Below are 70,896 nucleotides of genomic sequence, written 5' to 3' on the forward strand. Positions count from 1 at the left end.
GGCAAATTGTCCCCCCACCTCAGTATATCCAGCTGCCCACTGGTCTCAATGACCTCCCAGCCCTGACAGTCAGCCACGGCTGACTTTTATGTGGATGCTGGGTCAGGAGGACAAGGCCAGGGCCCCCACCTGGGGCGGAGGTGAGGGTGTTGGGAAGTCCTGCTGGGCGCCCTGGCCTAAGGTGCTACATATAAATAGCAGCTGGTTCCACTATTATCCTCCCTTAATCCACAGTTTCCTAATCCCAGGCAGGTGTGTGTGTGTGTGTGTGTGTGTGTGTGTGTGTGTGTGTGTGTGTGTGTGTGTGTGCGCGCGCGCGTGCACGTGTACAGTGAACAGCAGAGCCTTCTGGAAGCCCAGGCCTGAGGCTGCCTCATCTCTGACCTTCAGTAGCGGCCCCGGCCCCCACTTCCACCCAGATGGATTCGGGGGATGGGTTTTCCCAGAAGCCCCACTGGTCACCTTCGTGGTCTCAGTCACATGTGGCCTTGAACAGTTAGAGACTCCCTACCCTCACCTCAGATACTAGGAGGATCCCAGAAAAACTCCTCACTGGTGTCCTGATTCCACACTCCCTGCGCTCCAGCCCACTCTCCACTTATAGCCAGAGTGGCCTTTTAAACACATAAGTCAGACCATGCTTAACACCCACCAACGATTTCTTTCCTGCAGAATAAATGCAGGCGCTTTACCAAGGCCTGCAAGGCCACCCAGCTGGACCACTCTCCCCCATCCTTCACTCGTTCCCGTCCAGCCAAGCTGGTCCCTGGGCCTTTGTATGTGCTGGTCCCTCTTCCTGGAACAAATCCCCAAATCCTCACCTTGCTGCCCCTCTTTGTGATTCAGCTCCCAGCTTCTCCGGAGGCCTTACCCTTATCTAAATGAGTGCACCCTTCTCACTGTGTAAGCTCGACCTTCTGTTGTTCATTAATTATTTCTGCTTGTCTACCTATCTGTCTCCCCACTAGAATGTAAATTCCTTGTGGACAGGGACATGGCGTGGGTCACTGCTGTACTCCCCCACCCAAAGAAAAGAAAATCCCCTTGCACTTCAAATACTGCCCAGATCCCTGTGGGTTCCCAAGGACTGCTGTCAAATGCTTGACTTATTTATCAAATGCTATGTGGCACTGGGTACATGCCAGGCACTTTTTAAAGTGTTGTATAAATATTAATACATCTAAACCTCACACCAGTCTTTTTAGGTTGATACTCCTGTTGGCCTCATTTCAGATGAGGAAACTGAGCCACAAAAATGACAAGGTATTTTCTCAAGTCTACACAGCTCACAAGAGGTGGCTGGCAGGATTTGAACCTAGGCAGCACCCTGCCTGCCTCCTTGTCTTAGCATCATACCAGGACTAGGCACTCGACAGGGAGGCTCGGGTAGGGTCCGGGGAGGTGGGGGAGAAGTGGGGGCTGTCACTGTACAAAGATCTTTAGCCTGGGAATCAGAAATTCAAAGCTGGTTTCTACCCAGGCCTTGCTGTGTGGCCTTGGGCAAGTCCCTTCCCTCTCTGAGCTTCAACCCCCACTCAGTTTATAGAACTGGCCCTTCTCCCACCTTGCTTCATATCGTCCTAATGGCTTTTTGAAGCCAAATGGCTATTGTTATTTACAATTAGCAGAGGGTCTTGGTCTCCCTTCCCTCCCACAGTCTGGAGCCTTCTTTGGCCGGGTGACCAGAGGATTCCCACCTGCTATCTCTGGCCTGGCTGCTATTGGGTACACAGTTTTCCATCAAAGAAGGGGAGAAACAGAGAGAGAGATTGAGAAAGGGAGAATGGTTGCTTTTTTTTCTCACCAGCAGACTCTGTCCTGCCTCCAGACCTCTGGCCCCTGCTCTCCTCCCATCCCCTCATCTTCCTCACCACCGGCCATCTTCCTGAAGCCCAGGCCTTCAAGTTCCCCCGGCCCCGCACCCCTGCCTGGGCCTTCCGCACCCCTGAATCAGCCGTCCTTGACAGAGAGGAACCTCGCTAAAAGAGCCCACCTGCCCAGGGAGGCCCGGACCCTTCCCTTCGGGTTTCCTGGCCACAGCCCCTCTTCTACTCCCTCTCCTCCCCGCGAGCTTTTCCAGGCGGTACTGAAGTCCTTCCTACACACACGCTATTTTTGTACCATCACTCTCTCCTTCCTCCCCCCCTTCCCCCTACCTTCACTTACTTCCTGCTTTTCCTTCACCTCGGCCCAGCTCTGAAAGAATCGGGGCCCCTCTGGCCCTCACCCACCCCGAGAGGGGCCTTCGGCTTTGGGGCACGGGAGCAGGGCCACTGGGGAGGGGCGAAAGGCAGGCTCCCCCTTCCTTCACTCCCCCGCTCCTTCGCCGCCTCCAGCCTCCCGCGGCCGGAGTCCGGAGGCGAGGGGAGGCCGGCCGCAACTTCCCCAGTCCACCTTAAGAGGACGATGTAACCGGCTCGCGGCGCTGACCTTAGAAAAACAAGTTTGCGCAAAGTGGAGCGAGGGGCCCGGGCTCTGGGCAGCCCCGGCGGCTCTTCCACCGTCTCGCAGCCCTCGCCGGCCCGGCGGCGCAGGTCCGAGCCCGGCTGGCCGAGGGAGGGGGAGCGGGGGAGGCGGTTCGGGGCCCGGGGCCGCCGCGCGGGCTTCTGAACTGGCTTATTGTCGGAGCCCGGGCTCGTCCAGTCCCGAGCCGAGCGGGGCGCCCCCGGCGGGGGCCGCAGCCTGGGCCCGGGCCGGGGTGCGGGGGTGCCAGGGCCGCGCGCGCCGCCCTCCCTCCCGGGGCGCGCAGCCGGGGGCGTTCGGCTGAGGTGCCGGCCGGGCTGGAGCCCCGCAGCTTCCCGCGCGGCCGGCGGGAGGAGGGGGAGGGGAAGGAGGGCGGGGGCCGTGGCCGGGACTGTGGGCCAGGGGAGGCGAGCCACGGCGCCGCGAAGAGCCCGGGCGGGGCAGGTGGGCAGCGGCGGGGGCGGCCGGGCCCGCTGCCCCTCGCCCTGCCCTCGCGTCGGTCCTCCCTCTCCCGCGCTGTCTCGATCTGCGCGCCGCCTTGCTCACTCCGAGCTCGCTCGCTCGCTCTCCCTCTCCCCCTCTCCCCCTCTCTCGCCTCTCTGTGTCTCTGGCTCTCTGCCTGGCTCCCTTGGGTCTGTTTCCCTCTCCTGCCGCTTCTTTCGGGCCGTCCCTGGCTTCGTTTCTCGCGTGCTTGGGGTCTCTCCCCCTCTCCGTCTCTCGATCTCTCTGGGGGGCGGGGGGTTCTCCGAAAATCGCGGCGCTGACGGCGGCTCCTAAGCCGCTCCAGGCGCCCGTACCGGGGAGGTGGCGGGTGGCGGGCGGGGGGTGGGGGGAGCCCGGCCGCGAGGAGAGGAGAGAGGAGAGGGGGGAGCCTTAGTCATTTCCCCGCTCCAGTCCGCGCCCGCCCGAGCGCGCACTCACGGCCGCTCTCCCTCCTCGCTCCGCAGCCGCGGCCCATGGAGCCCGCCCGCCCGGCCCCCGGCCGCCTCAGGCCGCTGCTCTGCCTGCTGCTCGCTGCGTCCAGCGCCTGGTCAGGTAAGCACCCCCACCCCCCACCGCTGCCGTCCCCAGATTGCGGGTTCAGGCCTCTCAGACCGCCACTCGGCTAATGTCGAGCAGTAATGGGGGAGAGGTGCCCGTAACCAGGGTTACAGATGCGGAAACTGAGGCCCAGAGAGGGACAACGACTTGCCCAAGGTCACACAACCAAGGATGGAACACAGTCTCTCTCGACTCTGACTGTGCGGCACTGTGCTGGGCACCAGGACAGACCCAGATGAGTTGGTTCACCAGCCCCTGCCCAATCTGATGGCGGAGGCAGGCTGTCAGAGGCTTTGAGAGCAAGGCGCCCCTGGCTTCCCTAGAAGCTCTTATGTTTTCCACATGTTTGACTTCAGGGTCTAAGAGAAGGGGCAGAGGTCCTTCCAGTACTGACGGGATGGAACAGAATCAGGCTGTTGCAATTAGGGAAGAGTGAGCTATCCCTCTTGTGCGCAGAGTAAAACAGTGTTAGTATGGGGGAGAGAGAGGAAAGGAGGCCAGGGTAACCCTGGGGTGAGCTGCTGCAATCCACAGATCCTGATGTGGAAACACGGCGGATTGTCCCCGTGGTTGCCAAAGCCTCTCGCTGGATGGTCGTGCTCCCTGCTGCTCTCCGGCCCCTCCTCCTTCCTCCTCCCTTCCCCAGGCTTCCAGGCAACTCCCTGCAGCTCAGGTGCTCTGTGGGGCTGTTACCTGTGGCTCTGAGCATGTCTTTTCGTTGGCCTACATCAAACACCTGGCTGTATCCAGCAGGCGGGCTCAGAAGTCTACCGTGTGTTCGCCAAGGGGTGAGGTCACCATTCAGGAGCCCTGCTTCTTAAAGGGGTTTTGCAGCGCCCTGAGTATCCTGGGAGGGGGGTGGGGGGTGGAGAAACTGCGTTAAAGGAGTTGTTGGAGGGAGAATGGGGATCTTGTTTTTGGCTCCTTGAAGCTGTGTTGTCAGCACAGGGGTCTCTGCACCTCCCCTCCCCTGAGGAAGGAGGTAAAGATGAGCTCAGTATGCACCTCCCCCCTCCTGCATTTGCCTAGAGACTGGTAACCATCTGATAGCAGTGAGAAACAGAGAACTAGCAAACAGTGGGTGGAGGGAGTAGTGGGGGTGGACAGCAGCTTCTCTCTGCCCCACAGTTTACCCTGAGCCCCCGAACCCACGCAGGCATCCCCCCACCTCCCCTCCCCCAGTCTTTCAATTACAGCTGGGTCCTCGCTGGACAAGAGGAAGCCCTGATAGATTTCATGGCTCTCTGGTGAGCCGGTGGCATCTCCGATCTACTCCTTCCTGCCTGAGCAGGCCATTTACACCCAGCAAAAGTCCGAGGCCCTGCCCTGCCGTCCTTCCTGGCCTGGAAGTGCACGAGGGTCTCTCTCAAGTGCTTAATTTTCCTGAAGCAGGGAACTGGGCCCAAGTTGATTTCTAAATGTCTATTCCAGACCCTTCTCTAACCAGGACCCCGTGGTTCCATCCCTGGCAAATGAGGGGTGACGCTGACTAATGAGTGGGCAGCTGCCTTTCCCAGGGCTACCTGGGAACGCCAACGCCCTTCTCGGGAGGAAATTCTCCCCCTTTTGCCTATAAAAACAAACTATAAAACGGTAAAGGTTAGGCCATAAAACTTCTGTTCCAATCCATTCAGCATCAATAGCCTGAAAAAGTGGGAGCAGCAGAGGGGCAAAGATTAACTTTGAAATAAGTAAATCTTAGGAGGTAAGAATAAACTTCTTGGTTGAGGGTGGTGGGGAAGGGGTGTCACCGCCAGAGCTCAAGCATCCCAGCATCCTTCACTCGGTTCTACGGGGTCCTGGTCACCCTCGCCCGTGGCATGGAATTCACCTGGTTTGGCTGAAGGATGGGTCTTCAGACCCTTCTCTCAGGGCTCCAGGCATGGACTTTATGACAAAGCAGGACAGAAGGGCAGGAAGGTAGAAGGAGGCAGTTGTCCAATTTTCTAAGAAAATGGGTTTGTTTGAGAAACTCAAATGTCAGGCTTAGGAAGGCAGCTTTGGATTGAATGACTACTAGTGTCTCTGGCAGAACTGTCAGCCTGGGAAGTGTCACATGATTGCTATGGCTTCACATGATCACTGTTTGGAAGGGGCTGGTCATGTGAATTATCTTGGTTGGGGGAGGCAGGGAAAGAAGTTTCTAAAGATTGCTTTCAGCACAAATGTTGCCAAAGGGAAATTCTGAAAAGAGGCTGGTGAAGTCACCAACCTGTGTTCTTGGAGCCAACGTGAGGCCTGTTTCCTCAAACAGCTTCACCGAGGGAGATTGTGAGGCTGGCAGAAGGGCAAGGGGCCGGGGTGGGGACAGCCGGGCAGCCGGATTCTGCAGCACAGCAGCGGTGCCTGACGCTGAGCCTGCAGACTCCTCACTTGGCCCCACGTAGGTCTGGGGACCTCTGGGACCCCTGCTGAACAGACTTCAGATAAACTCCCATTCACTCCTCGCTCTGACTTGGAGAAGGCCAGGCCAAAATGGGGGTCAGGCTTTGGGGGACAGCTGGCCCTCTGCTGAACCTCTCACCTGTCGGAAAAGGGTAGCAAGCTGGTGACTCCTCTGTACTTTCCTAAGTGGTGAAGTTCATCTCACTTCCTCTTTCACGAGGAGAGAAAGGGGGGCGAGTACTTCGGCCCCAAAGAGCTCAGTCTGTGGAAGGTCCTTTAAGGCCTTGGTGTTCTCTGGGTACTTTCTTGCCATTAATTATTCCTTTACCAACCCCGTGGAGACTCGTGGTGTGATTCATTCCTTTACTTGTCATCCAGCACGTATGAAGTCCTGATGGGAACCGTGTGTTGAGAGAAGGGAGGAGAACCAATGTTCCTTGAATGTTACCCGTATTCCAGGCTGTGTGCTGAGCGCCTCGTCTGCGTAATCCCATCAGTCAGCGAAGCAAAGCATGAGTTGGCTGTTACCTCCATTTTGCAGATGAGGAAAATAAAGTCCAGAACTGGGGAAGTAACCTGTCCAAGGAGTAAGTGTTAGGGAGCCTGGATTTTGAATCCTGGCCTCATGGCTAGGCAGCCTTTGAGGGAAGAAATTCAATGACTTAATCAGGGTTACTTAGTCCAAGCTGAAGAGAACCAGAGGAGCCCCCGCCCAGCTCAGACAGAGGTTTGTGGAAGGGTTCCTTCTGGGGCAGAAGTTTTCAACTGAGCCATGGTCATTTCTCTGAAAGTGCCCAGAGGATGCAAGCACTGGCAGCCCCTTGGTCCTCATAAACGACAGCTCTGGGAGCAGTGTGGCTCCCGTCAGAGCCCCTGATCTGGACTGCCGAGCTCTGGAGGCCCCAGAGCTGGAATCTTCCTCCCTGCATCTTCCTGGTGCCCTTTGCGACAGATGGAGAGGGGGTGTGTGAGAGGAAGGCAGTCTAAAACTGTTGTACAGATCCCACACACGCTCGCTTGCTGCTTCCAATGGCTCCGTGCGACAGATTATTTTCTTATTTGTAGTCCTGGACTGATGGAAGGTGCCCCCCGCTCCGCCTCTTTTTAATGTGCTCAGATTTCTGGTCTGTCAACACAATTCTAATCATGTCACTCCCCTGCTCAAAACTGTTGAGTGGGTCCAAGTTTTCTTTTTTTAAAAAAAAAAACCTACAACAAGGCCTGGGCTCCCTCCCTGACAGGCCCTATTTCTCAGCTACATGTTCTCCAAAGAGCTGACCTGTTGAGATGCTGCTAAACGACCAGGCTTCCTCCCTGCAGCCAAAGCTTTCCTGGCAGCTCAAGTGCACTGGCACCTGAGAGACCCCGAGAAGGCCTGCAGTTGTAGAAGGCCCAGCCAGAACCTTGTTTACTCCAGGGTTCCCCAGACATACGAACAAGAAGCATTGGGTTTGTTTAATGCCCATTAACACGCTGCCTAACCCAGTTTGGTAAATGCCTTTGTACAAATCCACACCCTCAGCTGAACTTTCTCATCTCTGTGCCTTCACTTACGCTGTTCCTGCCCCCAGAGATGCCCTTCCCTGTACGTCCCTATCTTCATACGTCCGAATCCTACTCAGCCTTCCATTTGTGCTGCCTCATGTTCCGTGGGATCTCTTCCTCCTCTGAACGTTCACCCCAGGATTTATCTAAGGCTACTTATCACTTTCCCCTTGCTTTATCACATATGAGTGCATGTTTAACTCTGGTTCACATAGTGGTTCTGCATTGTAGCCTCTCCACGTACAGACACAGCGTACCCTACTTGGACAATTTATTGAGCTCTGTGTTTCGGTTTCCTCACCTGTAAAATGGAGAAGACATCAACAACTGTATTTCAGGGACTAAGTCAGCCAACCCATGTATAACGCTTGAAGCCATGCCTGGCATGTAGTAAGCGCTCAGTACCAGTTTATTGCACGTTACGTTCAACCAGTGTTGTAGTCGTCATTGTTTCATTCTGTTGGGTATTCTCATCTATGGGAGTGGGACTGATGTTGGTAAAAGCACCCAGCACAGCTCCTTGCACACAGTAGGTGCTCACAGAACAACAAAAGCTGTTGAGAGTGAACACGAGATTGGCATTTTTCCCCGTGGCTTTTGTGCGGTTGGGGAGGACAAGTTGCGCAGAGACCGACCAGCTGGTGTGATGGAATAGTTACTGGGACTGAGCTCCCGCCATGGGCACAGCCTGCCTCTAGGTGTCTCTGTCCGGATCCACAGGGCTGGAATTGTCGATTCCTAGACCAGAAAAGCAGGAGGGGGCCTGAGAGAGCCATCAGTCAGCACCTCTTTGTGCAGCTGAGAAAACTGCAGCCCTGAGGGAGGAAGGGACGGGCCAGGCTCACACAGCAGATCCCTGGCAAGGCCTTGGGTGGCATGCCAAGCCCCCTGTCATCCAGGCCAAGGCTCTTTCAAACTGAGCTGTGCTGGAAGTTTCCATCGTTAAAGCCAGAAATCTGACAGGATCCCAAATTCCCTGGAAAATACCAAAGTAATAATAATGGGAAACATTGTTTCTGGCCACTTACTGGGCTCAGCACTGGGCATGTATGATCCCAGTGGTACTCACAGTTACCCTGGGTGATGTGCATGGTTGTAATCAAATCCATCTGACCAGTGAGGAAACTAGGCTCAGAGAGAGCAACTTGCTCAAGGCCACACAGTAAGTGGCAGAGTCAGGATGGCCATAGCACCCGTGATGTACACCCACTAGGCGTCACTTCGCCCTGACAGGTAGAAACACTGAGGCCCTGGGGTACTGGCGTCCTGCCCTCTTGGCGCTCCTCGCATATTTCTGTCAATCAGTGTATCCTTCTGGGAGGCAGAGGCGGCGGGTGTTCCCAAGATGTGTTTCTGTCCCATACTGAAGAAGGAATCATCTGTTTTCACAACTGAAACTGCTTTTCTGTTAACTTGGGCGTTCCTGGGGCAGATCTTTTGATGGAGCCCTCCACAAGGTGGATTCTCCCTGCCAGGTGTCCTGCCAGGCCCTCAGTCCAGAGAGATGCAAAACAGCTGAGATGGAAGCTGGCCATTATACAGAATTGGTTCTTTGTGTCTGTAAGATTTCCTGGCACGTCCGACTGGGGACGCAGAGTGTGAGATGGCTGCAGAGTAAGCCAGGAGCTGAGGGAGATCAGGTGCCCAGATCAGGGGGAGATTGGAAGCCAGGAGTGAGGGATGAGCCTGCAGGCTAGGGGCCCGGAGCCGGAGCCCCGCGTTGGTGGGTGACGATGCCACGGTGGGCTCTAGTGCCCTCATTCTTCAGAGCCCGCATTGTCCTCCAGAAGGGGCGGCCCCTGCTGGAAGAAAGTAGTGCACAGTGTACTAGGGACTAGCTGAGGTATGAATCCGTGCTGCCTCTTCCTTCTCTTTTTATTTTGGAAAATTTCAAATATTTGCGAGATGAGGAATGGTGTGAGGAACCCCAGCTTCAACACTCTTCTGCCATTCATGTTTCACCTGCCCCTCATTTTTCTGGGGGTGGGGGGAGGAGGGAGGATTGTAAAGCAAATGGTAGACATCAGGCATCATTTCATCCATCAGTGCTTAGATGTGTGCCATCGTCTAATCCTTACAATGAGCCAAAAAACATAGAATCCTTCATCCCCATTTTATGGATAAGGAAACTGAGATTCCCCAAAGCTGAGTTGGGCTCCTCCCAAGGCCACATAACTAGTGAGAGTTAAATAAAGCTGGATCCAAGGCTTGGTTTACTCAACCACTTTTCTGTCCTTATTATGGTCATTTTAATTACAAATATTCATTCAACAAATATTTTTGAGCATCTATGTGCCAGGGGTGGCTCTAGGTGCTAGGGATACAACTGCAAACAGACAAAAATACCTGCTCTTATGGCACTGACACTCTAGTGAGGAAGGAAAAACAGACCCAAGTAAACATTATGTCAGGTGGAGACAAGTGCCGTGAAGAGAACTAAAGCAGGTCGAGGGAATAGAAGGTTGAGTGGGGAGAGAGGGAGGGCCTCTCTGAGGAGCAGAGGCCTGCATAAAACTGAGGGAGCAACCATGAGACTATCAGGGGAAGAGCAGGCCACACAGAAGGAGAAGCAGGTGCAAAGGCCCTGAGGCTGGGATGGGTTAGCTGTGTTCCAGGAATAGCCAGTGAGTCTGGACTTAAGGGAGATAGGCAGTAGGGGAGTTAGGAGAGGTCAGGGCCAGACCAAGTAGGATCTGGTTCACTGAGCACTTGACATTGAACATGTGAGGTCATGTGATATGATCATTACTCTGTACATCATCTCATTGAATTCTCACCACACAGTTCTGTAAGATGGGAACTATTATTATACCTATTGGACAGATGAAGAAAGAGAGATTCAGAGAGGTGAAGTGACTTGCCTAAGGTCACACAGCTTATATGTGCAGAGGTAGGATTTGCGCTCAGACCCCTAAACGCTGTAGCATCCTCATCACTGCTTTCCTGTTTTCACTCTTACCCCCTCCAGTCTCTTTACCCAGAGCAGCTGGAGTGAATCAAATCCTCTTTGTCCTTCTCCAAACTTTTCAGTGGTTCCCACTGCCCTTAGAATAATATCAAACTCCTTACAATGATCCATGAGACGTGGCATTTTCTGTACCACATCCATCTCTCCAGCCCCAGCTAGTATCACACTTGCCTTCCTCCATGGGCTTCAGCCACAGCAGTCTTCTTTCTGGCCTTCATATGCACCAGCTGCTTTCCTACCCCAGGGCTTTTGCACTTGCTGTTCTGGCCTATTGGAGCACCTTCCTTGGTCTTTGCTTTCTTCAGGTTTCAGCTGCAGTCTCACCTCCTCGGAGATGCCTTTTACAACTGCCCCATTCTAAAAGTGGTTCTGCTTGTTATTCTCTGTCGTGGCACCAGATTCGTTTGCACTCCTAGCCATTTCTATATTTGTTTCATTATTTCAGCCCTGTCTCTCCCACTAGAATATAAGCTACATGAGAGTAGGAACTATGTCTGTCTTATTCACTGCTGGGCCTCCTGGGACCTTACACAGGGCCTGGTAACAGTAGGCAGATTAATACATATTGGTTGAATGAAGAAAGACGCTCATTTTAAAAAGGGAGCTCAGAGCCGTGAGGTCACACAGGCAGTAACCCTGGTTGGAAAGCAAACCTGTGCTCTAACCACTGCACAGTCCTACCTCTGTAATGGGGGCCATGACCACACTGCAAATCCCTGCCTATCGTGCTGAAATAGGGATCCCTAAAATATCAGGAAGCACAAAATATCAGTGCCAGCTGGGATGGAGGTAGGGGCCCAGAAACCCTGGAATTGGTACTTAAATTCTGGCTATACAGAACAGCTTGCCCCAGTGTAGACATGACACAGTTCGTGCTACGCCCTTTAGGCCTTGATTTGGTTTGAAGGGCCTGACTTGGCGCCAGCCTCCCCCAGCGGGTCCTTCATTGCACAAGGCTATGTGGTACAGTGGGTGAAGTTGTGGGTGGAGTCAGACTGCTCCGCAGCCCTGTGACCTTGGCCAAGTGGCTGTACCTCTCTGAGCCTCAGTCTTGCCCTCTGTGAAGTGGGGGTGATGACAGCCTGTGTTGCTGGGTCCCTGTGGAGGCTGGTGAAGCCTGTCATGCTCCTGATAATACCCGTGCTCAATGCTCATTAACCATCATTACTATTACTGTTATCTTTGTGTGATCAGCATTTTATGGTTGGAGCCGTACAGAGCAGGTGGAGGTCCTGCTCCATCACTTACCAGCCGGGACTAGGAACTCACTACACTGCCCCTCTGGGCCTCAGTTTCCCCTTCTGTGAAGTGGAGGCTCAGCTTGGCTGCTCTCCTGCTGGTCCCTTCCAGCTCAGATGCTCCAGCCAGGATGCCTCTCTCACCCTTCATCTTGATGGTACCCCAGACCCCCTCTCTAGCAGGGGAGGCAGTGGGGAGGTACCCACTTTGGGGCACATTCCTGAGTGAATCCAGCATGTGCCACTTCTTGGCTGTGTGCTCTGGAGCAGGTGTCTTGCCCTGCTCTGAGCCTCAGTTTCCTCATCTGTAAAATGGAAATGCTACCACTCTTTCCTCCCGCACAGGGACTGCTGAGGGTTAAGGGAATTAAGAGCTGTGGAAAGTGCTTTTGTGAACTGCAAAAAGCACTATAAAAGGCATCAGCGGATGGTGTCAGCTTGGGGAAAAATCTTGTCCAGAGACTATCTGCTGTGGGCAGCAGAGTGTGCTGAAACCTTGGCAAATGTCATTTAATAAATGCGTGTTCCTTTTAAGGGGGCCTTTATCTCAGCTGGGAAAATGTGTGTACGTCCTTGGCAGCCTGAGAATCCAGAATCCTGAGCCAGAGGGGACCCAGTCACAGGGGGAAGAGATCGCATGTGACTGACCTCAGTGTTTGAGTCCTGCCTCTGCCCCTCCCCTGCCTCTCAGGGTCTCAGCTTCCTTACCTGTAGGACGGGGCTGGTGACAACAGCACTTGCTTCACTAGGCCGTCATGACAGTTAAATAAATGAGGGCTCCCCGTTATGTGACCTCATCCACACGTTGTACCCATGAGACCGTGGCTGAGAAGCACCAGGGCCTGTCCTAGAGTAACAGCTGGGCCTGGAGGTTGGAAGGACACCACCTGGGTTCTCAGCCTCTCCAAGCCTCACTTCCGGGCCTCAGTTTCTCCCTCTGCAAAATGGGGAGGTGGGAAGGAGGTCCTTAGGTTGTCAAGGAAGTGGATGGTGGGTGTTAGTGCCCCTGCATGCTCTCCCAGCCTCACCTGGTCCCCACCAGGCCTGGCGAATAGGAAGGGTGCTTACAGCACACACGTATCCATAGTTCTTTCCCTGCTGCTTTGCAAACAGGGCTGCGCTGCGAGCATTTCTTCATTGCCTCCAGATCCAGTCTAGACCTAGCAAATGCTCACCAGGGCTCTGACCCTCCCTGCCCCCCCGGCCTCCCGCCAACAGTGCATACAGCCTGCCCACAGGTCCAGCTCCATGTGGTCTTGTGCAGGAATTGGGGCAGAGCTAGTTCTGCCTCAGACAGAATCCTTAGCTTCTCAGGCTTAAGGCTGTGATCCTCCATCATCCTCTTCATCCTTAAATATCCACTGCATGGTAACACTGCCCTGCACCAAGTGCTTCCTCTGTGCCAGGAGCAGCACTGAGCTCTTTACACACATTAGCCTGTTTCATCCTAGAAGAGCCCTAGTGTTATTATTATTATTATCATCATCATCATTCTCATTCTACAGATGAGAAACCAGAAGTCCAAAGGGATTAAGACACTTCCTGGGGTCTCCTGAGTGGCAGAATTAGAATCCAAACCAGAACATGCATTCAACAAATGCCAGGCACTGGTATAAACCTGAAGGAAACTGCAGGGAACAAAACTAAGTCCCTCTCAAAGGGCTTATAAGTAAATCTAGGGTAGGGAGATAGATGCTAATGAAATTGACAAATGCTTGTAATATGTCAGGTGATATGTATTGTAGATACAGGGTGATATGTGTTGTAGAAAAATAAAGCAGAGCAGGGGACATCGAGAGGGGTAGTGTTTTATATACCATGCCAAGGAAGGCCTCTTAGGCCAGAAGAAGGTGAGGCACCCAACATGCAGATATCTAGGGGATGAGAGTGCCGGGCAGAGAGGATGGCAAGTGCAAAGGCCTTGAGGTGAGTAGAGAATCTGGCATGGTTGAGAGCAAGACTGCAGGGCCCTGGGGGCCACCGCAAGGATCCTGGGTCTCACTCTGAGTACAGTGAAGGGTGCAGGAGGGTTTTGCACGAAGGAATGATGTTACCTTAGGTTTTAGAGGCTCCTCTGGCTTCAGGGAGGATACATGTTACACAGAGGTGAGGTGGAGCAGGGAAGCCGGTTTGGAAGCTGAGATAAGGATCTAGGTAAGGGACGGTGGTGCAATAGAGGTGGTAGGGAGAGGTCAGAGTCTGGCCAGATCTTGGAAGGTGAGCCAGCAAGCTCTGCTAATAGCTGGCTGTGGGTCAGGAGAAAGATGGGAGTCGAGGAAACGTACAGATCTCAGGCCAGCTCTTCCAACCACTGAACATTTGGCCTTGGGGAGAGAGACGATGGTACCCCCTTGTTTACAGGTGAGAAAGTGGAGGCTTAAAGAAAAGTGACTCTGCCAAGTCACTCCACTAGGGCTGAGATATACAGGTCTTCTGGCCCCAGAGCCCAAGCTATGGACTGTCCTGGCACCTTAGGAGTTTACCTGCTGCACGGAAGGGGCTACCAGGGTCTGCCCTTTCCCTGCAAGGGTATGGACAGTACCCAGTTCTCTGAGTTGCCTGGAGTGGGGGTGAAGGAGAAAGTACCCTGGGCCCACTGGGCCCTCCCGCACCTTATTCACAAGGCCACGTGTATCCTCATTTGTGCTGGTTCCAAGGCAGGTGCTAGTTTCCACCGCAGAACCTGTGGCATCTCCACCCAATGGGTACCAGTAGACTGCTCCCAGTGATGACCTGCTGTTCAGATGGTAACTGAAGCCATCCTTTCAGGTACTAGGTTAACCCAGTCCCTAGCCCTTTCCCAGCTTGCTCACAGCCATTGAGCATGTCCCAAAGACTCTGCCCTGGTCCCTGAATTGTCCCTTTTCTCTCCTCTGCATCTTTGTGCAGAGGAAGAAAAGTTCCACCTTCTTGAATGCCTTCCCTTCTCCCCAGCCTCTGTCAGCTTTCAAGATGCAGCTCAGGGACCACCACCCCCAGGAAGTCTTCTCAGATCTCACCCTTCTTCCAATACCCTATCCCCAAGCCCCTTCTTGCTCACTGATCACCCTGCACATGATCATTGCCTGTGTCCGGGTCTCTGCCCCACAATGGTGGGGATCCATCTTACTTGGCTCTGTGTCCTGTGGCACCTAGGACAGGGCCTAGCAATGGAGTGAGGTTTGAAAGGGCATGAATGAATCATTCTGACCCCAGAGGAAGATCAGTGCCTGCTGCAGATGGTACTCCTGAATCAGAGCCCCAGGCTCCCCAACTGGGAACTGCAGAGTCTACACAGCCATCACCCATGCAGCCCCCTCCTGAATGCATCCTGGGGACCGTCTGCCCCACCCAGGGTCATGAGCTTCAGCAGGGCATTTCCAGGCTGACTTCTTTACCACTGTGCCCTACGGCTAGCACCCAGTCAGTAGGTGCTCAGTAAAGGTTTGAGTCTCTGGTCTAGGGCAGGACCCTGTGCCAGGGGCCATGCAGCACTTTGCCCACCAGGAGCCAGATTTGAGGGAAGCATCTCCCCTGCCCTCCTTTCTCTCTCACCACCCTGTATGTGCCAGGCATGTTCACCACTGGGTACACTCACACACTCGGGTGCGTGGACACACAGTGTACACAGGCTGGGCCCCTGCTCCCCAGCACTTAAAGCACACACACCCTCACATTCACACTCATGTATACACCATCTCCATCACACACGTGCCCTCCCTGCACGCGCGCACACACACACACACACTTGTGCGCACATCCCACTCCTATCCTCCCCTGCCCACACACACATTCTATGCACCCACATGCTCACACCCCTCCCAGATATCTATCTGTTCACACCTCAGGTGCAGACAGACCCTCTCATGCCACCAACAGTTTCACACCCACATTCAGATACTCTCCTGGGCACAGTTCACGCCCCCCCTCCTGCCCCTGGTCCCTGGTCCTCTTCTGACACACTTCTGAGCTGCACCAGAGCACGTTCCTGCACACACGAGCATCTTGTACACATGCCCACCCATGTACATGTGTGTGAACACTTGTCCTTGGTGCACTTGTGCACTTGTGTACCCACTCCTGCATCTGCCCTCTTTCACTCCTGTGTGCATACTCCTATCCACACTCCTGCACTACACACTCTCGTACACAGACATCAAATCATAACCCAGAAGATACCAAAGGCAGCACCTGATGAGGTGCTGCTGTGTTGAGGGGATAAACCAGCAGCCCTCTGAGGATGGCCGAAAACGATCGAGGTCAGGAAAGGGGGATGCTGAGCTGCCCCAGCTGTGGGGGCCGCGGTGGATGCCATCTTGGGATGCTGAGCCCCGGGCATTGCCAGACCTCCGGCCATAGCCTCCCAAGCCCCGGGCTCCTTGAATTTGTGGAAATCTGAGGGGTGATCTCCACCCTGTCCCCAAGACCCCTGCTCTGGTGACCCACTGCGTCCAGGTGCAGGCAGGCTCCCATGCAAGTGGCAGTGAGTGCCCATCAGGGAAAGGCTGGCTCTTGGGAAATGTGCATTTCAGCTTTGCCTCTGCATCCTGATGAAGCAGGAGGAATCACACCCAGAGATCACAGTGGCCCTGTTTCCCTCCCGGCAAGTTTCAGTTCTAAGTTGATTTGTTTTTTCCATTAGGAAAGCATCCATGCTTATTTTTTCACTTCTGATGAAATTGTTTTCATCTTTTCTTAATCTCAAAAACTCCCCATGATTGTTGTAAAAAAAAAAAAAATCACATATTTTTCCAAGTCCAATGGTCAGTTTTCAGTCCCCATCTTATTTCATCTCTCGCACCCTCCTTGGCCTATTCGTGGAGGACAAAGTGGGCGCGGTGGGGGAAGCAGGTCATGGGGAGGGGCAGGAGATGGGGTCAGAGATGCCAGCAGGAGTCCCTTGTCTAAAGGGTTGGGGCTCAGTCCAAATGTAACATTGGAGTTATTTCTTTAAAGTCTATCTTGTCTACTCGTGTGCAAGCCCCATGAGGCCAGGACACAGCCCTTCTGCAGCCCTGAGCTGAGGGCCTGGCTCATAGCAGATTCTGGTATTTCATCACTGTCCACCCATGCTGTGAGCTCCCTGCATCCTGCGGACAGAGTTCCTCTTACAACAAGTACACGGGGCAGTTCCACCCACTGTGCTGACGTCTTCCATTAGATAACTTACTCACGTGTTTTATTTCATTACTTAATATTCTTCCAAAAGCAACAAATGTTCACTACAAAAGAGAGAGAGAGACTTCAATATATTATTTGCTATAAAATAGAAAATATGCCTATCCCCGTGTCCACCCTGGTCCGTGCTGGTCCCATTTCCCAGCCGTAACTTACCTCGGCATCGTGATGTTTATCATTCTAGGCCTTTTCTCTAGACAATGCGATCAGTCAGTCTGCAGATGTTTACTGAGCATCTGTTCTGCGCCAAGCACTGTATTTTCTTATTACAAAATGGGATACTGTAAATATTCTTTAATAGGCATCCAGTTTAGAAAATCTGAAAATACCCAAAATAGAAGGAAAAAAAGGGAAAACCCATTAGATTCATGATCCAAAGAGATTCACGATCCAAAGAGAGTTGTGTTTTATAGCTTTGTATAGTACCTTGCAGCTGTTTATTTGTACGTAGTTTCAGTTTACAACGTCATGATCATACTGAAAGCAGTTTTCCTGCTTTTTTATTGCACAAGTGATACAAACAGAAGACATAAAAGCAAAATCCCTTGGAAGTCTGCTACTCACAGTTAGTTACTACTAATCTTTAATATCAGATATACATGTTTTTCAAAACTAGAAGTTTGCGATCACACTGAAAACATCACTCAGGAACTGACTCTGATCTTGTAATCTATTTCTGTGTCCATAACTGTAATCCTCACATGTAGGCTTGGTTATCATGTGAATTCATCATCAGGGGATCAGCAGCCTCCTTTTCTTGGAAATTAGAATATTTCCAACTTTTAATTTTTATAACAACACCTGAATGAATGAAGCAAAATGTTTTTTTTTTTTTAATTTTTTGCCTTATAACAAATTTAATCAGTTATACATATACATATGTTTCCATATCCCCTCCCTTTGAAGCAAAATGTTTGCACACATCCTTAGTAACCTGAGTATGATTTTACATATTTATTCACTCATATTTTAACAACATCAAAATGTTGATCACGGTTATCTCTGATGGTATTCTATGAGATTATTATTTTCTTTTTATACTTTTTTGTTTTCTCTAAATGCTTTGCAATAAACAGATTTTATTTGCTAACCACAGTATCATTTAAAATTATGCCATGCAAAAATTTCCAGACTGCTACAGATTCACAGTGATGGTTTTTTATGGCTGCCTGTAATTCCATCTAGTGGACACTTAACCATCCCCTGTCATTGGCCACTTGGGTTTTTTCCCAACTTTTTCAAGATCGTTACATGGGAACCCCACTCCATATTCGGGGTCATGTCCTCATGGAACAGCCCAGCAAAGGCTGGAGAACAGGTTTCACACCTGTGGTACCTCCTGCCACACTGCTTTCCCAAACGGATACGCCACTCTCCACTCCCACCAGCATCATGTGACGATGCCCAGCTGCCCTCCTCTCCCAGAGACAGTTCAGGCTGCTAAACCATCGCTTTCTCTGCCAGGAGGGCAGGAGAGAGCGGGAAATGGGTTTGTCAGTGATGCCAGCGTGATGACCCCAGGCCCAGAACCGCGGGAGTGGTTTTTAACAAGGCCGATTCCCAGAACAGAACCTGCCGGGACAAAGAAAAGCAAGCAAGCGAGGGAAAGACTCTGCTGGAAACACACACACACAAGCAGATTAAAATAATATTTGGCACTTCTGTCGCACTTTTAAAATTCTTCAAACGCTTTATAAACACTAGCTAATTAATTAAGCCTCCTAAATCTGGCTGCAGTTGGTAGAGAGAGCTTGAGAGGAGCTAAAAAAGGCGGGGCGGGGGGGCAGCCCCACACAACTCCAGATTTTATTGTGGCCTCCTGGCTGTGACTGCAGGCCTCCGGCTGCAGTACAAGAATAGCCCTGCCCCAGCCGCAGGCCTGGCTCCGCACCTCCTCTTCTGCTCCCGCCTCCCTCGCCAGCTGCTGACTCACAGCCCTGTGCGGTGGTATTGATAAAGATAATAATAACCACCATTGATCGCGTGTCTATGGGCCAGGCACAGTCCCGGGCTCCAGGCTCGCCATCTCCCAGACCTGCCTGTGACAGCCCCTTTAACAGATGAAGAAAGAGCCTCAGGGAGAGGATTTGCCCAGGAGCAAGTGAAATCCCTCCTTCCTTCATTAATGTGTTCATTCAACGTGTGCTTATCAAGGGCCCAGTGTGTGCCAGGCCGTGTTCTAGGTAGGGGGCTGGAAACACTTCCTCATGGATCCTGCATCCTGCTTGGGGGGAACATGACAATCTAGAGAAAATCAAGTATATAATAACGTATCTGTGATAATAATGGGAACAGAAACTAAAGTTTAACCAGTACCTGTGCTGCAGGCACTTAGGTCCAACTGTGTCCTCATGACTATCTTGGGGGGGTGGGTGCCAGTACCCCACTTTGTGGGTGACGGAGTGGAGGCCCAGGGAGGGCAGGTGCTGAACTGGCTGAGGGTGGACCGTGCTCTGCCCCAGCGCCCATGCTTCCTGCCAGTGGCATTTCTAGTGCAGTCTCCAATGTAGAATGCAGACCCTTCGGGAATGGTCCTGGCTGGATGCTCTTGGCGGCTGCTGATGCTGTCTGGGATCTCTCGGGGTCCCTGCCTGCCTCTGTGGGCCTCCTCCGTGTGCCTCTCACACACCTGGTCAACAGTTCTACCCCAAGCCCCTGTCCTCTGCAGACAGTGGTTTCTTCCCTGCACCATGAGGCTCAGGCCGTCCTGAGGCTGCCACTCCGCATTTCCACTCACTGGCCATGAGAAACGGGCACTCCCTGGCATGGGAGTCAGGGCTGGGACCACAGGAAGGGGATGAGAGGCCTGTCCCGAGGCCCTGGGCTTACCTGCAGTGAAGGAGTCTGTGGCTGGGTAAATTCACAAGGTCTCTCTCCAGCTCAGCCAGAGGTGAGGGGCTGCTCGGGGCATCAACTGCAACCCTGTCCAATGTACAAGGCAAGGTGGCCTCGGTCAGGACAGGACAGGGTCACATCAAGGGTCAGTGGAGCAACCAGGCAGAGACCAGTTGGCCCATCTGCACCTCTGCCAGGCTGCTGCCTCTCCGTGTCTCGGTCTTATTCTCTCTTTCCCCCGCCTCCTTCTCAGTCTCTCGCTCCATCTCTCTGTCTGCCCCTCCCTCTGCCTATCTTGGTGGTTCTCTCTCTGTCTGTGTGTGTGTGTGTATCTGTGTGTTTCTCCAAGGTCTTCATGATCTGTCCTTTCTGCCCACCCCACACCTTGTTCAGAATCAAGGCCCTGGCTGCACCTCGCTCCGAGTATCTACAGCACCTCTCACAACGTCTTCACCAGGCCTGTCCATCTTCCTCCTGTGTCCCCCGCCCTCCCAGCCTCCTCTCCTGGGAGTCCCTGTTCATGTGCCCCAGTCCTCTCCAATTTGGGGCTCAGGTCCCTCCCCACCGCCAGCCTCTAGGACCCCTTCCAGCTGTCCAGCCTGGGAGCCCTGGAGGCCCGACCTGGGTCCAGGCCCTGTGTGTCCCAGCATCCAGGCGGGGCCTGGCCTGAAGGAGCATCAGCGAGATCTGGTGGGAGTGAAGTTTGAGCAGCTGACCCTCCTCATTTATTCATTGTGTGATGACAGTAGCTTCCCCTGTGCCCAGCTTGGTGCTAAGTGACTTCTGCGTGTGATCTCATTTTCTTTTCAGAACACGCAGAGGCCTGGGGGTGGTCTACCCATCTTGTAGATGAGGAAACTGATACTAAAGCAATGCATAAACTCAGGTCATGGGTGAATAAAAAGTGAGCCAGGTCTCAAACCAGTTCAGATGGCTCCAAAGACCAGACCCTTCTTTTTGACACTGTCCTGGCCTAGGCATGTTGTTCGTTCCTACTAGAGATCCATGGAGACGGGGCCATAGTAACTGACAGATGAGGAGACTGAGGCTCAGAGGGCAGTAAAGGGACCTGCCCAAACTAAAGGTATCAAGCAATATCAAGTGTGCAGTTATCGAGCATACTCACGGGCCTCCCTGTGGGATCTTCACGGTCGCCTGAGTGATAGCCAAGGTCACACAGCAATAAGCCTTGAGCCGGGACTCACACCCAAGTACTTCACAAGTCCACGGCCTGGACAAGCCCCAACTGCTGAGTATTTTTCCAGGGCCTGCTTCCTGAGCCAGACCCAAAACAGAATCTAAAGTCCTTATAGAGCCCCCCCGCACACCATGCTGCCACCTACCTCTGAGCCTTTGCCCAGGCTGCTCCCTCTCTCAAGAACACTGTGCCCCTTTCTTTATTCCTGGTAAATTCAGATTTGAATTGAGAGCCCAGTTCAGACATGACTTCCAGAGCGGGCTCAAGTACTCAAACCTACTCTCTGCCACATCATTTAACCTCTCTGTGCCTCACTTTCCTCTCTTGTATTAGGGTCTCACGTTACAGGCTCATTGGGCAGGTTGCATGTGATACACGTGCAAGGGGCTGAGTTCAGGTGTGGCTCATGGTGCACTAAGTCAGTGAAAACTGTTGTTGATAAACACTTGAGAAAACCTACAGGATCACATAAGGATGAATAAGTAACTGAATTGTGTTTCCCTCCAGGAGTGGCAGGTGAGAACGAGGTGCAGGTGATTCAGCCTGAGAGGTCAGTTTCAGTTGCAGCAGGAGAGACGGCCACTCTGCACTGCGACGTGACCTCCCTGCTCCCCGTGGGGCCCGTCAAGTGGTTCAGGGGCACAGACCCAGGCCGAGAGTTAATCTACAGTTTCAAAGGAGGCTCCTTCCCTCGAGTAACAAGTGTTGCAGATACTACAAAGAGAGACAACATGGACTTTTCCATCCGCATCAGTAACATCACCCCAGCAGACACCGGTATGTACTACTGTGTGAAGTTCCAGAAAGGAAACCCTGACGTGGAGGTTAAGTCTGGACCAGGCACTCATCTCACTGTGAGTGGTGAGTATGGCCTGGGTCTCCTTTGTCCCCCTGGTCTGTGACAACAAGTCAACACGAATGCCCTCCACCCTTTGAGAAAAAAGAAAAAAAAAGAATCAAGTGCAGCAGTGGGTGTTTATATCATGATCTGATTTCACTCCCTTCTACAGATCAGGGAAACTGAGGCCTGCAGAGGTTGTGCTACTTGCCAAAGGCCCCACAACTGGTAAAGCTGGGAAAAGTCTGGAACCCCAGTCTGCCTGGCTCCACAGCCCTTGCCTTTTCCATCCTGTCTAACCCTTTGGTTCCAGGGATGAGGGAACTGAAAGTCTGAGCGACTTGCCCCGTCACAGCCCAGGTATCACCTCCTGCCTCCAGAGAGTGCTCCCCTCAATGTGGCTGAGTCTTCTCTTTATTCAGCACCTATTGAGCACCTACTGTGTGCCAGGCCTTGCTCCAGGTGTTGTGGAAGCAGCAATGAACAAAGCAGACAAGGCTCTTCTCCCATGGAACTTATGTTCTCTCCCCTTCCAAAGAGAAGTCTATCCAGGGCAGGGTTTCTTTATTTCCTCTTCAGAAACATCACACTGAGAAGAAATTCCTAGAGGCATAGGTTCAGTGCTTACTCTGACGGCCCGGGCTAGAGGAGATGCCCAGAGGTTGGGTGTTTCCTGGGGGTCTGTTGGGAAAACCCTCCTGTGACTCAGGGACCGACTCACACAGTCACTGAAGGCTCCCAGCAGAGCTGGGTCATCTCAGAATGTCCCTCCCCGGGAAAGAGGTTCCCCATGTGGGTGACTTAGGGGCTGCCCCACTGAGGTAGCAAAGGTGCTCATTTAGAGTTTTCTGGCAAGGACCCTGGATCCTCTTCCTAGCTCCTGAATCCTGGGCTGTGACACAGGGAGGACCTTTAGACACCATCCGGTGCAACCCCCAACGTACACATGGGGAGCCTGAGGCCAAGACGTGACAGGGACCTAGACCGCAGTCACATGGTCAGTGAGGGAATCCTTCCAGAACCCAATCTGATTCCAGGCCAGACTCCTTCCTGCACCACCATTGGAACTGGTTTCATGGAAGAGCCTGGCACATAGAGGGGACAAGATAAAAGCTCCTTGAATTAACTGTTGAATAGGGAGCCTTTTCATAGGTTTCCCCAAGGTTCAGACTGCCCCTCACATTCAGGCCCTGAGGCCCAAGGTGACTGGGAACCTCTCCCTATTTTTAGCCACAAATCCCTCATTCCATATCAGCACCTGGAGCTGCCCAGTGTTTCAACAGCTGCAAAGCACTCAGCATATGGAGACAGCATCTGTCAGTCTTTTGTTGACAAATACCAAGTTGTTCCCAAACTTAGGATATTAGAACAGCACTGCAGTGGATAGTCTTGTCCTGCATCACTCTACTCAAGTGGGCGATGCCCGCTGGAAGTGGCATTGCTAGATCATGGACTATGTGTATTTTAATTCGTGTGGATATTGCCAAATTTCCCTCCTAGATGTGGTAGCAATCGAATCTCCCCATTACCCCTGGACATAGGGAAGGTGCCTTTATCCTGACTTTGCAGCTATTACTAAACTTCCCAGATGGTGGTTCCCTTGCTCAGCCAATCACAGCTAGTAAGGGGCTCCACCACCACTCAGATCAGCTGCCTCCCAGGAGGCTGCTCGTCCTCCTTCCCAGGCCACCTGCCCAGATGATTCCCTGGATGAGAAAGGAGCGAGGGGAGGGGACCAGGGAACAGCAGCCTGACAGACGCTGAATCTTCCTCATGGCCTTTTCTCCCTATAACCAGTGCTCAGAAGGAAGGGCTGTCTGTTTTCCCTTCTACGGATAAGGACACTGAGGCTCAGAAAGGGATGTGGCTGGTGAGCAGGTAGGGGAGCCAAGACTGAACCCCCAGCATCCTGACTCACACCCTGCTCTCTGCACCCCCACTGTGCTTGTCAAAGTGTAGAGAAAGCTTCAACCCTCTCCTATAAAATCCTGTATTGTTCTGTTCTTCAGTAATAACTATGAGAAAAAGTCCTGTGTGAGAGGCAGGACTACCTTTACAACCAGATCAGACAGATACTACAATGTCTCACGATGTCCTGAATGTGTTCCTAAAAGACACACTTAAAAGCATCAGGAGTTTTTCTCTCCGTTGTTGCCATCTTGCTCCTTCACTAGGCCTCATGGGGGAGCAGCTCTGGGAAGGGTAGAATGGACAGAGCAAAGAGGGGCCAGTGCAATCCCAGCAGCACCATGCACGCCCATTCCTGGCTCAGCAGAGTGAGGATGGGGAGGGGGAGGTGTTCCCTAGAGGGTGCTGGGGGCCCCGTGTGAGCAAGAGTTCATATTCTAGATTCAGGTGTCAGGAGCCCATGTCTTCCCTTGTTGCTACAGGGTCCCCAGGCCTGGGCCCTCAGAGGCCACTCCTCCCTGTACTTGCTTGAAGTCAAGAATCTCAGAGGGAAAAGGGGAGGGTGGTGGTCAGTGGGGGGGCTTGTGAAGGTGGGGCTCTTGCTCTGCTGATGGCCATGAAAGCTTGGATGCGACAGGAAATACTTCTGGGACATGGTGGGGGGGTGAGGAGACAGTCCCTTCATTTCTCTCAGCCTCAGTTTTCTCATCTGTAAAATGGTGATCATCATGGTCTCCTTTCAGGAGAGTTGGAAGGATTTGAGGTGCTCTGTCTAAATCACCAGCACAGAGTAGGGGCCCCCCACTAGAGGTGTTTTTTCAAGGCTGTGACCCAGTTCCCTGTACTGGGCCCCATTTCCTCACGTGTAGAAAGAGGATAATCACACAGCCTTTGCAGGATGTCCTGAGGGTACAATGACCTGATGACAGGACAGCCCCTCAGGGAGTGGTGGTGCTGGCCTCCCAGGCTGTGTGATCTTGGGCATATCTCAGTTCCCTCTAGTCCTCAGTTTCCCCATTTGTGCAATGGTGGTAATCACGCTGCCTTTCAGGAGTCTGTGATGACTGAAGAAGATCTAGGAAGCCCTGGATGGAGTGGGCTGGGTGTCACTGAGCTCAGTGCACAGCGGTTGAGAGCCTGGGCCGAGCCCCCCCTGCCTGGGCCTCCATCCCAGCTCTGCCCCGTCCTGGCTCTGGGACCTCTGACGAGTCCCTCTCCACACTGGGGCTCAGTGTCCTCGTCCATCAGTGACAGCACTGCCCTTACAGAGCTGCTGCAGGGACTGAATGAAGGATACATGTCAAGAGCTTAGAGCAGAGCCTGGCACCCGGAACGTGTTCCACCAACGTGAGCTCTGATGTGCCGGAGCCAGAGGACCTCAGATGGGTCACTTTCCCTCCAGGACTAAGTACAACTGGAGTTGGGGTGGGGCTGGGTGCCTTTCAACCTCAGCTCCTCATTGGAATCACATGGGAGACAGTGACGAGCTCCCCAGACCCTATCCCCACCCTAGAAATTCTGATTTAATTGGCCAGATGTGGGCCTGGGCAGGTGAGTGTTTTAACTCCTGCAGAGGATGCTGGTGCCCAGCCAGGACAGAGTAGCCCTGATCTACATGTTCTCTGAGGTCACAGAGGGAAGGCTGTGGTTTTTCCCTGACAAAGGTGGGTCCCCCGTGGTGCCTGAGTTGTAAGAACTGTTCTTCCGGGTGTGGGTGCTTCAGAATAGTCCAGGACAGTGACAGCTTTTAGGAGGCCCAAAGAAGTCAGCCTGAGTGGAGAGGCAGAGACACCTCCCCGGTGAGCTCATCTGGGTTGAGAGGGGCTTCCTGCCCACGCAGACCACCCTGTTTAGACCCGAGCTTCATCTCTGGGGAAACTTTCCCATATTTTAAACACGTGTGTGTGTGTAAACAGGTGCTAGAATCCCTGCAGACACTCCCTGCTCTGCCCAGAGCCCTCCTGCCTCAGTACACCACAGTGACACTGACCAAGTCTGTGTTCCCTCCTTTCAAAATGCTTCCAGCTTCTGTAAAGGGCTGACCTGCAGGAAAATGCCTATGATCCCTTGTGTGTTTTGAAAGCCAGTTCCCCCAAATTTTTCCCTGAGGGGATTATTTTTAAAAAGAGGGAGAGAATCATAATTTGGTGGTTTCCTACTCCTTTATTCAAGTGGAATTTTCATGGCAACCGCAGGGAACAAGATTTGAGACTTTTCTTGTTTTTTTCCATAATACTTTTGTTTTGCCTTCTTACTTAGAGAATAAGTACATAGTTTCAGACCTAGGAATGACCAGATCTTATGATTAAGATGTTATTGTATTATTGATTAAGCAACTATACACCAGGCTCTGTGTTTTACATACATCCTCACTCATCTTACCAGGTGGTGCTTGATCCACTTTGTCTAGAATCAGACGCTGAAGCTTGAGAATAAAGATCAGAGACCCTAAAATCAGTCAGTGCTGTGTGCAGTGAGATGAGCTCTGGCCTTTCCTCGCTGGGTGCCCTTGGCCAGCTGCATCCTCCCTGAGGCCTCATCCCATAAATGGGACCACTCTCGAGCCTCCCTCTCAGGACTGATGTGGGGAATGAGAGAGCTGAGGTTCCTGGAGGAATCAGCCCAGCATCAGGCTCCCAAAAACTATAAGTGCTAACTGATCACAGTATCTGCTCCCTTTACTTAGGTCCAGGATGCTGGTGTTTTTTTGACTTGATTTATTCAAGTAACACCTCCTTACTATGTCCTCAAAATGTTTGATGAGTTTTAGGAAGCAAGTGAAATATTTACAAATGCAAATATTTATAATAGCTGCTGTCTGCCAACTTTTACAGGAGGTGTTACGTAATAACGAACAATTTGGAGACACCCTAGAGGACCCTTCTACAGGGAGAAACTGCCCTCACTTTTGATTTGCTGATTTGTGTACATTTTCAGGACACAAGAGGTGCTTCTGCTGCTTCATAGGCCTGTGTCTATGTCTCTTCTGAATGAATAACAATTAAGAAATTAACCACCTTTGGTTTCTTAGCACTCAGTGATCTTTGTTTCAACCTAAACAGACCCAGGAGAGGAACCCAGATTCAGAAGAACATCCATTTGCCCCCTTCCTTTGAAATTCAGGGATTGATACATTAGTCCTACTGGAATATTCGTGGAAAGAATGAAAACTATGCAGTAAATTCATAGACACCTGAAGGCACAGCTCTGGGTATAAATACAGTCTGGGTTAAAGACGGATCTGTGTTTGTTTAATTTTGTGAATCATCTTGTGTTTTACTCATAGCAAAAATGCTCCCACTGCCTGATTTGACCCTCACTGCAGCCCGGGAAGGGTAATGCCTGCTGTCCCCTTTCACAGATGAGGAGCTGGGAGGTGCCGTGGCCACACCTCTCGTTGGACGGCCAGCCTGGTTCAGCTTCCATGTGGTCCCGCTATGACCCCGCTTCCCCTGCATTTACTTCTGTAAACACTTCTCCGAACTTACCTAAGTTTTCCAGGGGGAGCCCAGCTAGGAACAGTTAATAGGAGAGTAAGACCAATCAGTACTTTTGTTCCTTTGCCCAAACTGGTGGGAAATCACCTGGCAGATGTAAGAAGGTGGACTTTGAACTCAGGCCTGGAATTCCGTGTCAGCCCTGCCCCTGACTCAGAGCCACCTCTGGGAACCTGTGTGTCTCCTCTGTCAGATGAGGATGATGACACTGCCCTACCAGAACTATGTGAAGAATTTAAAAAATAATATGTGTGGTGGTTCTTAACTGTGTCACATTTTTATCATTAGTGATGATAATTACAATCATGTTCATCATTTATAAATGTTCCTTTTGTAGCCAAACCCTCTCCTCCTGTGGTATCAGGCCCCACAGTGAGGGTCACACCTGAGCAGACAGTGAGCTTCACCTGCAAATCCCACGGGTTCTCCCCCAGAAACATCTCCCTGAAATGGTTCAAAAATGGCAATGAGCTCTCAGCCTCCCAGACCAATGTGGAACCAGAAGGAAACAACGTTTCCTACAGCATCTCCAGCACAGCCAAGGTGGTGCTGGCCCCGGGGGATGTTCGCTCCCAGGTCATCTGCGAGGTGACCCACACCACCCTGCAGGGAGACCCTCCTCTTCGTGGGACAGCCAACTTGTCTGAGACCATCCGAGGTAGAAGCCCCTCACGCCAGCCTGAGCCCGCACCTGCCCTCAAGGCCCCAGCCTGTTCCTCCTCCCTGCCTTTTGCTCCAGGCCTCAAATTGCCTGGAATCTACTTCCTGACAGTCCTGCCCCATCACCAGGCTCCTAGATGAGCTGGTCACTAACTACTGTTTTAACGGCAGCTGCCAGGTGGACACCCCTCATGTGCCAAGCACTGTGCTAAGTAGTTTCCTTTACTTTATCAATAGTTTCTCCAACTACTGAGTACCTACTATAATCCAGGTCCCTATGTGCTTGGTGATTTCATATATTTTGCTGCAGTTATTATATTCCAACTGCATGCCAGGGGCTGTGCTTGTAGATGGCACACATTATTAACCTAATAGGAGCTCAGTCCTTGAGCACCTACTGTGTGCCCTGCAGTGTGCTTATGATTTCATTTATATGCAAAGAGACCCTCGGTGTTTGAGCACATGCTGCATGCCTGGCCCTGTCCTCTGGTGACTCCCTTGCTGTGCTGGAAGCTGTTATCCAGCCCCTCTCCTGTGACCTGTTGGTTCCATAAGGTCAGAGCTTCTGCCTGTGCTGTTTCAGTTCCGCCTACCTTGACGATTACCCAGCACCCCATGGCGGGGAACCAGGTGAATGTCACCTGCCAGGTGAACAAGTTCTACCCCCAGCGCCTACAGCTGACCTGGTTGGAGAACGGAAATGTGTCCCGAATAGACATGGCTTCGACCCTCCTAGAGAACAAGGACGGGACCTTTAACCGGACGAGCTGGCTCGTGGTGAACTCCTCTGCCCACAGGGAGGCTGTGCTGCTCACCTGCCAGGTGGAGCATGACGGACAGCCGGCGGTCACCAAAACCCACACCCTGGAGGCCTCTGCTCCCCAGAAGAACCAGGATGCAGATGAACCTCTTGGTGAGGCCTCCACTCCAACTGACCCAGTTCTTTACCTTTTTTTTAATGTTAAAGGTAGTAATTCGTGCTTTTTATAGAACAATCTAGAAGTGAATAGATGTAAAATAGAACTTTAGAGTCAGTTCCCACCCCCAAACCCCACACCCCCAAGAGTGACCACTTGTTAGAGTTTGGTATATTCTTTATAGATCTTTTGACATAAATATCCATGAAAGAAAGAAAGTAGGGAAGGAGAGAGATCGTCCTGTCCATAGCGTCCTGCCTCTTGCTTTCTTTCACTAACAGTAATTGTGTTCACCATTCCATGTCCGCCCACCTCCCTCCGGCTTGCTCTTTCTTACCTGGGCCTTGTCTCCCTGGCTGCCATCGCAAGGGTGCTCCACTGGGAGTAGGGATGGGGGCTTCAGGGTGTCTGTGGCTTATCTCAAGTAAAATCAATGCTACACTAAATGTCCTTGTACATATTCTGTTACATGCGCAGCTATTTCTGTGGGACGATTCCCAGGGAACATTCCTAGGCCCATTTAAGGTGATGGTGACGCTGCCACCCTTCTGGGAGAGTGAAAGGCGTCAGCCCCCATCCAACCTGTTGTCGATGTGTCTCCCTTCTTTCTTCAAAACGGCAGCACCTAGTTGGTGTTTTGGGACCACTGTGGAATGTTCCATCACCTGTACGCTTGTATGTAGCGACCCTTTGAATGGATTAGAATAGAGTCCATTTCCTTCCTTCGTGCATCCTTCAAGGGAACAGCTCTAAAGAAGCCTTGGGGCCTGTCACGGTGCCCTTTGGTGCCACCAGTGGCTGGTTTTCACAGGATGAGCCCTGCCTCTGGAGACAGGTTGTGTGGATCCACTCCGCCTGCCACAGTCTTGCTGGGGAGCTTGGACAAGTCAGTGCCCGTCTCTGGGCTGCTGTGCCTGCTTCTGGCAATGTTGAGGGAGGTGACCCTGGTGACCCCCCAGCTTTGAGTCTCAGCTGCTAGGACCAGTCACAGCATTGTAGCTTCAGGGCTGGGTATGCAGTAGACACTCAAGAAATACTTTTAGAAAGGATGAAAGAGTGAGTTAGCTGGTTGATGTGTGAGCTGGTTTAGTTAGTGATGTAATCCTCAGAGCTATCCAATGAGGTAGAGATTACTATTGGCCTCAATAACATAAGCCAGTGTGTCGTGGGGGCTTAAATGACCTGCTCAAGGTCACACCACAAAGGGCAATGATTTGAACCCACGTGTCTGAGACCTGCTCCTGGCCTCCTACTCTGCCCTCATGTGGGATCCCCTGCCTGTGCCCGGCGCCACCCCTGCCCTGTCTCCGTGTCCCATGTCCTGGGCTCAGCGCTCCTAGGCCCAGGCCCTGGGCACGGACCAGGGCACAGCCTCGGGGCTCTGCATGTCCAGACGCACGTCCAGCACTCCTCACCACCCTTGCCCTCTGCGCTGTGTGATGCCCCAGCTACGGTTAGGAGCTCCGGGCAGACCTGCGCCCCTGTGTGGCCGCTCCACGGCTCACTTAGATGAGGAGGAACATATGTCTGTTCCTCGGGAGGGAGATTCCTGCCCATGCCCTGCAGCTGGGCCTCTCCGAGGCTGACAGCAGCGTTTCCCCCCTGTTACCTCGGCACGGTTTTTGCACTGCCGGTGGGTAACCCATGAGGAGAGGTGTGTGCAGACCCATGGACGTGCCCATGTGGCCTGAAATGTCTGAGCCAGATGTTTGCAGTTAATGAAGCCTGCCTCATAGTGAATAGGGGCAGTGGGTTTTCCTTTTTTTTGTTTTAAATTTTCCTACAAGAAGCCTCTATTTTGTGTGGTCCTAGACAAGGCTGACAACTGGAACAGTATCTTCATCGTGGTGGGCGTAGTGTGTGCCCTGCTGGTGGCCCTGCTGATCGCCGCCCTCTACCTCCTTCGAATCAGACAGAAGAAAGGTGGGTGCATCCCTCAGTTCCTCCTCATGAGTTTGCCCCTGGGCTGTCCTTCCCAGAGCGGGAGGCCTCACACAGTTTAAGCCATAAAGATGTCCAGTTACTCCCGGTAACAAGAAGTCCAGAGGTAACAGTGCCATGGCTGTGTGGGCCCTTCACCAGGCTGGAATCTGGGTGGGTCAGCACCCTCACAGCCATCACTGCTCCAGGCCTCACATCCTCGTGGGACCACTACCAAGGTGGGAAGCAGGGAGATGCCAGGGTGGCAAGAGGGCCTCAGGGAGGAAACAGTGTTTCCCAGGAGCCCCAGGCAGACTTCTGCTTTCCCCTTACCTGTCCAGGTTACATGCCCAGCACCCTGGCAGGAGGCTAGAAGGGAGTGGGGATAATACCACAACTTACTTCTGAGGCCATTGGGAGGATTAAATGGCTGACTGTGGGTACAATGTTAGTAAGATGCCCAGCACACAGCAAGTGCTCAGTGTTAACTCCTGCCGTCAGTATTGTACATGAGCCTGGAAACATGAGCCACCTCCCTGGAAAGCTCTCTTCACTGTGCCAAGATGTGTGGCCTTTGACTGCAGCAGGAGGGTATAAGTTCAAATCCAGGACATCATCCCCTTGTTTGCGTGCTCATGCATGTGTGTGGGCAAGCACGTGTGTGTGTGTGTGTGTGTGTGTGTGTGGTTGTTGCTGTGGCCAGACCTCTGACTTTGGAGTCAGACAAACTAGGGTTCCAGACCCTTGTTTTATGCTCTAAACAATTTGGCCTCCACGAGCCTCCATTTCCTCACCTGTAAAATGGGTGTGGCAGTGCCTGCCTTAGAGGATAGTTATGAAACAAATAAGCTCATGTGAAACAGCAGCTCTGACACATTCTGAGACCTAAAAAGATACATGTTCTCTTTCCCACTCTTGAAGGAGACTATTTTAAGCCAGTGTTTCTGAAACTTTTTTGGCTACAAGTGATAGAAATACATTTCATGTCTCAACCCAATGCACACACACCCCATCTATAAAATTGGAACTCTGATATTTTCCTTTTTGTCATATTTTGTACTATATTCTTTTTAAAATGCTGGTTGTGACCCACCACATGCCGCAGATTATAAAATGCAAAGTGTGGTCCCGAGCTGTGCTTCTGCGCCCAGACCTCCAGGCAGAGCTCAACAGGCATGTTGTGCATCAGCCACGCACCCCTCCTGCACCCCCTTTCCTCTGGTCCCCAAGTTTCCCTCCCCGCTGGGCTGGCTGGAGGGACTCAGCTCTGAGACACTGCCTGAGCCTCCAGCTCCCGTCCAGGAGGGCTGGCCTCAGGGCCCCCATCTCTGGAATCCAGAAGAGCTTCTGCCAGGTGATCTACAGGGTGGTTTCCCTAACATTCCTGGAGCCCCCGCACAGGAAGGACTCCTCCTCAGGTGGGGAAGCAGGGTCTGTTGCCCACCAAGAGTGATAAGCCTGCCTTTGGATGGAGCGTTCACGGTGTCCACTAGTGTCCCAGTCCCCTTTGGAGCCTCATCCCTGGCCACCACATCAGGCTCCGGCACATGTGAGCTCATTACCATGGGCCTGGGCATCAGTGACCCAGTGTTCTGGAGGGTGAGGGGGGTTGGAGAACTGCAGATGCTGGTGAAGGCCACCCAGCCCTGAGTGGTGTGTCTGCTTGTGTGCAGAGCCCAGCTGTTACACATAGGCTCTAGAGACAGTGACAACTGGCCCTCAGTCACATCTGATGTTCCAGGAACTGTTCACAGGCCTAACCCCACTTTACAGATGAGGAAACTGAGGCATGGGAAAGTTATGAAACTTGCTCAGGGTCTCACAACTGGTGGGTGCTGAGGCCAGGATTCACACCTGGACAGTGGGTCTCCAGGGACTACGTTTGAGACCACTCTGCACTTCACCTCCATCCTAATGAGACACCCCTTCTCCCTCATTGGTCCCTGGAGGTATCTGCCATCCTCTACCTCATACTCACAGTGAAATATTCTAATTTCAACTCTATCACTTACCAGTTGTGTGACCTTAGGGAGTCATCCAGTGTCCTTGGTATAAAATGGAGATGATGGGTCCCATCACTGGACTCCCTGAGATGACTCATGACCCAGCATTTGGCAACCCATCAGCCTCCATTCAAATGTTAGATGCTGAGCTGCAGCATCTAACTGGTGTCACTCACCTAAAAATCCAGTACCTGCCCGGCACCAAGCGTTAATCTGGCAGTGAGAATTCTTGCATGGTGGCAGCCTCCAGCCTGTTAAAATGTGGTGCAGAGCACATTTGCCTGTGCGTGTTGCTTTTTAATTACAGTTTTACAGCAAAATGAGAGTCAAATGGTGGCTGAGCCCCAGTGGCTTCTCTGTGGGATGCCCCATATCACAGGCTTAAAATCTCTGAGCCAGATGGACCCTTTCTTTCCTCCCAAGATCCTTTTTTGGAAAGTGGTGAGATGAAAATGAATGTCCAGCCCAACCCTGTGAGTTAAAGCACTGAAATCCAAGCTCAGAGAGGGAAAATGACCCACAGAGGGTCACACAGCAAGTGAGTCGGTGGCAGAAGTGGGATTCCCATTTACTCCCCTACCTAGCAGACCTGCCAAAACCTGTTCTCCAGCAGTGAAGGGCCCTGATGGGGACCCAGGCTTGCTGTAGGGTCTCTGGTAAGGAGTGTGATGGATGGAAGTGAGGCTCAGACAGAGGTAGGGCAGTTGACCCCTCCCAGGCTGAAGGCTGCTTTGGGATCTGACCTTTGGCAATTCCCAGAAATGGGAAAGCAGGAAGGCCCAGCTCACTAGTCTTCCTCCATTGAAGATAATGGGCCGCACACCCCAGTGGGGTGGACATGGGGTTTCCTGTGGTTTAGAGGTGATTTCCATAATTCCTCCCAACATCCTTGGAGGTAAACCTCTGTCTCCGCCTCTACACACACACACACACACACACACACACACACACACACACACACAAAGTTACATGAGAAAAGTGTGTTTCTAGGTTAAATAACTGGCTTTTGTTTCTTCTCTCTTTCAGCCAAGGGCTCCACTTCTTCTACAAGGTAAGTGCATCACTGGGTTAGGGTGCTTTTGTATTTATTTTGTTGTTTGCCTCCAAAACTGCAAAGCATAATGCACACCCACTGACCCGCACTCCTGCGCCAGTCAACCGTTCTATTTCTTTCCTTTGTAAGCTCTTCTCACCAGGTCCATCTTTAATTACTATCTCAAATGAGGGGATTTGAGGGGATTTCTTCACACAGAGGCACTGATTTCTTGCTTGCTGTCCACAGACAGTGAGACCCTTATCAAATCCCATTTGGACTGTGGCAGAAAACTCCTGCACATTCTGCCCCCGAATCCAAATTGTATACTTTGCTCTTTCCTTCGTTCACTAAATATTCATTGAGTGCTTTGGCACAGACGGCCCTGGCAGTGCCGGCATGAGTAGGATAGAAGCATCTGCGCCCTCCTGAAGCCCGTGACCTGGTCAGAAGCTAAGCCGATGACATTACATCACAGATGGTACATTAGTTTGTTGATTCACATTATCGGTGATTTTTGCTGAGTCTCTACTGTGCACCAGCTCTGTTCTGAGCGCTCAGGATACAGCAGTGAACAAGAGTCAGTCTGGGCCTTCATGAGGCTCAGATGCCAGTGAGAGAAGCAGGCAGTAAGCCTGGAGGCAAAACAGTATAATGCCCTGTCAGGTGGTGTCGAATCAAACACAGCAAGGGGATGGAGACTGGGGGGCAGGGAGGGCAGGGGCAGGGCCTCCTCCGAAGAGGACATATGAGCAGGGACCTGGAGCTGGGGACCTGTGAGGGGACACTTGCTGGGCGAGAGAGCAGGCGAGGCAGAGGCCCGAGGTGGGCAGTGCCGGGAGGATAGGGGAGGCCAGCCGTTGGAGCAGAAGGAGTGAAGGGCCAGGAAGGGATGAGGTCAGGAGGTGCAGGCCCACGTACCTTAGCTGTGGCCCATGCAGCAGATGGGTGACTAATCCAGACTTTGCAGCTTTGGGGAAGGCCCCCGACATTCACCCCAGCAGAGTAGAGGCAGCGCCCCATCATCTACCACGTGAATGTACCCGCATGGAAACATGAACGTCCACACCAAGGACGCTAAATACAAACTATAAATAGCTTCATGTTGGTTCGTGACAGGTTTTGCCACCAAATGCGTTTTGCAAATCTTTTGATATTTTTAGAGCTTTGTGGATTTCAGAATTGCAAAGCAGAACTGAGGATCTGGAGGGGAAGCCAGGGGTCTAGGGCCTGTAGCTGTTAGGACTCAGGGTTTTACTCCCGGTTGGATGAGGAGGCTTAGGAGGGAGATGATCTGACTTTGTTTTAAAAGTATCACCCTGACCACTCTGTGCGGACCAAGCTAAAGGAGGTGAGGGTGCAGGCAGGGAGGCCAGAGAAGAGGCTGCTGCAGTCCAAGCAGCTGGTGGTGGCCTGGACCAGGGTGACGGGATGGGCTTAGACATGGTCAGATTCTGGATATATTTCACAGGTAGAGCCAAGAGAACTTGCTGATGGATTGTAGGGTCAAGGACAATACCAAGGTTGGGGGCATAGGGGTGCTGTGTCCTGTGTTGGGGACCACAGATGCAGTGGGGAAATACTAGGTACTGCAGTTGCACACAGCAAGAGCCTCTGACCTGTCTGACGGGCCCTGGGAAGCACTATGTGTCCCTCCTGCCCCACAGCGGGAGTCAGTGGTGCCCTTGGGAGAGAGCCTGCTCTGACCTCCACAGGTGGCTTCCTGCTCTGAGCCCTGGCCAGCCTCCCAGCTTCCCCATCCCTGAACAAGCAGAGCCACCACTCCAGCAAAACCAGGCTTCTCGCTGCCCCCAGGGAAACGTGCTTCCTGTTGCCGGGCCTTCACCTGTCACACTTCCCACCCAAGTACACTCTTTCTCAAGGGCAAGGCTCAGCTTCCGTCCTTTGCCTAAAACCCCTCAGTGGCTCCCTGTGGCCCTCGAGGTAGTCCAGATGCCCTCCTGAGGCCCTCAAGCCCCTCGTGGTCCAGCCCTGCTGCACTGGACAGTTCTACTTCCAGCCACTCCTGGAGCTCACATTCCGTGGCTCAGCCGATGCTGCCCCCCTTCACCTCCTCCCTCACGCTGCATCCTCGCTCTCCTCGCCCTGTGCGCTGGGCGTCTCTCCCTGAGATGTGCCCCGCACCCCTGCTCCTGAGCCACCCAGGGTCTGCACAGCTTCAGGGGGCGGCAGTCACGGCAGGCTCTGAACAGCGCCCCGGGAGTTGTGCCACATGGAAGCTAGTGTAGGCGCCCTTCCTTTTACCTGGTTACCTCTTGCTCTTCCTTCTGGGCTCAGCAAGGGTGTTACCTCCTCCAGGGACAGAGGCCCCTCCTGGGAGCTCTCCTGATGCCCCTGGATGGACACCCCAGTGTGTCCAAGTTGTCTCTGCACTTGTCCCCATAGTATAACCCACCCCTCTTGAAGGCAGGGGTTACTTCCCTCACGTTCACTGCTAATTGCTGCTGAACTTGGCACCATGCCCGGAATGGAATGGGTGCTTGGTAAAGGTTTGTTGAATAAATGAATGAACAAATGCCATCCCAAACCACCACAGCAATCCCCGATCTCTAACTTCCTGAATCCCTGAAACTCTCCCTGTCGGTGGCTTCACAGCCCCAGATATGGAAGTGTCTCTCTTTTTTGTTTTGTTTTTATTGTTGTCACTATTTTTTACATGTCATCTCCTCAATTAGTACATTTCTGGAAGAAAAGGGGTGTGTCAATAATAATAATGACAACAGGGCTTCCCTGGTGGCGCAGTGGTTGAGAGTCCGCCTGCCGATGCAGGGGACGTGGGTTCGTGCCCCGGTCCGGGAAGATCCCACATGCCGCGGAGCGGCTGGGCCCGTGAGCCATGGCCGCTGAGCCTGCGCGTCCGGAGCCTGTGCTCCGCAACGGGAGAGGCCACAGCAGTGAGAGGCCCGCGTGCCGCAAAAAAAAAAAAAAATAATAATAATAATAATAATATCGACAGCAGCATCAGCGGCTAACATTTATTGAGCATTTACTGTGTTCCAGGCACAGGTCTATGATTTTACCTATATTAGCCCATTGGTGATTTAATTATTGCAAAAATCCTATGATTTACTCTTGTCCCAGTTTAATTCAACAGAGGTTCTCAAACTTGAGTGTGTAGCGGAATTCCCTGGAGGGCTTGTTAAAATGCAGATTCCTGGCCCCACCCCCTGAGTTTCTGATGCGGAATTTGTATTCCTAACAAGTTCTCAGGTGGCACTGATGCTGCTGCTTCCGAGCTGGACTTTGAGAACCCCTGCTCTAGAAGCTTACTGTTGTCCCTATGTTGTGGTTGAGGAAACTGAGGCTCAGAGAAGTCGTGTGACCTTCCCAAGGTCCCACCGTTAGTACGTGCTGACCCACGGCTCAACCCAGATTTCTCTGACGCTGAAGCTGAGGCTCTTCGTCACTGATCCAGTGCCTCTTGCTGCCTGTTTCTTCTTCCCCAGAGAAGCCAACCGTTTTCTGCCTGTTTTTTATTTTTCTAGCATGAGCCTACCGAGGGAGCCGTGAGATCACTTGCTCCCTTTCATCTCTCTAAGCCAAAACGTTAGCTAGTGAGCGGTAATGGCGCTTTCCCATGCAGCCGCCAGCTTCAGCTAGGCTGACTGGGATCAGACACTTTCCAGAGGACATTAGCATGGGTAACAACCCAGCACCCTGGGAGAGGGCGGAGCAGGGGAGGGGGCAATGCCACCACTTTGAGCTCAGAGGGCCCATCACGTTGCAGGGCCAGTGGGGGGACTGGCTATTTCTAACTCCCTAGGTTAGGAACGTACAGGAGAACGCTGTAATCTTCCCCAGCTCAGATGAGGGAAAAATGTGGTTCTGCTCCCTTAATTGGGCACTGGGGTTCATTCGGTCGGCCATTTGTTCACTTGTCAGACATTCGCTGAATTTATTCTTGGAATATTTAAGGCTTCCCTGACTCTTTCCATTTATTCATCTGGATTGAGCGCCAGGCCTTAAGCTGGGGGATTGCAAAGAGTAGCAAAAAAGACACTAGCCCTGGTCTCGTGGCACTTTTGATCCCATGGGAGAGATGTTCGTTCATTCAACAAACATCTATGGCATACTAACGGTGCACTGGCCCATTACTAGGTGTCAGGGCTCCGGTGGTGAATGACATGGGCCTAGTCCCTGCCCACATGGAGCTCGTGGTCCACAGGGAGGCAAGTTACCAAACAAGCTAGGAGGTTAATACACGCTGTGCTGCAGGCACTGACTAAATAACACAAAGTCAGGCGCAGAGCAGAGGTTGGGGGGGCAGGGGGTGGGTGTGCGGTCGGCGGTCAGGGAAGGCCATCTAAGGAGGGGACATTTAGGAGACAGCTGAAGGGCGAGAAGGCTCTAGCCATGGGAATATCAGGGGCAAGAGTGGACCAGGCAGAGGGAATGGCCAGTGCCAAGACCCCGAGGCAGGAGCAGTTGGACGTGTTCACAGACCATGGAGGAGGCAAGGGGGCCAGAGCTGAGTGATCGAGGGCGGAGACAGAGGACTAGAGCATTTGGTGGGGGCACATCACGCAGGCCAGGCAGTCAGGACTCGGAGATGGATTTCACTGCGTGGTGGGAAGGAGTTGAGGCTTTTAAGCAGAAAGATGATATGACATCGCAGATGCATTTTACATGGGGAGAGTGGAGTGCAGGCAGGGCAGGAATAGAGCAGAGACGCCAGAGGCTCCTCAGAAATTTAAAACCTGGATGGTGGTGATGACGGAGTGGAGGGGTTCGATATGTACTTTGGAGGCAGAGTCGACAAACCTTGCAGTGGATTAGACACAGGCTTTAAAGGAAGAGGGAGGAGAATCAGAGGTGATTCCCACTTCCTTAGCCGAGCACAGGGATGAGTGACAGCAATGCCATTCACTGAGACAGAAGGGACCGGAGGAGAGACAGATGTGAAAAATGGGTAACTGCTTCTGTTCTGTAATAATTGCTCTGATAGAGGAGCCCAGTGTTCTGAGAATGGAGTTTGGCATTCAGTGAAGGTTTCCCTGAGAAAGAACTATTTGAAACAGCTCTGAGGGAAGAGAAGGAGTGAATCAGATGAAGAGGCAAGGAGGAATGAGTGTGCAAAGGCCCTGGGGCAGCCTGATTGTCATTCATTCCAAGTCAGTTTTGAGCACCCATACCTATGTGGTGAAGAAGCATGGCAGACAGCCAGACACACAAACCAGATGGGAAAATATGCAAGAAGTTTGAAATTGTCACAGAGGGGCAGCCCAGCCAGCCCAGCACTGTCAGAGCCTTCCCAAGGAAGTGACAACGTAGTTGAGTCTTGAAGGATGAACAAAGGTTAACCAAGAGGAAAAGTGGTTGGGTGTTCTTCAAGGCTGTTGTTGACATGTAAAGTGGGCCACATCAAGTAGCCCTTGAGAAATATTGGGTGAGTGAATAAGTGGGTGAATGAGGGTGAGGGAGTGAATGACCCCTAGGGAGGTCAGCCAGGGACAGACTGCACAGGGCTTACGAGCAGGGCGAGGCATTGGACTTGAACCAAAGGCAGTGAGAAGCCAGACCCGTTGGAAGCAGGAGGGGTATGGATGGAGCTGAGTTGAGTGATGCTCCTCTCCAGACGATGTCCCTGCTCCTGGAGGGCCGTTGCTGTGGCCACGTGGGGCCCGTCCTGCCCCAGAACTGCTTTCTGAGCCAAGCGCTCATGCCAAATCCATTAATAACCCCACTGCCAAGCCCCATTGCTCATTTCTGACATGATCCAGGCTAACATCCCCAGAGTGGCCAGCTTGAGAATTTACACAACTCCTTCAGAGCCAGTGGCTCTGGTTTGCTCACCACCTTGACCCTGCAGTGAGCCAAGCCACAGCCTCCAATTACAGAATCAAGTGCTTGAAGAGCTTCTTTGATTAACCAGAACACTTGGTCCTTCTCTTTTCCTTTCTTAATGGTGACTTAGATGTGTATAATATAGAACATCGGGAAAACATGGGAAACTAAAAAGAAGAAAAAATACCACCCAAAGATCCCTGCTGTTAACATTTTACTATGTTTCCTTCCAGTGTTATCCACACATTTTTCATAATTGAAATCATTCCACAGAGAATTTTGCTTTTATACTTATCATTTTAATGTAATCATTTGTAATTAAAAAAAAAAAACTTCCTCATAAACCTTTTAAGTCTTTATCTACAAATCTATCCTAATTTCCTTAACCAGTCCCAGTTGGTGGAGCTGTGAGGTGTAAACCTTCCTCCCCCATCTCGTTCTGTGGTAAATGCCTCTGTGCATAAAGCTTTTTCTATATTTTGAATCCCTCCCCCCCCACCCGGCCAAGTGTGCGATTATGAGTCAAAAGATGAGGACAACTTCCAAGCTCTTGACTTTGCCAAGCGGCTTCCAGAAAACGTTGTGTCATTCGGCCCCTCCCATCAGCAGTGTGTGAACCTGCCAGTTTCCCTGCACCTTCCCCAGCACCGAGTATTATAATTTGTAAAGATCCTTGATGATAAAGTAGGTTAAACAAAAAAAAAGGTAGTGCATTGCTGAAAAGCCCTTTGGTCCAAACATGTGATAAGCAGTTGTGTTTCTGTTGGGGATCGCTCATCCGTGTCCTCCACCCATATAGGAAGTGGAACCTAATGTTATTCTTATCCATTTGCATGAGCACTGGAGATAGTGAGGGTATTTTTATCTGTGCGTCTCTTTCCTTTTTAGGTTGCATGAGCCCGAGAAGAACACTAGAGAAACAACCCAGGTACGGTGCTTGGTGAGATGCCCTTCCTGGGAAACAGGAACAGGCTGGGACAGACTCTCCCAGCTGGAGCAGAGGGAGGGGGGACTCAGGAAAGCAAGGATCCTCCACCCCTGGCACCCGCCCACCCTGGCGAAGGAGTCTTAATTTAGAACAGGATCTGCAACTCCTGTCGATGCAAGGAAATCATACCACCGAGAGTCTGACTCAGTGCCAAACACTGCACAGCTTGGAAGGGCACCGTCCACCATGTGTTCTGTCTAAATGGTGCCCTGGAGTCGGGCTTAGTGTTCATCACGCCATCCAGCCTCCGTGCACGTGCCCAGCCCGTCCTTCCACCAAGAGCACCCTTGCAACCCTGTGCCTCTCACGCGGGGTAACATGCAGCACTGCGCTGCCTTTGCTGATGGGAAGACCCCATGTCATTAATGACCTCATGCAAGGGCACACTCCCTTGAGCTGGCACTCTCGCCCCAGCATCACTGAGGGGATTTCAAGGCACCATGGCTGGACTATTTCCAAGAACTCTGGCCCTGTGTGCACCGGCTGACGCTGTCAGACCTTGGAGGCAGAGGGCTCCTCTGAGCCTTGTAAGGAGACAGGCCCTACCCTGAGCCTGGAATGAGAACATGGCAGCTGTCCTTGACATTTCCCTGGCAGTTGTCATCGTCGTCTCTGTAGTCTGTTGAAGTGAGTCAGGGCTGGTGAGAGGCACGGTGCTTCTAGGCCAAAACTCTCCTGACCCAGCACAGCCCCACCCCACCCTTCCTGCCTCCAGCGGGTCCTGGGCATGAGCTCAGGTGGTGATTAGAAACCCAAGACCATTTCCAGTCATGGGACAGGAAGGCCTTCTCCCCCGTCATTTCGCTTTCTGGGGCTTTCAAAGTCAGAGTTCTTTCTGGAACTTTGCAGGGAAAGAAGGACGGCGAAAAGAGCACTGAAACCTGTACAGAATGCACAGTCAGTTGGGACTTTCTGAGCACCTACTATGTTCCAGGCCCTGGGCAGTGAACAAGGCTCTTGTGGAGCTTGCAGCCCTGTGACTAGGACTCCCAGTGCTGTGGGCCGTCGGACCACAGCTTTAGAGGCCAGCAGACCTTGGCTCTTTTCTAGCTGTGTGACTTTGACCCAATTATTTAACTTCTCTGGCTCTCAGATTCTTCACCGTAAAATAGTGTAAATAACTCCTACCAAGCAGGGTTGTGTTAGGGCCTAAATCGGGGGATCCACGTGAGAGCAGGGCGCCTGTCAGCTGTTGGGGACTGAGGTTATTTTTGTGCATCAGGTGGGATCATGGGTGTTGGTAGCTCCCCTCCACTTCTACAGCGCAGGTGCCAGGCACAGAAGGAGCAAAGTATGTCATTCATGATGGGTAATTTCAAGGCAGCGGTTGTGGGTAGTAAGATGAGCATGTGGGAGAGGTTAAGGTTTGCCAGGTGGCAGATGACAGCTGACACGTGCTGAACATATGTGCACTTGGCATGAGCCAGGCTCCGTCCTAAGAGCTTTACCTGGACCATCTCATCGGATCCTCCCAGTGACCCTGGCAATAGATACTATTATTAGACCCACTTTACAGATAGGGAAACCAAGGCCCAGCTAAGTGAACTGCCCAGTCCCTCAGCCAGAGAGAGCAGAACCAGGATTCACACTCCAACTTCTGCCTACAGAACATTTACCTCCTGTTCACTGCTGGCCTCATTCTCACACACCCCTGTCTTCTGTCCCCCAGTCCCCAGCTTCACCAGGAGTGGGGCTGAAATTGTTGCCATCCATTTATCCATCCACCACTCATTCATTCGTTCATTTAACATCCATGGGGCTGCTTCTGTGCCAGCCTTGGTTTCTGCATCATAACAGATGCCTAGTGAATTTTTGTTGAATAAATGAGTAAATAAGTGAATATCCACATCCACTGGGGGGGTCAGCATCTTCTCAGACCTCCAAACAGGCACAGACAGTCCTAGGTGGTGGGTGCGGTGATGCAGAAGCAGAGACTGAGGAAGCACAGAGTCGGAGCTCTGGACCCAGCTGAGAGGAGGGTCTTAGGATGAAATTGACAGGGTGGATTGGGTTTCATTACAAGAAGAAGGAGGGCTGGACACTGTAGGCAGAGGGAAGAGCCTCAGGAAAGGCAGGTGAGACCTGCAGGAAGGGGTGACATTGAAGCAGGGACGTGAGGCGACTACACTGATGGTTAGGAAGACCCTTCAGGCCGTGTGAGGAGGAGGCTGATTGGAAGGGCAAGGCTGGAGACAGGTGACCTTGGCCGGAGAAGAGGGGGCATGAACTAGGGCTGAGCCAGTGGAGGCCAAGAAGAGAGAGAAGCAACCAGACTTGGTACTGGGGGTGAGTGAGTGGCTGGGGGCTCCAGAATGACCTTCTCTCCGTCTCATTTAGATCCAGGACAACAACGACATCACATATGCGGACCTGAACCTGCCCAAGGGGAAGAAGTCCACCCCCAAGGCCGACGAACCCAACAACCACACGGAGTATGCCAGCATTCAGGCCCGCCCACCACCTGTGTCCGAGGACACCCTCACCTACGCCGACCTGGACATGATCCACCTCAACCGGAACCCCAAGCAGCCAGCCCCCAAGCCTGAGCCATCCTACTCGGAGTATGCCAGTGTCCAGGTCCAAAGGAAGTGAACAGGTCCGTGGTCATCTCTAGGGTCTGTCCCCATGAGCCTTCCTGTCCCATTGCGGGCAGCCTTGATGAGGACAGCCAGCCCAGTTCCTGGAGGGCCAGGGTGGGACAGGACCCAACAGTGAGGGTAGCTCTTGTCTCCCCAACCCAGCTGGCTCTCCAGCATTTCCACGGCAGCCATGGCCCCTCTATGTGGCCACACATGGAGGCTGGTGTTGCCAGACTAGGCAGGGAACCGACCTGGGACCTGGCCAGAGCCATCAGGGGTGCAAGAACTCTCACGCCTCTGTCCATCAACTGTGGGTCTTTGTCATGGTCTTGGAGACCACTGACTGCCTCCTTGACACTCTGCAGCCCGATCTTCCAGAGTAAGGAGGGAGAAAACCCACCTCCTCCTCCCAGCACCACCCACCTGGGGCTTTGGGGAAAGTTTTCCCTTTAGATCGAACTGCCCATCCATGGAGAAGAAGCTGGACACGCATCCCGAGACTTGGTGCCGTGGCTGCCAGCAGTCCTGGCCTCCCCTCCCTGCACTGACCAGCCACAAGCCCCGGGCAGGAGAGGAACTCCTCCGCCACCAAGGACTGAGGGACAAAACGCCCCTCCTCCTCACGGCCCTCGAGACCTGGAGGACCTCTGACGGTGATACTCCACGTGGCCCCACCTCTCCCTTCCATACCTGAGCTCGCTTCCTTCAGCAAGCACTAACTCACAACCTCTCGCTGTGGACGCCTGTAAATTATTGAGAAATGTGAAATGTGCAATCTTGAAACTGAGGTGTTAGAAAATTTGATCTGTGGTGTTTTGTTCTGTATTTTTCTTAAAACAACAGCAGTGTTATCCTGGCTCTTTGTCATGTGTTGAAGTGCGTGGTTGGGTCTTGTGCAGTCTAAGGTTGGACGGTCGGTTGTCCAGGAGGGATTCTCTTACAGCGGAAACTGAGTTCCTCCCAGTCCCAGAGGCTTGAGGGTGGGGAAAGAAGGTTCCAGGTTGGCTGCTCCATGGAGACGCTTAGCCTTCTCTCCACGAGGCTGGTACTTCTGCCTTCCGAGCCCCCGGTTGCTAAGTCTGAACCTGCCCGTGCTTCTCCAGGCTGCCTCCTTCTCCGTCTGGCCAAGACCCAATGCCTCAGTCTGCTCACCTGTAAAGAGGGGAGAGGAAAGATGCCATCCCTCCCCTCCACCGCTCACAAGCACTTTAGGGCCATGCAGGGTAGGAACAGCCTGGCTGTTTTCCCCATTCCAGCTCTCTGAGCTCATCTCTGAAGGTGGAATCTTCCATTTCTGCTCCCAAACCCTGTCAAGATCAAACTGGAATAAATCCAAGACAGCCAGGAGGACTGGGCAGCTGTGAAGCCAGGAGTGACCCACCTTCTGTCCCTCTGTCTCAAGAGGTTGGGCAGAGGCCGTGACCCTGTTATCCTTGGACCCCGCACCCCTCCAATTCAGTGTGGGGGCCTGGATGGGCCCAGGGCAAGCAGGTGTTGCAAGCCCTGTTTATTCGGTCTTCATGTGTAACTGATCAGCTCTCAGAGCTGAGATGCGAATCTTCACTGCCCCCTGGGTCCAGCCATTTGATGCCCAAGGGATTCCTGGCTCAGGCTGTCAGAGGCAGAAGCTGAGCCATCCTGCCCATCAGCAGGTCCTCCAGGTGGAACTCGGGGAGCCGAGTGCAGACCCAGCTCTCTGGGGGACAGTGATCTGTTTTACACGATGGCATGCAGGAACTGGCTGAGCCAACAGGCCATGTGGGCAGCTCTGGCCCCACAAGCCAGAGTTTCTCTGTGGCATCTAGGAGCACAGTGGCCCAGCCACCTGGCTCGAGCTATTTCCAGATTCCAAAAGGTTGGCTTGTAAACCTTGGTCTCCCTCTCTTCTGCCCAGAGAGAGCACACACATGTGAGCACACACACGCAAACACACAGAATTTTAAAAAAATGTTTTCTTGGTGCCATTTTAATTTTATTTTATTTTGAATTTTGGAAGGGGAGTAAGGAATGAGGCCAAGAAAGTCACGTAGTTCAGCTTCAGCCCGGCAGCCTGGAGATTCCCATACCTTGTGAACCGAACCCCAGGAGAAGGAAGGAGTCGAAACAACAGTATGGAAGGAGCATGGTTTCGGGAGTTTATTTTCAAACTGCGGGGAAGAAAACAGGCCCTATTTTGTATATAGTTGCAACTTAAACTTTTTGGCTTGCAAAATATTTTTGTAATAAAGATTTCTGGGTAACAACGGCCCCTCTGGGTGTTGAGTGTCCTTGTCTCCGTGAGTTTGTCCCTGTGCCCACGAGCCTGGGAGAAGATCATGTGGGCCCCAGGGCTTGGAAGTGACTTCAGCGTTTGGTCCTCTCTTGGGTTTTATAGACACAAAGACTTTGTTTCCCCTGGCTCAGAGGGAGTCAGGGTAAGGCAACCCAAACACCTGCTTGAGCAGAATTCCAAAAGAAAACCAAGTTTGAATTCGGGCTCTGCCACTTTGTAGCTGCGGGAACAAACCGCCCACCTCTCTGAGACTCAGGCTGATCATTGGCACAGTTGTGGCAATAATACCCCCTCCAGGGTTAGTGTGGGGATTAAAGGGGCTAGGGTGCTCGGCACGTGGCAGGCCTTCACTAAGCGTTGGGTCTTCCTGCCCCAAACATTGCACAGTGGGGTCTGGTCACCCCTCACCACCTGTGGGATCTTGGACACGCAGGTCACCCTCTCGGGGCCCCACTTTCCTCCTCTACCGAATGTGGAAGCTAATGCTTGTCCTGGAATAACCCTGCCAGATGATTCATGGCTCGTGCTAGTATATAGTAGGTGCTCAATAAATGTTAGTTTCTTTATGTCCCCTCCATAAGAATATTAATAATATTAATGACAGTTATATAATGATGGCAACATAACATTCATAGTTAGTGCTTACTGTGTGTCAGTGCTTTACATTGATTAACCCCTTTATACACTACAACTCCAGGTAAATAATAGCACTGACCTTGTTTTATAGACAAGGCACAGAGAGGTGGTGTAACTTTTATGGGGTCACACAACTAATGAGTGATGTTGCTGAGACTCAAACTCTAGCTGCCAGCTTCAGAGCCCAACTTCTAGCCACTGAGTTAATATCAGCACATTACGTATTGGCACTGACTATGCAAAATTATTAGCAGTAATAACAGTTAATGCCTGCTGTGGTGAGTAATATGCCAGGTGCTTTACAGTTATTAACTCAGTTAATCCCCCAACCACCATGTGAGGTAGGAACTCTTATTATCCCTGTTTTACAAATGAGTAAACCGAGGCACAGAGAAGCTAAGTCATTTCCCTAATGCCCCATGGCAGAGCCCAAGTAGTCTGGCTCTTCTTTCTTTCTTTTTTTTCTTTTTTTTTTTTTTTTTTTTTTTTTTTGGCTGCGTCGGGTCTTTAGTTGTGGAACGCGGGATCTTCGTTGAGGCATGCAGGATCTTTCGTTGCGGCGTACGGGCTTCTCTCTAGTTGTGGCATGCAGGTTTTCTCCCTCTAGTTGTGGCGCACAGGCTCCAGGGCGCATGGGCTCTGCAGTTTGTGGTACATGGGCTCTCTGGTTGAGGTGTGCAAACTCAAGAGTTGTGGCTCGCGGGTTTAGTTGCCCCGCGGCATGTGGGATCCTAGCTCCCTGACCAGGGATCGAACTCATATCCCCTGCATTGTAAAGCAGATTCTTTACCGCTGGACCACCAGGGAAGTCTCTCCATCATGTTTAATTCTCCTAACTATCCAGTAGTGGTGGTGGCTGTGCCCATTTTGCAGAGAGACGCAGAAATTTGAGGCTCAGGAGTGCACATGACCTGGCCAATCTCACACAATGAATCTTTAGTCAAGCTGGGACTTGCACTTGGATCCACAAGCCCACCCGGGATCAGCCCTGAGCCCTTGGCTTGGTCCATGTGACCACACAGGAGGCAAGGAGCTTCCTGCCGGGCTCAGAGAGGTCACCTGTCTCACCCTCCAGGACCTTGGCTGTGACAGAGAACTCAGATCTCCTCCCTTGGCCCCAACTTGTGAAATACATGTACTGCTTGCAGGATGAGGTGTTCCAGGCATGAATACAGGCTGAGCAGGTGGGGAAATGCCTTCGTTCTCTGGGAAGGCGGGAGTGGGGGTGCAGAGTGCACATCCAGGTGAGGAGACCTGGGGATGTAATTCACGCGGCACCCAGGCCTCGCTTCTCCACAGCCCGTATCTCTAGGGCTGAGGTTGGCAGGCAAAATCTAAGTTCATGGGACCCAAGTGACCCTCTCCCTCCTGCCGGGAAATAAGTTAAGCATTCGGCATTTGTCAGGCACCTCCTCCTGGGTGTTCCTTGTGCAAAGGAGAGCGATAGGACCCCCGCACCCCACCCCCATCCCTGAGGACCCGTGCTCTCGCCTTCTGCAGCCCCTGCCCACTTTACATTATAATCACGAAAATCTCTGCCCCTTCTCAAGGTTCTAATGCCCAACTGTAAAAGCGCCTGCGTCTTCTAGCATATTCACACCAGCCAAGATTCGATCCACATTAGTTTATTTTATTTAGTTTTAACATAAGCCCTTACACATATCAGGAAGTCTCCTAAACTCTGTACAAATATTAACTTATTTAATATCAGTTCACTCCAGCCTCTTAACACACCTGTAAGGTAGGTCCTAAGATTATCCCCGGTTTAACAGAGAAACTGAAGCACAGAGAGATTACGAATTTTGTTCAAGAGCCACTGTCCATCTGGACAGTGGTGCCACTGTGGGTATGGGTGGGCACTGGACGGGCATCATGGGGACTGGGGGTTGCTGGAGAGACAGCAGTGGCCACATACAGGGTTGGGGTGCACTGGACTCTATTGGGAGCCAGGAAACATCATGCGGTCTCATTCCAAAGCGTCAGGGTGGTCTTGCTCCCCTGTCTGGTCACCAGCCAGCCAATGTACCCTTGGGCCTCCCCGGGGTTCAGCCTGCCACCACTGTGGTCCCCTCTGTCCCCCCCTTAACCATGGCACTGTGTTTGACTGGGATCTGGGTCTGTTTTCTGAATACAGGATTATAAAATTTAAAATGCTTTCCAAAGAGACATGGGCCCCAGATGTTCAAGAACAGGCAACAGCTTGGTGACAGAGGTCAGAGGGGGGCTATCCTTGGAGGAAGTAGTGAAGGGGAGAAGGCCGAGGGGCCCTCTGGGGTGATGGGATGCTGTTTCCCCACCCGAGTGGTGGTTATGTGGGGACTTGCAGATATAAAAATCCATCAAGTACATACTCAATGTCTGCATACAAGTTATACCTCAGAGTTTTAAGAAGACTGGTGCCCTGGCCCCCCGGGGATTCAACCTCACCCCCAACTTTGATGCCTGCCCCAACCTGACACTTTCTTAAGATGGAGTCCACGCCTTATCTTTTATCCTGGAGCTCAGCCCAGGGCCTGGCCCAGGTGAGGGATTAGGGAGCACTGCTGAATTCCTTTGAAAGATAACATCCAGGTGACCTCAACAGCACGTGAAACAGTCAGGAACCATTTATCTGTCATCACTTTGTCTACTGAGACTCCCTTAATTACCCCCTCCTTCCCTCCTCACCCTGTGCCCAAACCCCTCCTCTCTCCACCCAGGGGTGTCAAGACAGCTGCGCAGTCCTCACCCTGTGACCTTGGGCAAATGGCTTCCCCTCTGAGCCTCCATTTGGTCTCCTGTGAGATGGGGGAGTAGTAGTCTTCAGCTCTGGGGGCTCTAGTGAAGGTTAGATAGAGAATAGATCAGCCCTTTGCAGCAGTGTGGTGCAGATGGCAGTCAACACACACACATATTCACACATGCTCACACGCACACTCACACACATATACCTTCACACACATTCACACCCACACACACATTCACACCCCCACTCTCACATGCCCCCCCACACAGATTCACACACATTTATACACACAATCTCTCTCTCTCACACACACACACACACACACACACACACACACACACACCTCCCAAGGCCAGGTTCTCAGAGGAGCTCAACAATGGTGGCTCTCCTCTCCTGGCTGAAATGATTTTATCAAGTCCCTCCCTCCCTCATTAGCCTAGGATGGCTCCCTCTTACCAACTTTGGGGAATCCAACACCCCAGCCTGGTTTCCAGGGTCTCTTCCTTACACCCTACCTGGTCTATTTAAGGCTACTTCCTGCTCTTCCCCAGCCAGGCTGGTCTCCCTGTCCCAACAAATACCAGATGGAGCTGCCTCTGGCTGCCCTGGCCCCACAGAGAGTCACCTTCCCTTCCTCCAGTGACTAAGTACCACCCCCAACCAGACCATGAGCTCCCCACACCAGATCTTCATTTCCTACCTTTGGGATCCAGCCCCTGGGAGAAGGGGGACTGAAGCCCACAGGACTGCAGGGAACTGAATTCTGTATATCACTGAAACTTTACTTCCTTTGCAGATGGGTGCTATGATGTCCATTTCACAGATAAGAAAATTGAGGCTCAGAGAAGTGAAGAGATACAGTCAAGATCACTCATTCAGCCAATAATTATTTCTCAGGCTGTGAACCTGGCCCTGTGCAAAATTCTGAGGATACAATGTTGACAAAAGATGACCATACCCTTGTGAGCCCACGAGGGGTGAGGGAGCCAGAGCTCCTAGTAATAATCCCAACACTGCATGAGCGCCACTAGAACAAGGGGGTGTCAACTTGACATTTCAGGAAATGATAAAACATGACAAGTACAGAATAGCAAAGTCAAACTCGGGTATATACCCCACTAAACTAACTAATCCTTTAGTGGGCCTTTTAATTAATTTATTTTTGCTGTGTTGGGTCTTCTTTTCTGTACGAGGGTTTTCTCTAGTTGTGGCAAGCGGGGGCCACTCTTCATCGCGGTGCGCGGGCCTCTCACTATCGCGGCCTCTCTTGTTGCGGAGCACAGGCTCCAGACGCACAAGCTCAGTAGTTGTGGCTCACAGGCCTAGTTGCTCCGCGGCATGTGGGATCCTCCCAGACCAGGGCTCGAACCTGTGTCCCCTGCATTAGCAGGCAGATTCTCAACCACTGCACCATTAGGGAAGCCCCTAGTGGGCCTTTTAAACAATGCTGCAGTATGACAACGAAAGGAAGTGCCACCTTCTTTGCCTTATTTCTGAGTTTTGGACACTTTTTCCTATTAGGAGAAAGTACACAGGCCTCACTCAACCTGCACAGGGCAGAGAGGCTACCTGGAGGGGTAATTCCTGAGCTGAGCCCTAAAGGATGAGTAAGAATGAGCCAGAGAAAGAGGGTGTGGAGGCACCGGTGCAGGCTCTGCCTTCCCCGTGGGGGCTGGCCCTGTGTTACTCTCCCCATCACTCCCTCCACTGGCAACTCCAGCCTCCCGACACTTCCTGGCAGGAAGCACAGGGCCTTTGCACATGCTGTTCCCCCCGCCGGGAACACTTGCTACGTCCTTCCGGCTTGTCCTCCAAATCAAAGATGGGCTGAGTTCCTTTGTTGAACACCACGGTAACAACCTGTCCAGAACTTCTCCGTTGCAGCCCTGGTCACAATTTGTAAGTATACATTGACCTTGTGGTGACTTAACACCCCTCTCCTCCACTGCCCTGGGAGCTGCCTCAGGGCAAGGGGGTGTCAGCTTTGCTTACTAATGTAACTCCTGTGCTCAGCTCACAGGCTGTGTCCAATAAATATTTGTTGGATGGATGGGAGGAGGGACGGAAGGATGGGAGGTTGGAGGGAAGATGAATGGATGGATGGATAGATGCATGGGAGGATGGATGTCTGGATAGGAAGGAAAGAAGGTTGGAAGGAAGGGATGGAGGGAGGGAAGAAAGGTGGGGAAAGAAGAGCACGCACAGAGGTCCCGAAATTGGAGACCGCACGGCATCTCAGGAGAACTAAAAGTGCCCCAGCTGGCAGGTTTGGAACTAGGACTCCAACCCCAGTCCGTCCGACTTTCCCAACAAGTCACTCTGCCTCTCATCATGATCCAGGGTTCAGAGCGATCACTTTTTAAAAAATTGATGCACCCTCCCCAACAGGCAAGGAGCCGGTGACCCTTGTCTGAGTCTTTGATGCTTCTTCTGGGGAAACTGGTACCACACTTGGAAAACAGAATGAGAGATTGCAAGATCTTTCTCTACCCTGAAATTGCACAACCCAAGCACAGCTGGCAAATGGCCCGATGTGGAGAGCTGGTGGGGCTTGGCCGCTCGGCAGACATGTCCTCCTGGCCCCAATTCAAGGACAACAGGCCAAACTTTCGTGGTGGAAGGGGCTGTTCCCAGGCGCCCGGGCCTCCTGCCCCCGCAGGCCCGCTCGGGGCAGGGTCAGCTGGTGTGGCAGCCGGCCGCGTGGATCTGGGCCACAGACCTGTCTCCAGAGTGAGGCCGGGTGAGAGTTTAATGGTGAGAAGGCGATGGCCCGACTGAGGCTGTCGGCTCGGTTCTGCCCTGACTCCTTCCGTGCCAGTAAATGGAACCCATGCACATGCAGATGAAGGCATTACCGCTAATATTATGTGCGAGATGCAAAGCCTCTTGGGCAGCCAGGCCGGGAGCTGCCATTACCGCAAGACCTTTCACTGGAAAATTTTTCTTGGGGCAATTAAATCTTCAGCTGTCTCCTCGCAGGGAGTGCCAGCTTGCATTTTAATTATCCTTGAAAGAGAGAAGTAGGGGAAAGGACACAAGGAGAAGAATTAAAAAATAACAGTCTGCTTTATAAACACAGCCATCATCTCACGGCTGTGCATCTATTCAGAGGGCCCTCCCCAGTCGACCCCGCAAAGCCCTTGACCCTCTGGGCTCCAGGCTCCTGGTGACGTTGGAAGGGCCCCTCTCTGGGGACCAGGGGGAGGTGGTGGGAGAGCACGGTTTGAGTACAGGATGCAGGGTCCTCTGTGCGGGGATCGGTGATGTGGCCACACTACTCAGGGTCCTCTTTCTCCTTCACCGCATTCTATGAGGTGGAAATTATTAACCTCATTTCACAGAAGAGGAAACTGAGACTGAGAAAATCACTGGTAATAACATGAGTTACAGCAATAAAAAGGAACAAACTACGAATATACACAACAGCATGGATGAAAACACATTGAGAAAAAGGAGCCAGAGGCTGGAGCACACACTGTAAGACTCCATTTATATAAAGTTCCAGAACCATCAAAACTGAGCTATGGAGACAGAGAGCAGACAAGTGGGGGCCAGGGGAGAGGGGGTTGACCGAATGGGCAGAGGGAACATTTGCGGAGGTGGGATTGTCCTTTGATTGAGGTTGTGCTTACACAGGTGTATATATATCCATCAAAACTCATCAAACCGTATTCTTAAGATGAATGCCTTTTATTGTTTGTAAGTTACACCTTAATAAAGTTGACTTAATAATAAAATAATACGAGTTAACATTTATCTAGACCTTACTCTGTGCCTTGCCTTATTGTAAGTGCTTGCCACGTGCTGAGCCATTTATCCTTCACACTGATCTGTGATGTAGGCACAGCGAGGGCCCCATTTCCCAGATGAGGAAACCGAGGCACAGAGACGTTCAGAAACTTTCCTCAGTTGAAGTGGCTAGTAAGAAGAGGCAGAGCCTGGGTTCAAACCCAGACAGGCTGGCTCCGGAGCCTTATCGCCTTGAAAGCAAAGTTCAAAGTTACCCAACTAGTCCTAGAAGCACGATTAAATCCCAGGGCCTTCAGCTCGCGCACTTGCACCAACCATACTGGTGTCCTTGGTCTTCCCTGAAATTGCCACACGTGCTTCTACGTCAGGGTTGTTGCCCTTAGTGTTCCTGCTGTCTGGAACGTTCATTATTTCCTCCCAGTCTGTGTCCAAATGTCACTATATCAGAAAGACCTTTCTTTATTCTTTGACAGATGCCAAAACATGTAAAGACCTCCCGAAAATTTATCTATCGATGACATTTTTTTAGGTATTATGTTGTATATGCATTTTTGGAAAGTGAAAGGAAAAATTAAACTCTGTATTGTAATTTAATCAATTAAAAATAACTATCTCGGGGCCTCCCTGGTGGCGCAGTGGTTGAGAGTCCGCCTGCCGATGCAGGGGATACGGGTTCGTGCCCCGGTCTGGGAGGATCCCATATGCCGCGGAGCGGCTGGGCCCGTGAGCCATGGCCGCTGGGCCTGCGCATCCGGAGCCTGTGCTCCGCAACGGGAGAGGCCACAACAGTGAGAGGCCCGCATACCGCAAAAAGAAAAAAAAAAAAAAAAAAAAAAAAAAAAAATAACTATCTCTTATAAAGTTCAGTTCTGCTAGGTGAATAAGTTTTAAAGATCTGCTGTACAACGTAGTGCCAGTTTTTAACAGTATGGTATTGTGCGCTCCAAAAAAACCAAAACAAAAGGACACAAGGGAACTTTGGAAGGTGTTGCCTATGTCTATTATGTTGATTGTGGTGATGGTATCATGGGTGTTTGCACATGTCCAAACTCATCAAATTGCCCACATTAAATATGTGCATTTCTTTGTATATCAATTAGACTTCAATAGATCTGTTAAAAATAAATAAATAAATAAATCCCAGGGCCTTTCCAACATGACAAAACTGGCGGAAGGGGGCAATCCATTTATTCGAGAAATATTTACTCAGCACCTACTGCAAGTCATACTGTGTACACAGAGAGAGAGCAACTGACAAGGTCCCAGGCCTTTGCGGGAAATGACGGGGAGGCATGAGGGAATCACCAAATAATCACAAAACTAGACGTGAATTTGCGGCTCAGAGGGGAGGTGCAGGAAACCAACTGCACAGTCCAGACTGGGAGCTGCCCACGAGCACTCCCTCACCCATTTGTGCAGAAGCAGCTCTGCCTGGCAGGCACCAAAGGCCTGAGCCACCTGCTCCTAACTTGACTTCCATTTCAAGCTGTGTATTCCGCTGAGGCAGGACAAGGTTTAGAGTCACATCTTTCAAGAGATGCAGCAAAGGCCCTTTGAAATTGCCTGCCCTGCTCTTAGCACCTTGTGGCCAGAGCTCAGCTATGTCAAGAATGACCCCTGCGCATTCCCCTGGCTGGGCCACCCAGGGAGTCACATTCCAGCACAGTGGGAGCAGCAGCGACAGCTGGGAGCCCTGGGGCCCCATGCGGACAGTGGCCTTGAACCAAGTACCCAGGCCCTGGGGAGACCGTGTGTGGCCTTGGATGCAGGAAATGGAACAAGGCTTTCAGGCAGCCAAGGTCAGGTCTGCTTCCCCAAACATTCATAACCTTTGCTGTGAGCTACCATGTCTTGAGGCCCCGAGCTGGGCACTCTGGCGACATTATCCAATTGATTCTTCTCAGTAGCTCTGGCCCACCACTCTGGGTTCCCAGGTGAGCACCAAGAAGAGAGCTGACTTGCCTGAGATCTCACAGTGCCCTGAGAAAAGCATTGACATCTGGACCCTTCGCCTGATATCCCAGGGCCTCCTGAACCTCAACTCACCCCTCTCCACCCCCTGAAATAATCACTCTACACGCATTTAGTGAATATATTTTTGGAAGTCAGACTCTGGATTCATTTTCTGGCTCTCGACTTCCCAGCTGTGTGATCTTAGGCAAGTTTCCTAACCTCTCTGTGAAAGTTTCCTCCTCTCTAGAAAGGTGCCTAAAACTGTGCCTACCCCAAAGGGTTGCTGTGATGATCAAATGAGACAAGACAATGTAAAAGTGGTTATAATGGGCCCAGATGATCATTAGCCCTCAAAAACTGGGAGCTATTCTTAGTGTATAGGCTGGTTTGGGTTTTTTTTTTTACATAAATGGGTTCATATCCAACTACTTTATACACTTGGGGCAGGCACCTTTCCAGGTAACACATAGAAATACACTTCCTTACTGTAAAAACTTCATAGTGTTCTTTTTATTTTTTTTTTGAATTTTATTTATTTTTTATACAACAGGTTCTTATTACTTATCTATTTTATACATATTAGTGAATACATGTCAATCCCAATCTCCTAATTCATCCCACCACCACTAAATCCCCCCCCCCCACTTTCCCTCCTTGGTGCCCATATGTTTGTTCTCTACATCTGTGTCTCTATTTCTGCCCTGCAAAGTGGTTCATTTTTCTAGATTCCACATATATGCGTTAATGTACAATATTTGTTTTTCTCTTTCTGACTTACTTCACTCTGTATGACAGTCTCTAGGTCCATCCACGTCTCTATAAATGACCCAATTTCGTTCCTTTTTATGGCTAATATTCCATTGTATATACGTACCACATCTTCTTTATCATTCATCTGTCGATGGGCATTTAGGTTGCTTCCATGACCTGGCTATTGTAAATAGTGCTGCAGTGAACATTGGGGTGCATGTGTCTATTTTTTTAAGCATCTTTATTGGAGTATAATTGCTTTACAATGTTGTGTTAGTTTCTGCTGTATAACAAAGTGAATCAGCTATATATATACATATATCTCCATAACCCCTCCCTCTTGCATCTCCCTCCCACCCTCCCTATCCCACCCCTCTAGGTGGTCACAAAGCACCGAGCTGATCTCCCTGTGCTATGCAGCTGCTTCCCACTAGCTATCTATTTTACATTTGGTAGTGTATATATGTCCATGCCACTCTCTCACTTCTTTTTTTAAATTATTTAATTTATTTATTCATTTTTGGCTGCGTTGGGTCTTCAATGCTGCATGTGGGCTTTCCCTAGTTGCGGAGAGTGGGGGCTACTCTTCATTGCAGTGTGCAGGCTTCTCATTGTGGTGGCTTCTCTTGTTGCAGAGCACGGGCTCTAGGCACACGGGCTTCAGTAGTTGTGGCACATAGGCTCAGTAGTTGTGGCTTGTGGGCTCTAGAGTGCAGGCTCAGTTGTTGTGGTGCACGGACTTAGTTACTCTGTGGCATGTGGGATCTTCCTGGACCAGAGCTCGAACCTGTATCCCCTGCATTGGCAGGCGGATTCTTAACCATTGAACCACCAGGGAAGCCCTCACTCTCTCACTTCTTCCCAGCTTACCCTTCCCCCTCCCTGTAACCTCAAGTCCATTCTCTAGGTCTGTGTCTTTATTCCTGTCCTGAAACTAGGTTCATCAGAGCCATTTTCTTTTTTTTTTTTTTTTGATTCCATATATATGTGTTACCGTACGGTATTTGTTTTTCTCTCTCTTTTTTTTTAAGGAATCAATGTTTTTCTCTTTCTGACTTACTTCACTCTGTATGGCAGACTCTAGGTCCATCCACCTCACTACAAATAACTCAATTTCGTTTCTTTTTATGGCTGAGTAATATTCCATTGTATATATGTACCACATCTTCTTTTTTTTTTTTTTTTTTTTTTTTTTGCGGTAAGCGGGCCTCTCACTGTTGTGGCCTCTCCCGTTGCAGAGCACAGGCTCCGGACGCACAGGCCCAGCGGCCATGGCTCACGGGCCCAGCCACTCCGCGGCATGTGGGATCTTCCCGGACCGGGGCACGAACCCGCGTCCCCTGCATCGGCAGGCGGACTCTCAACCACTGCACCACCAGGGAAGCCCCCACATCTTCTTTATCCATTCATCTGTCAATGGACACTTAGGTTGCTTCCTTGTCCTGGCTACTGTAAATAGTGCTGCAATGAACATTGTGGTACCTGACTCTTTTTTTGAATTATGGTTTTCTCAGGGTATATGCCCAGTAGTGGGATTGCTGGGTCATATGGTAGTTCTATTTTTAGTTTTTTTTAAGGAACCTCCATACTGTTCTCCATAGTGGCTGTATCAATTTACATTCCCACCAACAGGGCAAGAAGTTTCCGTTTCCTCCACACCCCCTCCAGCATTTATTGTTTGTACATTTTTTGATGATGGCCATTCTGACTGGTGTGAGGTGATACCTCATTGTAGTTTTGATTTGCATTTCTTTAATAATTAATGATGTTGAGCATCTTTTCATGTGCCTCTTGGCCATCTGTATGTCTTCTTTGGAGAAATGTCTATTTAGGTCTCCTGCCCATTTTTGGATTGTGTGGTTTTTTGTTTTTTTTTTAATATTGAGCTGCATGAGCTGTTTATATACCTTGGAAGTTAATCCTTTGTCCACTGATTCATCTGCAAATATTTTCTCCCATTCTGAGGGTTGTCTTTTCATCTTGTTTATAGTTTCCTTAGCTGTGCAAAAGCTTTGAAGTTTCATTAGGTCCCATTTGTTTATATTTCCATTACTCTAGGAGGTGGGTCAAAATAGATCTTGCTGTGATTTATGTCAAAGAGTGTTCCTCCTATATTTTCCTCTAAGAGTTTTATAGTGTCTGGTCTTACATTTAGGTCTCTAATCCATTTTGAGTTTATTTTTGTTTATGCTGTTAGGGAGTGTTCTAATTTCATTCTTTTACATGTAGCTGTCCAATTTTCCCAGCACCATTTATTGAAGAGACTGTCTTTACTCCATTGTATATCCTTGCCCCCTTTGGCAAGAATATACAACTAATTATAGCTGGATAGCTGAGCATAGGTGCGTGGGTTTATCTCTGGGCTCTCTATCCTGTTCCATTGATCTATATTTCTGTTTTTCTGCAAGTATCATACTGTCTTAATTACTGTAGCTTTATTGTATAGTCTGAAGTCAGGGAGTCTGATTCCTCCTGCTCCATTTTTTTCCCTCAGGATTGCTTTGGCTATTCAGGGTCTTTTGTGTCTCCATACAAATTTTAAGAATTTTTGTTCTAGTTCTGTGAAAATTTCCATTGATAATTTGTAATGGATTGCATTGAACCTGTAGATTGCTTTGGATAGTATAGTCATATTCACAATATTGATTCTTTCAATCCAAAAACATGGTATATCTCTCCAACTGTTTGTGTCATCTTTGATTTTTTTCATCAGTGTCTTATAGTTTTCTGAGTACAGGTCTTTTACCTCCTTAGGTAGGTTTATTCCTAGGTATTTTATTCTGTTTCTTGTAATGGAGAATGGGATTGTTCCCTTAATTTCTTTCTGATTTTTCGTTGTTAGTGTATAGGAATACAAGAGGTTTCTGTGCATTAATTTTGTATCCTGCAACTTTACCAAATTCATTGATTAGCTCTAGTAGTTTTCTGGTGGCATCTTTAGGATTCTCTATGTATAGTATCATGTCATCTGCAAACAGTGACAGTTTTACTCCTTCTTTTCCAATTTGTATTCCTTTTATTTCTTTTTCTTCTCTGTTGTGGCTAGGACTTCCAAAACTATGTTGAATAACAGTGGCAAGGGTTTCCCTGGTGGCACAGTGATTGAGAGTCCGCCTGCCGATGGAGGGGACGCGGGTTTGTGCCCCAGTCTGGGAGGATCCCACATGCCGCGGAGCGGCTGGGCCCGTGAACCATGGCCACTGGGCCTGTGCGTCCGCTGAGCCTGTGCTCCACAATGGGAGAGGCCACAACAGTGAGAGGCCCGCGTACCGCAAAAAAAAAAAAAAAACAGTAGCAAGAGTGGACATCCTTGTCTTGTTCCTGATCTTAGAGGAAATGCTTTCAGTATTTCACCATTGAGAATGATGTGTGCTGTGGGTATGTCGTATATGGCCTTTATTATGTTGAGGTAGTTCCCTCCCTCTTTGCTCACTCTCTGGAGAGTTTTTATCATAGATGGGTGTTGAATTTTGTCAAAAGCTTTTTCTGCATCTATTGAGATGATCATATGGTTTTTCTTCTTCAATTTGTTAATATGGTGTATCACATTGATTGATTTGTGTATATTGAAGAATCCTTGAATCCCTGGAATAAATCCCACTTGATCATGGTGTATGATCCTTTTACTGTGTTGTTGGATTCTGTTTGCTAGTATTTTGTTGAGGATTTTTGCATCTATATTCATCAATGATATTGGTCTGTAATTTTCTTTTTTTTGCAGTATCTTTGTCTTGTTTTGGTATCAGGGTGATGCTGGCCTCATAGAATGAGTTTGGGAGTGTTCCTTCCTCTGAAGTTTTTTGGAAGACTTTGAGAAGGATGGGTGTTAGCTCCTCTCTAAATGTTTGATAGAATTCACCTGTGAAACCATCTGGTCCTGGACATGTTTGTTGGAAGATTTTTAATCACAGTTTCAATTTCATTACTTGTGATTGGTCTGTTCATATTTTCTATTTTTTCCTGGTTCAGTCTTGGAAGGCTATGCCTTTCTAAGAATTTGTCCATTTCTTCCAGGTTGTCCATTTTATTGACATAGAGTTACTTGTAGTAGTCTCTTAGGATGCTTTGTATTTCTGCAGTGTCTGTTATAACTTCTCCTTTTTCATTTCTAATTTTATCGATTTGAATCCTCTCCTTCTTTTTCTTGACAGCTAAAAGATTTATCAATTTTGTTTATCTTCTCAAAGAACCAGCTTTTATTTTTATTGATCTTTACTATTGTTTTCTTTGTTTCTATTTCATTTATTTCTGCTCTGATCTTTATGATTTCTTTCCTTCTACTAACTTTGGCTTTTGTTTGTTCTCCTTTCTCTAGTTCCTTTAGGTGTAAGGTTAGATTGTTTATTTGAGATTTTTTTTGTTTCTATTTTTTTAAATAAATTTATTTATTTTTGGCTCATTGGGTCTTTGTTGCTGTGCACGGGCTTTTCCCTAGTTGCGGCAAGCGGGGGCTACTCTTCTTTGCGGTGTATGGGCTTCTCAGTGTGGTGGCTTCTCTTGTTGCAGAGCACGGACTCTAGGCACACAGGCTTCAGTAGTTGTGGCACACGGGCTCTGGAGCCCAGGCTCAGTAGTTGTGGCACATGGGCTTAGTTGCTCCACGGCATGTGGGATCTTCCCAGGCCAGGGCTTGAACCCATGTCCTCTGCATTGGCAGGCAGATTCTTAAGCACTGTGCCACCAGGCAAGCTCCTCTTTTTATGTCTTGAGGTAGGATTGTATTGCTATAAACTTCCCTCTTAGAACTGTTTTTACTGCATCCCATAGGTTTTAGATCATCGTGTTTTCGTTGTCATTTGTCTCTAGGTATTTTCTGATTTCCTCTTTGATTTCTTCAGTGATCTCTTGGTTATTTAGTAACGTATTGTTTAGCCTCCATGTTTGTGTGTTTCACATTTTTTTCCTTGTAATTCATTTCTAATCTCATAGCATTGTGGTTGGAAAAGATGCCTGATAGGATTCCATTTTTCTTAAATTTACCAAGGCTTGATTTGTGACCCAGGATGTGATCTATCCTGGAGAATGTTCCATGTGCACTTGAGAAGAAACTGTAATCTGCTGTTTTAGGGTGGAATGTCCTATGAATATCAATTAAATCTATCTGGTCTATTGTGTCATTTAAACCTTGTGTTTCCTTTTAATTTTCTGTCTGGATGATCTGTGCATTGGTGTAAGTGAGGTTTTAATGTCCCCCACTATTATTGTGTTACTGTCAATTTCCTCTTTTAGAGCTGTTAGCATTTGCCTTATGTATTGAGGTGCTCCTATGTTGGATGCATATATATTTATAATTGTTATACCTTCTTCTTGGATTGATCCCTTGATCATTATACAGTGTCCTTCCTTGTCTCTTGTAACATTCTTTATTTTATAGTCTATTTTATCTGATATGAGTATTTATACTCCAGCTTTCTTTTGATTTCCATTTGCATGGAATACCTTTTCCTATCCCCTCACTTTCAGTCTTTATGTGTCCCTAGGTCTGAAGTGGGTCACTTTTAGACAGCATTTATATGGGTCTTGTTTTGGTATCCATTCAGCAAGCCTGTGTCTTTTGTTTGGAGCAGTTAATGCATGCACATTTAAGGTAATTATCGATATGTATGTTCCTATTTCCATTTTCTTAACTGTTTTGGGTTTGTTTTTGTAGGTCCTTTCCTTCTCTTGTGTTTCCCACTTAGAGAAGTTCCTTTAGCATTTGTTGTAGAGCTGGTTTGCTGGTGCTGAATTCTCTTAGCTTTTGCTTGTCTGTAAAGCTTTTTTATTTCTCCATCAAACCTGAATGAAACCCTTGCTGGGTAGAGTCATCTTGGTTGTAGGTTCTTCCTTTTCATCACTTTAAGTATATCACACCACTCCTTTCTGACTTGTAGAGTTTCTGCTGAGAATTCAGCTGTTAATCTCATGAGGGTTCCCTTGTATGTTACTTTTCGTTTTTCCCTTGTTGTTTTAATAATTTTTCTTTGCCTTTAATTTTTGTCAATTTGACCACTATGTGTCTCAACGTGTTTCTCCTTGGGTTTATCTTGTCTGGGACTCTCTGTGCTTCCTGGACTTCGGTGGTTATTTCCTTTCCCATGTGAGGGAAGTTTTCAACTAAAATCTCTTCAAATATTTTCTTGGGTCCTTTCTCTCTCTCTTCTCCTTTATAATGCAAATGTTGTTGCATTTAATGTTGTCCCAGAGGTCTCTTAGGCTGTCTTCATTTCTTTTCATTCTTTTTTCTTTATTCTGTTCCACAGCAGTGAATTCCACCATTCTGTCTTCCAGGTCACTTATCCATTCTTCTGCCTCAGTTATTCTGCTATTGATTCCTTCTAGTGTAGTTTTCATTTCAGTTATTGTATTGTTCATCTCTGTTTGTTGGTTCTTTAATTCTTCTAGATCTTTGTTAAACATTTCTTGCATCTTCTCAATCTTTGCCTCCATTCTTTTTCCGAGGTCCTGGATCATCTTCACTATCGTTATTCTGAATTCTTTTTCTGGAAGCTTGCTTATCTCCATTTCATTTAGTTGTTTTTCTGGGGTTTTATCTTGTTCCTTCATCTGGTACATAGCCCTCTGTCTTTTCATCTTGTCTGTCTTTCTGTGAATGTGGTTTTTGTTCCACAGGCTGCAGATCTGTAGTTCTTCTTGCTTCTGCTATCTGCCCTCTGGTGGATGAGGCTATCTAAGAGGCTTGTGCAAGTTTCCTGATGGGAGGGACTGGTAGTGGGTAGAGCTGGCTGTTGCTCTGATGGGCAGATCTCAATAAAACTTTAATCCGAGCTGATCTCCCTGTGCTATGCAGCTGCTTCCCACTAGCTATCTATTTTACGTTTGGTAGTGTATATATGTCCATGCCACTCTCTCGCTTTGTCACTGCTTACCCTTCCCCCTCCCCATATCCTCAAGTCCATTCTCTAGTAGGTCTGTGTCTTTATTCCTGTCTTACCTCTAGGTTCTTCATGACATTTTTTTTCTTAAATTCCATATATATGTGTTAGCATATGGTATTTGTCTTTCGCTTTCTGACTTACTTCACTCTGTATGACAGACTCTATGTCCATCCGCCTCATTACAAATAGGGAGGGTGGGAGGGTGGGAGGGCGAGAGACGCAAGAGGGAAGAGATATGGGAACGTATGTATATGTATAACTGATTCACTTTGTTATAAAGCAGAAACTAACACACCATTGTAAAGCAATTATACTCCAATAAAGACGTAAAAAAATAAAATAAAATTATACAGTCTCTTTCAAAAAAAAAAAACCTTTAATCCGCGTGTCTGCTGATGGGTGGGGCTGGGTTCCCTCCCTATTTGTTGTTTGCCCTGAGGTGACCCAACGCTGGAGCCTACCCGGGCTCTTTGGTGGGGCTAATGGCAGACTCTGGGAGTGCGCACGCCAAGTAGTACTTCCCAGAACTTCTGCTACCAATGTCTCTGTCCCCATGGTGAGCCAGAGCTTCCCCCCACCTCTGCAGGAGACCCTCCAACACTAGCAGGTAGGTCTGGTTCAGTCTCCTATGGGGTCACTGCTCCTTCCCCTGGGTCCCGATGCGCACACTATTTTGTGTGTGTCCTCCAAGAGCGGAGTCTCTGTTTCCCCCAGTCCTGCTGAAGTCCTGCTGAAGTCCTGCAGTCAAATCCCACTAGCCTTCAAAGTCTGATTCACTAGGGATTCCTCCTCCCTTTGCCAGGCCCCCAGGCTGGGAAGCCTGACATGTGGCTCAGAATCTTCACTCCAGTGGGTGGCCTTCTGTGGTTTAAGTGTTCTCCAGCTTGTGAGTCACCCACCCAGCAGTTATGTGATTTGATTTTATTGTGATAGCGCCCCTCCTACCATCTCATTGTGGCTTCTCCTTTGTCTTTGCATGTGGGGTATCATTTTTGGTGAGTTCCAGTGTCTTCCTGTCGATGATTGTTCAGCAGTTAGTTGTGATTCTGGTGTTCTCACAAGTGGGAGTGAGAGCATGTTTTTCTATTCCGCCATCTTGAACCAATCTAGGGACACGCTTTTACTAAAAACTTATTTGTTGTTTATCTGAAATTTAAATTTAAATACAGGGCGTAGGCATCCTGTATTTTATCTGGCCACCCTATCTTCATCCCCCAATAGATGCCTTTCCACATAACTGAGTCTCTTCCACTTGCCTGACACGACAAGAAGAACGTTCCTTTAAGCACTCTATCAGCATGTGAGAGCCCTGGAGGATGGAGCAGGGCAGGCCGAGGTTAGTCCTGGCAGGGCTCAGTTTCCCTCTCTTAGGCTACAGTGTGAAGCTGGGATGTCCCTATAGAACCTCAAGTCCATACACTGATCATCGCCACCTACAGGATAAAGTCCCGGTACCTTAATTGTGCATCCAAGGGCCTGGGCTCTCACCCCAGCTCACCTCCTGCCCAGCTTACACAACCACCTAGGACCTGATATTCCCCAAAAACGATCTCTTCTCACCTGTCATTCTTTACCTCTACCCTTCTCCCTGCCTGGAATGCCTCTCCCTCCCTTGAACGCCATTTAAACTCCTATTGGCCCTTTACCGCCTCCTCCCAGAAGCCTCCCTGACCAGAGCACTTCACTTCTCTGTCCCTTTTGGCTTCTTTCACACCTTTATTCCAGTGGAATCACTGCTTATTTGTGTTTAATATGGTCTTAAGACAAAAGAAAAGATGAATAATTAAGTAAGGCACCAGTGGCTCCGTGGGCTCGTGTACGTCCCGAGTGGATGGGAGATACAGGCAGGAAACTGCTCTCTGGGCCTTAGTCCCCCAGAGCCTCCCATCCTACAACTATCTGAGGATACGTTTTAGACTTTAAAGATAAGTGTATTTTGTTTCTTTTTAAACTAGCGGGATAGAATGAGGAAGCTGGCAGACCAGACTTGCCTAAATTCAGACTCCAGCTCTGCCACTTACTAACCTTGAGCAACTTGCTGACCCCTCTGTGCCTCAGGCTCCTCATCTATAAAATGAGTGTAAGAAGAGCACCAACTTCATAAGGTGGTTGAGAGAATAAAACAAGTTTACAACATATGATGTGCTCACAGCATTACAACCTCACATTACACCAGGCTCGTGAACTCCTGGGAAGGAAGAGCACCCTCTCTGGGGCTGTGGGAATAACCCGACCATGCTGGACCCAGTGGGGGATGATGTGTTGGGCTCCACCCTGTTGTCTCCTAAGGACATGTCAAGTGTCATGTTTATGATGCTTGATCTTTGCTTTCCAAGCTGCCTCCACTGAAGAGCACCCTCAGAGTACAACCAGTGGATAGCCCTGGGCTAGAAACCTCATTCTGCCCTTCCTAGGTGTGTGACCTTGAACTAGTCACGTCAGCCCTGTTCATTTCACCTGTCAATAGACGCTGATGCCCACCTTGCAGGGCTGTGAGGAGTCAACACCTAGGCTAACACATTAAATACCTTGATGCTTTGTTATTTTACTATGAGTAGTAAATGGCTGTTATCACACGGGGTTGCATTTTCAGTTTACATGTGGTTCCTCACCTCCCCACACCACCACCCCTGACAACCTGGGAGCCTTTGGAGACAAGCATTAGTTCCAATTAGCCCAGGTTCCCAAGGTCAAGTGGGTACTCAGAATCAAGGAGGCATCCACATATGTGGAAGGAAAGAGGGAAGGAAGGGAGGAAGAGAGGGAAGAAGAGAGGGAAGAAAAGATCGACCCCTTTCTCCCTCAGCCCCAGGCTTGTCTGACAGGCTCTGATCAGAGGAATGGATCAACAGGCCCCGTTCATTCTCATATCTCTTTCTGGAATCACAACTTAGGTTCGTAGCTGTCTAATTTATTATTATATGGTGCAGTGCAGGGTAATTATATGCTGTGGTATAATTTGTTATAACTTGGGCTAAGGCCTATAACTGTGTAATTTATTATTATACAGTACAGTGTTGAATAATACAAAGAGTATGTAATTTATCTCAGGCTCATGAGCCTAACCTGTAATCCAAATGCAGCACACAGCCTCTGTGGATGAGTTAATGTTTCTAAGGAAACTTCAGCTTAAAGATTTCTTCATTTCTAACTGCTTTCCTTGGTTTCTCAGAACTACTCCTGGCCGTGAGTAGCTAAGTTCCTGGGACTCTGTTTTGAGTGCGACTGAAATCTCAGGCAGCCCTGGGCCAGGCTGAGTGGGATTTACACATCAGCTCATAGAGAAGGAGGCCCAGAGCTGTCACCTTGCCCACTGAACACCACTTGCCCAGGAGGGTGCCGGCAGCAGGTACAGACCATGGTCAAAACCCAGTTTCCTGGGTCCCCAGCAGGACCCTTGGGCTTGCGATTTCTCTATGCATTTATTTGGCAACTATTCTTTTTTCTGTTCTCAGAACACTGGGAATATATCATCGACCCAGAAAAGGCTTCCGGAGCTTGAATTCCAGGAGTTGAGAGCTTACATCTCAAAGTTTCTCAAATTGTGGTCCCTGGATCTACACCACCTGGGAGTTGTTTGGAAATCCAGAACTTCAGCCACCTTGACCTGCTGAATCAGAGTCTGCATTTTAACAAGACCCCCTGGTGATTCATACGTACTTAGGAAGCTTGAATTTCTACATGATTTAGGAAAACTATTTCCTTCTGTATCTCCCCCTACCCTGCAAATATATACCCACTCACTGAGCTTTAAAGAAGAGTTCCTTCTCCCTGGGGACATTTTTTCTTTTTTTATAAGAACACGTCTTTTGCCTGGTCACAAATGTTCATTGTGAAACTTCTGGAAATAACAACAAAAAAAAAACCCACAAAGAAGAAAATCAGATCACCCAGAATGCCACCATCTAGATATGACTTTGTTGATATTTTAGGGACTAATTCATCAGACTTTTTTTTATCCATACACATACATTTTTAAAATCCAAACTGCGAGGAAAAGCGGAATAGGGTAGAACCTGGAAGGCTTTGCTCAGACACACATTGCTGGGCCCCACCGCTAGAACTTCTAATCAGAAGGCCTGGGAATTAGCGTTCCTAACAAGTTCAAGGTGATACGAAGCTCCTGGCCCAAGGATCACATTTTGGGAATTGACTCTGGGATCTGGTGTCAGGGGTTGGACCCCTTCACCGGTCACCAGCCTGAGGGGAAGTCAGTCGGCCTCTCCATGATCCAGCTTCTACCATCCACAAGGACAGCACCTGCCTCAGAAGATTGTTGTAAGGACTAAATGGGTTAATTAAATAAGTAAAGCACATGGGAAGAATTAATTATGATTAATATGCATATACTTTTATAATTGAGTTTTCTTAACTCAGGAATTATTCATAAACATTTTCAAGTCATTCTGCTGCATATTTGTTTTTAAAGGCTGTGGGGTGGTTGTTTGAATGGATGCATATATCAAGTCCCCAGTTTTCAACTTTATAATATAAATGGTGCTGCAATGAGCATTCTCCTGGATAAATCATGGTGCACCTGTCCAATTATCTCCTTAGGATGGAATGTTCTAGTTGTGAAATTGCTTAGTCAAATGGGATGAACATATTTAAGACTTCTGATAAACTTTGTTAAATGGTCTTCCTGAAAAATAATACTGATTTATAATGTCAGCAGCAGCATATGAGAGCATCTTTCCCTTATACTTTCATCAGTGCCTGTGTTATTTTTTTAATTATGCTATTTTTTTTTTTGCGGTACGCGGGCCTCTCACCGTTGTGGCCTCTCCCGTTGTGGAGCACAGGCTCCGGACGCGCAGGCTCAGCAGCCATGGCTCACGGGCCCAGCCGCTCCGCGGCATGTGGGATCTTCCCGGACCGGGGCACGAGCCCGTGTCCCCTGCATCGGCAGGCAGACTCTCAACCACTGCACCCTAACCACCAGGGAAGTCCTAATTCGAATTTTTTTGATGACTATTGAACTTGAATAGCCCCCCTCCAATATCCTAGGACTTGAAAAAAATTTTTAATCCCTCAAAGATTGTGTTTACATGACGTCAACCAGCCCTTTTCCCCTCTAATGAACTGACTCCATCTTGGCATCACTCCACGCTCCTCACCCCTGGGGTAGCAGAGGCCTCATCTCACAGTTAACAGCCACCTGATTTGAATCCCACCTGAGCTGCTGGTAACATACCTCCCACTTAACAGACAGATGTGGACTAGAGAAGGCATGAAACATTAAGAAAGCAAACAGAAGGAGAAAAGTCATTTGTTCCACAAAAATTTCCTCATCATCTCCCATAGGTCAGGCCCTCTGCTGAACACGAAGGGGTGGAGATGAAAGTACAGGAGTTTCAAAGTTGGAGGGGGAAGGGAAGAAGCATACGGGAAATACACAGAAAACACCGCAAAATGTAATAGTGCAGAAAAGGACAAAAGGGTAGGAATTTCACATAAGAAATGGCACTGGCTTTGAAGTCAGAGAGGACCTGGATTCAAATGCTGTTTCTTCCAACTCCTCACGTTGGGCAGGTTGCCTAACCTCTCTGAGTCTTAATTTCTTACACCTGTAAAATGTGAAGACTATTTTGAGGCTTAAATTAGTTAAAAGAAAACGTAAAAAACCTAGAAACAACTAGGTTATGAGTCTCAAAATGGCGCCCAGGGGTCAAATATAGCCTGTGGAATGTGTTGTTTGCTCCATCCAGTGTTGTTGTTTTTTTTAATTTAAAGAAGTTCTCCAATCCTAGCTGCCCAGTAGAAACATTTGGAGCTATACTGATTCCTTGAGAAGTGATCTGGGCTCATTCATTGACTTTCTTTCTGGCCAAGATGGAGTAACGAGTGGAGTTTGTCCTCTCACCTGAAACCAAAACCTGGGCAAAATATATGAAACAACAGTTTTCAAGACCCTAGACATCAGACAACAAAGGCAGTGATCACTGAGAGCTAGAAAACAAAAGAGGGGAGCCCCCAGCCTACTATCTGGAGAGAGCTTTCAGACCACCATGCAGGAAAGGGGATCTAGGTGGAGCCCGGTGGTCTCCTTGAGGGAGAAGATGAAGCTAGGAGGCCAAGGCGCCTACAGTTCACAGGGCAGAGTGTCACTGAGGAGAGAGCTGTACAGAAAGAGAAAGAGGAAGTGGGAAGGACTGAGAGGAAAGAAAGGAAGAGAAAGAGCCAGCTCTGGAGATCTGCAGAGGAGCCCTCGAGTCTTCCGAGATCCAATGAGCACATCTGTATTAGCCAGTGTTTTCCGGAGAAACAGAAACAATAGGATATATATAGAGAGAGATACAGTTGACCCCTGAACAACATGGGTTTGAAATGCACAGTTCCACTTATACATAAATTTTCAACTGTGTGAAGGGTTGGCACCCCTAACTATGGTGTTGTTCAAAGGTCAACTGTATACATAAGATGAGAGAAGATTTGTATAGGAATTGTTTCATGTGGTTATGGAGGCCGAGAAGTCTCACAATCTGCCGTCTATGAGCTATGGAACCAGGAGAACCAAGGAGTAATTCAGTCAGAGTCTGAATACCTGAGAAACAGGGGAGCTGATAGTGTAAATCTCAACCCAAGTCCAAAAGCTAGGGGGAAAAAAAAAAAGCCAAGAAGAAAACCAGGAGCACTAATGTCTGATGTCTGAGGGCAGAAGAAGATGGAATCTCGGCTTAAGCAAAGAGCAAATTCACCCTCCTTTCACTCTTTTGTCCTAGTCGAGTCCTTAGGGGATTGGATGAGGCCCACCTGCATTGTGAGGGCCGTCTTCTTTACTCAGTTCATCAATTCAAATGTTAACCTCTTCCAGAAACAGCCTCACAGACACACCAAAAAATAATGTTTTAACAGCTCTCTGGGCATCCCTCAGCCAAGTCAAGTTTATACAAAAAATTAACCATCACAACATGTATGTGTGGAAACTACCTGAGGTTGTGACCATCATAGGTTAACCCCTTGTCAATCTGGCACACATACAGTTAATCCCCAAATAAAGACAATAAAAGGGGTAATTCTGTCGAACATAAAATCACCCTGTATAGAACCAAAAATGCATTAATCCCTTCCGCAGAAGAGGAAATAAAGTTCTTGTGTGACTTTTACTCTTCTCCTGATATCCCATAACTTAAATATTAGTGTGATATAAAACTGACAATACTTATATACTATGTAAAGTCAATACATCTTACGTCACATGATAAGGTAATAAGAAAAGAGAAAAAAAGGTATTTGCTTAATACATGTACATATACACACAAACATATTCATAATAAAATAAGGAGGAAATATGACAAGTGGAGTTCTCATTTCTGTAACTGAATCTACTGGACCACATGGCCAGAATGGCAGGGCAGGTTGCACAACAGCCTGGACCCATAGCAGAGTGTTCTCTTGTTCTTGGCCTCATTCAAAACAAGCAGCTTTTCAGGTCACTCAGTAAATGAGCTGGAGTAACAGCCCCCAAAGAGAAATATGTTGCCTCCAAAATCCAAAGAGGCCAGGTAGACATTGTGCCTCTTTCTTGGCAGTAAGAGGGGCCAGATGCAACAACTTATCCTTCACCTTAGAAGAGATATCTTGACATGCCCCACACCACTGGACCCCTAGAAATTTCACTGAGGTCGAAGTCCCTAAATTTTTGTCAAATTTACTTCCTACCCTCTGACACACAAATGTCTTACCATTAAATCTAGAGTAGTTGCTACTTCTGGCTCACTAGGCCCTGTTGGTATAATGTCATCAATGTAATGGATCAGTGTGATATCTTGTGGAAGAGAAAGGCAATCAAGGTCCCTGCAAACTAAACTATGACATAGGGCTGAAGAGTTAATTTACCCCTGAGGTAGGACAGTGAAGGTGTATTGCTAGCCATGCTAGCTGAAAGCAGACTGCTTCTAGTAGGCCTTCTAGGCATGTATGAAGATAAACCTTTGCCAAATCAATAGCTGCCTGACAGGTACCAGGGGGTGTGTTAATTTGCTCAAGAAATGAAACCACATCTGGCACAGCAGCTGCAATTGGAGTCACCACTTGGTTAAGCTGATGATAATCCACTGTCATTCTCCAAGAACCATCTGTCTTCTGCACAAGCCAAATAGGAGAGTTGAAGGAGGACACGGTGGGAATCACCACCCCTGTATCTTTCAAGTCCTTGATGGTGGCACTAATCTCTGCAATCCCTCTAGGGATGTGGTATTGCTTTTGATTCACTATTTTCCTAAGTAGAGGCAGTTCCAGTGGCTTCCACTTGGCCTTTCCCACCATAACAGCCCTCACTCCACAGGTCAGGGAACCCATGTGGGGGTTCTGCAAGCTCCTAAGTATGTCAATTCCAATTTTGCATTCTAGCACTGGGAAGTAAACACAAGACGGCTTCGGGGACCCGCCGAGAGATGGCTCTGATCTAAAACTCCGTGGATCATCTGAACTTCATAAACCCCCTACTCTGACTGATGGACTGCTGTAATAATTTGGGTCTCCTGGAATTATTGCCTTTTCAGAGCCAGTGTCCAGTAGTCCCCAGAAGGTCTAATTATTTCCTTTTCTCTAATAAACAGTTACCCTGGTAAAAGGCTGCAGGCCTCTTTGGGGAAGGCAGGGAGAAAGATTAACAGTAAAAATTTTCAGTAGTGTACTGGGATCCTTCCTCAAGGGGGCCCGGCCTTGTCTTCATTCAAGGGGTCCTGGGTCTGTAAAATGACTCAAGTCTGGATATTAACTGAGGGACCACCACTCCGTTTTTATGATTCATGTTCTGCATTTGATTTTCAGCAATTTCAGTCCATTGGCTACAGGAGATAAGGCTCTCCTTCAGGGCACACATAGATGCTCTTAGGTCATTTATGCAATGCTTGAGCTGAGAATTTGAATCCCTGAGCTCATCCTTTTCCTTCACCACCTTGACGAGAAACATTAGAAGCAACCAACCAACGTTATTATATCCTTAGTTT

General features: G+C 49.8%; 1 protein-coding gene across 3 annotated transcripts; it reads left to right on the forward strand.

The window, feature by feature from the left end:
- Positions 1-2,192: 2,192 nt before the first annotated feature.
- SIRPA (signal regulatory protein alpha) lies at positions 2,193-45,225 on the forward strand. Of its 3 annotated transcripts, none has more exons than XM_082644007.1 (9): positions 2,193-2,534; positions 3,411-3,498; positions 21,338-21,691; positions 27,411-27,731; positions 28,317-28,646; positions 30,463-30,573; positions 33,600-33,624; positions 40,300-40,339; positions 42,737-45,225. In XM_082644007.1, the coding sequence occupies exons 2-9, from the start codon at positions 3,420-3,422 to the stop codon at positions 42,989-42,991; spliced, it is 1,515 nt and encodes a 504-aa protein (XP_082500133.1). In that variant the 5' UTR covers positions 2,193-2,534; positions 3,411-3,419; the 3' UTR covers positions 42,992-45,225. The 3 variants fall into 3 exon arrangements, with proteins under 3 accessions (XP_082500133.1, XP_082500135.1, XP_082500134.1); XM_082644008.1 differs by lacking the exon at positions 2,193-2,534 and adding an exon at positions 2,884-2,907; XM_082644009.1 differs by lacking the exons at positions 27,411-27,731; positions 28,317-28,646.
- The last annotated feature ends 25,671 nt before the right edge of the window (positions 45,226-70,896 follow it).

This window comes from Mesoplodon mirus (assembly GCF_964341445.2).
Source record: "Mesoplodon mirus genome assembly, chromosome: 15".
Classification (NCBI taxonomy): domain Eukaryota; kingdom Metazoa; phylum Chordata; class Mammalia; order Artiodactyla; family Ziphiidae; genus Mesoplodon; species Mesoplodon mirus.

Bases quoted from the DNA above. Each gene is read 5' to 3' on its own strand.
- SIRPA (XM_082644007.1), top strand. From the start codon at position 3,420: ATGGAGCCCGCCCGCCCGGCCCCCGGCCGCCTCAGGCCGCTGCTCTGC. The intron at 27,732-28,316 runs GTAGAAGCCCCT...GTGCTGTTTCAG, and splicing joins CTTGTCTGAGACCATCCGAG to TTCCGCCTACCTTGACGATT. The intron at 30,574-33,599 runs GTGGGTGCATCC...TCTCTCTTTCAG, and splicing joins TCGAATCAGACAGAAGAAAG to CCAAGGGCTCCACTTCTTCT.